General features: G+C 42.6%; 1 protein-coding gene across 1 annotated transcript; it reads right to left on the reverse strand.

Annotated features, from left to right (window-relative positions):
* Nucleotides 1-17196: 17196 nt before the first annotated feature.
* On the reverse strand, nucleotides 17197-55747 carry LOC147639186 (stromal cell-derived factor 2-like protein). The gene is made up of 6 exons (XM_086788176.1): nucleotides 55409-55747; nucleotides 19930-20070; nucleotides 19551-19691; nucleotides 19348-19397; nucleotides 18554-18683; nucleotides 17197-17837 (listed from the first exon to the last, which is right to left on the reverse strand). Exons 1-6 carry the CDS (start codon nucleotides 55571-55573, stop codon nucleotides 17748-17750), a joined length of 717 nt encoding a protein of 238 aa, XP_086644302.1. The 5' UTR covers nucleotides 55574-55747; the 3' UTR covers nucleotides 17197-17747.
* Between the last annotated feature and the right edge of the window lie 16342 nt (nucleotides 55748-72089).

Raw genomic sequence — 72089 nt, forward strand, 5'->3', positions numbered from 1 at the left:
TGCTTTGTTGCGAATCAGATAGATGGGAATGAATGGATGGATGGATGTGATGAGAATAAAAGTGATGAGAATGAGAGGTAAATAGATGTGATGAGATGGGATGCGAATCAGATAGATGATAATGGATGGATGGATGGATGTGATGAGAATGAGAGGTAAATAGATGTGATGAGATGGGATGCGAATCAGATAGATGAGACTGAATGGATGGATGGATGTGATGAGAATAGAAGTGATGAGAATGAGAGGTAAATAGATGTGATGAGATGGGATGCGAATCAAATAGATGGGAATGGATGGATGGATGGATGTGATGAGAATAGAAGTGACAAGACTGAGAGGTAAAAAGATATGATGATATGTGATGCGAATCAGATAGATGGGAATGAATGGATGGATGGATGCGATGAGAATAGGAGTGACGAGAATGTGAGGTGAATAAATGTGATGAGATGTAATGCGAATCAGATAGATGGGAAAGAATGGATGGATAGATGTGATAAGAATAGAAGTGATGAGAATGAAAGGTAAATAGATGTGGTGATATGATGTGATGCGAATCAAATAAATGTGAATGAATAGATGAGATGTGATCTCATGTGAATCAAGATGTAAATGAATGATATAGGATATGAATGAATGTGATAACATGTAAATCGGGATGTGAATGAACGATAAGGGACGTGAATGAATGTGTTAGCATGTGAATCGGGATGTGAATGAATGAGATGTGATGTGAAATGGATGTGATAAGATGCGATGTAAACTGGATAGATGTTAATGTATGTGAAGTGATGAGATGTATGGGTAGATACAAGTAGATGTGATCTGATGAGGATAAATGAGAAAATAAGTGATGAGATAGAAAAAGATGTGATTAGATGAGAATGGAAATACTTATGAAATGAATGTGGATGGATTGATGGAAGATGTGGATGGATGTGTGGATAATATGGATTAATGTGGATGGATGTATGGATGATGTGGATTGACATATGGATGTATGGATGTATGGATGATGTGGATTGACATATGGATTCATGTGGATGGATGTATGGATAGAAAAAGATGTGATTAGATGAGAATGGAAATACTTATGAAATGAATGTGGATTGATGTGTGGGTGATGTGGATTGATGTGGATGGATGAGTGGATAATGTGGATTGATGTGGATGATGTGGATGGATGTATGGATGATGTGATGATGTGGATGGATGTATGGATGATGTGGATTGATGTGTGGGTAATGTGGATGGATGTATGGATTGATGTGGATGGATGTATGGAAGATGTGGATGGATGTGTGGATAATGTGGATTAATGTGGATGGATGTATGGATGGTGTGGATTGACATATGGATTCATGTGGATGGATGTATGGAAGATGTGGATGGATGTGTGGATAATATGGATTGATGTGGATGGATGTATGGATTGATGTGGATGGATATATGGATGATGTGGATTGGTGTGGATGATGCAATTGGATGTGATTTGATGTGGGAATGATGTGATGTGATAGAGATCGATGAAAAAAATTGTGGGAAGATGAGAAAAGATGGGGACTAATGTGAAAGGATGTGGAGTGATGAGAAAAAAAATGAAAATATTGTTGGAACTGTATTTGTATGTGAAATCTATTTTTAAATGACTGTTTTATGTCAAGAATGCTGGGGAAGCATTTTTGACCGTCTTGTGAATGAGGTCGTGGAGACCTATCTGTTAAAGTTGCAACTGCTAAGACGGAGAGTCAACAGAGGACGTCTCGCGTAGCAAGGTTGACCAGCCTCCTTGGTTTGATTTAAATGGTGAGCTTCCGGTGGTACAGTGGATGAGGGACCAAGGAAGCGGCCTATGAGTGAAGCGCTAGGTGACCTGTGAAGGATCCTAGAGGGTGCTGACCATACGGTGCTCAGGATCTGGGTCACCAAAGATACCCACACGTACGTCGGGGAAGATATTGGAACAAGGAGTAAGAGTTGTTTTCTGAATTCGGGCATGGATCTAGTTGGTTGACCTTGTTAGTCCTCAACGGATGAGTCCATGTCTCTTTTATATGGATCCGTTAGTTGATCTTGCTGATCTTCAATGGAGATTCCATTTTGATATGTGACTATATTGCCGGTTACTATGAGCTAGGAACTATCGAAAAGGCCCTAGTGTGAACAGGTGGTGAACGTTCTGGTTGTCAATGATGCCATAGGTACACTGATGAAGGAATGATTGGAAATAAGGATTCAACTGGAGATTTTGAGGATTGTGATCAGTGACACAATGGTTTCATTAAATGATTGTTTTAAAGATAACTGATGCTGAGAAAAAGGCAATTTCATATTGGGTGTGTAAGTGGTGTGACTAGTTTTAAGTTTGCATGAATATCCGGCTAGGGGGCCTAAGAACTCTTTTCCGTGGTGCTCGGGACAAAACCTAACCAAATTCTTAATTGGATCCCATCACTACAGTGGTTGGGCAGTTGGCTAACCCACGGGACTATTGGATGGGGTTAGGCGGACTGATGGATTCTTAAATTGAGTCTCAATTGAGTCTCAATTCTGTTATGGAACGATAGATGAAGTAAATCCCGAACAAAAATTATTCTATGAAAAAGAATCAACGGCTGTACCTCTCAATGAGGAAAAAAGCGTTGGTCTCTATGATCCAAGTGCAATCTTTTCCCTGATCTGACTTGGGACTTACGGGTTCAGTCAGATCAGTTCAGTTAGTTAAGGCTTTTGACTACATTAGAGAAAAGTTATCCTGAGAAAAGTTATCCTGGAGGAATCGTCCGTGCTTTCCGGGCAAGGAAAGTTTTTTCGGGATCGGTTTTGGAAGAACCGATGGATTAGTCTCTTGTCCGGATATCCGTGGGGAGGCCCCGAGTGTGAGACCCTACCCCACGCAAGAAGTGCTACTTCCACTGCTAGAACCCCTGAATTTGTTGCGCGGTGGGGATAGGGACCTCACAGCTAGTATCAAAGCGAATTGGCTGATAAGGATCAACCGAGAAGCCAAAAATGTCAAAATTTTATGAAGAAGCAGTAAAAGGTTGTAATTGTGTGAAAAAATTCATACGAATTGATATTCAAACTGAAATTCGTAAATTGGTAATGGGGTCTTCAGATGGAAGTACCGCAATTATATGGAATCCTTGACTTGCTTGAGGCCTCGTATATACCGAGGGTATAACTGTAGTTCTTTACTGGCAGTATATACGAGTAAATCTAAGACTTGAAATTATAAGCATTAATACTATCCCGATGATAAACTTGAATGTGGTTGATATGATTTTAAATTCTGGTTGAGAACTGATGAGTTGATTTGGATTCTGATTGAAAAATGAAGATTCTTGAAATTCGGTTGAAATGTAATAAACTAAGCAAAATCACAATGAGGATGAATGGGACGAGTCCCTTGATGATGTTCGTAGCTCGAATGACATTAATGACTTCAGCAAATCACTATGAGATTAGTGGATTATGCTGGGGGCAGATTGCTACTACTGTTAACATTTGACCCAGTGGATCAAGTTAAGGGATGTCAAATTAAAAATCTATATAATTGAAAATTTCCATGAAGGACTGTTCGGATAGAAAATTCGATCTAATGGACCATTATTGTGATAAGGATTTGAATGATACGATCTGAGTGAATTATTATCTGATGATGAGTTTTATGTAAGGGATCTTTATCCCAGGATTCTGTTGGGTTCACTAGACTATAAGGAACCCCATAATTAGTTGGATCTTAAGGAAAAGAGTTCTCCTCTAATTTTGCGAGATGAGGACATCTCGTGTTTTTTAAGTGGGGTAGGATGTAAGATTCCTCCCTCCGGCTTTTGAGGTGTGCAAGTGTAAAAACCTCCCCTTCTGATCTTATAATTAGTCCCCTTTCTAAAATAAAAGAAAGATCCTGTTTTACCCTGTTTTGGCCTAGAGAGAGAAAATATCTAGAGAGAGGTAATTCAAAATTGAGATAGTTTTGGATATAAAAATCCTCCTAGTGTCTAAAATGGTTTCCCTTGAAACAGATATTCAAAAAGAAATTTTCAATGTGCAATTGGAATAAATTGAAATCAGGTAAAAAGGACCTTAGCCTAAGGGTCTAGATTTTCTGAAATTTTTGAATTAAGGTTCCTATGGACCAATTAGATTAATCCAAATGTAGGGAGGAGATAAATTGAAGAATAAAAGAAAATCCCCCCCAAAAATGAGTAAATACTCACATAAGATGAAGAGTTGACTAAGGATAAGGTTATTAGTTAAAAAAAGAAGAGATATTTAGAAGAAATGATGCATTTTTGACACCTCAGTGTGGGGGAATTTTCCTCATGAAGGAGACGCCACTCACAAATAATGAGATATTTTTATCTTTCCTCTCTCCTGCTTCAACTAGATCCAAAAAGTAAGCTAAACTGGCCTAAAAATGGTCAAAATTGACCAAACTGATCTGGAAAATTCTAGAATCAGTTTGCTTGGTTAGCGGCTCACTTTTTCCTATAACTGAAGCCTCCCCCTTTGTAAATGATTAATAGTGTTTTATGAACTGTTACTTTGCTCCTCTTTCCCAGAGCCAAAAACAGTGAATTTATTGATAATTCATTAGTTTTTGACCATTTCCTCTTCAAAAGATTTGGTGGCCACTCTTGTTGCAAACAAGAGTAGATCCCTCAAACCATCAAGCCAAAGGAAAGCTCACAAAAAATATGTAAGCTAGAAATCCTACTTTTTCTTTATTCCATTTAATGGTTTTCTAATTTTTGTTTTCTTTAAAATGAAAAATGATGCTATGCCTTGTTGGAAAGGCTTTCTCCCTCTCTTCATTCTTGAATTCAGCCTTTCTTTATCCTAGATGTGTAATCAAATTGTTAGAATTAAACTTTTCATATTGTTTCTCTCTTTAAAGAGTGGAATTTGATTAGTTTAGAATGCTTTAAACCATTTGGGATAATTTCTAAGTAACTTGAGAATGAAAAAAATTGAAAAATGGTCAGCCATACAAAGGAGGTTATGGCAAAATTTTCTAAAATTTTGTGCAATAAGTTTTATCTTTAATTATTCAAAAAGAGTAATCCCCACCACTTGTGTATTCTAAAAGTTATTCTATGCATATAGAAATGCATATTAGAAATATTTTTATAATAAAAGTGTTATTTTTATTAGAATTAATTTCTATGCATAGAAAGATGCATATTGGAAATATTTTGATTATAAAAGTGTTACTTTTATCAAAATTGATATTTATGCATAAATAGATGCATAAAAGAATTTTTTTATTATAAAAGTGTTACTTTCATTAAAATTGAATTTATGCATAAATAGATGCATAAAAGAATTTTTTTATAGAAGCGTTACTTTCATCGATTTTGATTTTATGCATAGAAAGATGCATAAAGAAATTTATTTTTATTTCAAAAGAGTTATTCTCATTAATTTTGATTTTATGCATAGAAAGATGCATAAAAAAATTTATTTTTATTTCAGAAGAGTTATTCTCATTAATTTTGATTTTATGCATAGAAAGATGCATAAAAGATTTATTTTTATTTTGAAAGTGTTATTCTCCTTAAAATTAAATTTATGCATAAATAGATGCATAAAAGAATTTTTTTATTATAAAAGCATTACTTTCATCAAATTTTGATTTTATGCATAGAAAGATGCATAAAGAAATTTATTTTTATTTCAAAAGAGTTATTCTCATTAAAATTGAATTTATGCATAGAAAGATTCATAAAAGATTTATTTTTTATTTCGAAAGTGTTATTCTCCTTAAAATTAAATTTATGCATAAATAGATGCATAAACGAATTTTTATAAAAGTGTTATTTCCCACTAAAGTTGTTCTTATGCATAAATAGATGCGTAAAGAATCTTTATATCAAAAATAAGAATTCTCTTACATTCTATAAATAGATGTGATAAGATGTGATATGAATCAGATAGATGAGAATGAATAGAGAATGGATGTGATGAGAATAGAAGTGATGAGAATGAGAGGTAAATAAATGTGTTGAGATGGGATGCGAATCAGATAGATGGGAATGGATGGATGGATGAGAATAGAAGTGATGAGAATGAGAGGTAAATAGATGTGATGAGAATAGAAGTGATGAGAATGAGAGGTAAATAGATGTGATGAGATGGGATGCGAATCAGATAGATGGGAATGTATGGATGGATGCATGTGATGAGAATAGAAGTGATGAGAATGAGAGGTAAATAGATGTGATGAGATGGGATGCGAATCGGATAGATGAGAATGAATGGATGGATGGATGTGATGAGAATAGAAGTGATGAGAATGAGAGTAAATAGATGTGATGAGATGGGATGCGAATCAAATAGATGAGAATGAATGGATGGATGGATGTGATGAGAATAGAAGTGATGAGAATGAGAGGTAAATAGATGTGATGAGATGGGATACGAATCAGATAGATGGAAATGAATGGATGAATGGATGAATGGATGTGATGGATGTGAATGGATGAATGGATGTGATGAGAATAGAAGTGACGAGAATGAGAGGTAAATAGATGGGATACGAATCAGATAGATGGAAATGAATGGATGAATGGATGTGATGAGAATAGAAGTGACGAGAATGAGAGGTAAATAGATGTGATGATATGTGATGCGAATCAGATATATGGGAATGAATGGATGGATGGATGCGATGAGAATAGGAGTGATAAGAATGTGAGGTGAATAGATGTGATGAGATGTAATGCAAATCAGATAAATGGGAAAGAATGGATGGATGGATGTGATGAGAATAGAAGTGATGAGAATAGAAGTGATGAGAATGAAAGGTAAATAGATGTGATGATATGTGATGCGAATTAGATAAATGTGAATGAATAGATGTGATGTCATGTCATGTGAATCAGGATGTAAATGAATGATATAGGATATAAATGAATGTGATAACATGTGAATCGGGATGTGAATGAACGATAAGGGACGTGAATGAATGTGTTAGCATGTGAATTGGGATGTGAATGAATGAGATGTGATGTGAAATGGATGTGATGTGATGTGAAATGGATGTGATAAGATGCAATGTAAACTGAATGATGTTGATGTATGTGAAGTGATGAGATGTATGGGTAGATACAAGTAGATGTGATCTGATGAGGATAAATGAGAAAATAAGTGATGAGATAGAAAAAGATATGATAAGATGAGAATGGGAATACTTATGAAATGAATGTGGATTGATGTGAATTGATGTGTGGGTGATGTGGATTGATGTGGATGGATGAGTGGATGATGTGGATTGATGTGGATGATGTGGATGGATGTATAGATGATGTGGATTGATGTGTGGGTAATGTGGATTGACGTATGGATTGATGTGGATGGATGTATGGAAGATGTGGATGGATGTTTGGATATTGTGGATTGATGTGGATGGATGTATGGATGATGTGGATTGACGTATGGATTCATGTGGATGGATGTATGGAAGATGTGGATGGATGTGTGGATAATATGGATTGATGTGGATGGATGTATGGATGATGTGGATGGATGTATGGATGATGTGGATTGGTGTGGATGATGCGGATTGGTGTGGATGATGCGATTGGATGTGATTTGATATGGGAATGATGTGATGTGATAGAGATCGATGAAAAAAAAAGGTGGGAAGATGAGAAAAGATGGGGACTAATGTGAAAGGATGTGGAGTGATGAGAAAAAAATGGAAGTATTGTTGGAATTGTATTTGTATGTGAAATCTGTTTTTAAATGACTGTTTTATGTCAAGAATGCTGGGGAAGCATTTTTGACCGTCTTGTGAATGGGGTCGTGGAGACCTATCTGTTAAAGCTGGACAGAGAGTCAACGGAGGACGTCTCGCGTAGCAAGGTTGACCAGCCTCGGTTTGATTTAAATGGTGAGCTTCCGGTACAGTGGATGAGGGACCAAGGAAGCGGCCTATGAGTGAAGCACTCGGTGACCTGCGCGAAGGATCCTAGAGGGTGCTGACCATACGGTGCTCGGGCTCTGGGTCGCCGAAGATACCCACACGTACGTCGAGGAAGATATTGGAACAAGGAGTAAGAGTTGTTTTCTGAATTCAGGCATGGATCTGGTTGGTTGACCTTGTTGGTCCTCAACGGATGAGTCCATGGCTCTTTTATATAGATCCGTTGGTTGATCTTGCTGATCTTCAACGGAGATTCCATTTGGATATGTGAATATATTGCCGGTTACTATGAGCTAGGAACTATCGAAAAGGCCCCTGAGTGAAAAGGTGGTGAACGTTCTGGTTGCCAATGATGCCATAGGTACACCGATGAAGGAATGATTGGAAATAAGGATTCAACCGGAGATTTTGAGGATTGTGATCAGTGACAATGGTTTCATTAAATGATTGTTTTAAAGATAGCTGATGCTGAGAAAAAGGCAATTTCATATTGGATGTGTAAGTGGTGTGGCTAGTTTTAAGTTTGCATGAATATCCGGCTAGGGGGCCTGGGAACTCTTTTCCCTGGTACCCGAGACAAAACCTAACCAAATTCTTAATTGGATCCCATCATTACAGTGGTTGGATAACCCATCATTACAGTGGTTGGGCGGTTGGATAACCCACGGGACTCGATAGGCTGGACTAATGGATCCTTAAATTGAGTCTCAATTCTATTATGGTACGATAGATGAAGTAAATCCCAGACAAAAATTATTCTACGGAAAAGAATCAACGGCTGTTCCTCTCAATGAGGAAAAAAGTGTTGGTCTCTATGATCCAAGTGCAATCTTTTTCCTGATCTGACTTGGGACACTTACGGGTTCGATCAGATCAGTTCAGTTAGTTAAGGCTTTTGACTACGTTAGAGAAAAGTTATCCTAGAGGAATCGCCCATGCTTTCCGGGATCGGTTTTGGAAGAACCGATGGATTAGTCTCTTGTCCAGATATCCGTGGGCGAGGCCCCGAGTGTGAGACCCTGCCCCACGCAAGAAGTGCTACTTTCGCTGCTAGAACCCCTGAATTTGTGCGCGGTGGGGATAGGGACCTCACAGTCCTCGTCCTCATGAGAATCCTTCTCAGGTGTAGAATGTTTTTTTCTCTCCAGTTATTGGGTCCACCCCTTTCTTCTCCTTGACCTTGGTCTCTTGCTCTAGTAGAGCTCCTTCTATCTCATGTAGCTTTAATTCTGGTACATTCTTTAAGGTTTCCACGATGTTTTCATATTCTCCTTTGTCCAAAGCACTGCCAGTGCCTCATCATCCTCTACCTTCTTACCAATGGCTACCAATTGTTGCTTAATGCTTTTATATTTGTTCAAGTGTGTGCTTAGAGGTTCACTTTCCTTCATGTCAAGTTTGTAGAATTGCATTAGCACATTTATCTTTGAATTTTTTGCTTGAGTGCCAAATAATTTATTGAGTTCATCCCATGAATCTTTTGCGCGTTGTATCCCTGTGATGTGGCAAATGATTTCATCATTTAAACTGAGTGCAATGAGTCCTAATTCTTTCTCATTCACTCATTCTCCCCAATCACCTCTGGGCATTCATCTCTTCCCTCAACTAGCCCCCACAAATTTTTCCTCATGAGCAAACACATGGTCTTTGTTTGCCATGTATGAAACTTCTCCCCATTAAATTTAGCTATTTCTTGTGCCATGCTCATGATGATGTGAAGGGGGTATTATCTCTTGATCCAATTCAAGATTCAAGGGTAATGTCTACCTTCTTTCTACAACTCAAATCTGGTGTTAAATGATGATTACAACAAATTTATTAGCATAAATTTACCAAAAATCACATAAAGCCAAGTGTAGCTGATCTGTATTGAATGGTTGGAGTATCAAACCATCTCCCAATTGCAATCTTAAGTGATAGGGATCTGTATCAGATACCCAATGGTAAATTTGAACCCTCAATTGCACCAAAATACAGTGATTAATCACTTATTAGTGAAATAATTCCCTATTTTGTGTACAGAAAACAGAGTGCGCAGGAGGCCAGATCTGGTGCCTTAGAGTTCAAATGAGCTCAAATCCTTTCAAAGACATCAATATCAATTAGTCTAGTAGTAGAGGATCAAGCCAAGACACAAAAGATTTGACCAAACATTGAATGCTTAATCTCTGTTTTACCAAAGTCACTTGCAGATTTGATGCAGAGCTTGATGCCACTTCTCCTTGAGGAATTTCACAAATCTAAGATCACCAGCATGTAGAGCACCCTTGAAAACCCCTAGGGCTAAGAGAAATTAGACCAATTCACCTTGTTCAAGTGTAGATCTAGGTTTTTCTTTGAGAAACAAGCGCCTATAGATTCGCAAAATTCGGCAGCTACGAGCAGCGATTTGGCGCACCGAGTAGATGGGCTGAAACGTGGGCAAGGTGGCTATGTTGGCCTAGAAGCATTTGCCCTAATGTTGAGGATAGAGGGAGATCAAGCCCCTCCACCACAACTGGGAGTGCAAAAAGCTTGTTGAAAAAGACCCAAAAATGTAATTATCTCGTAATCCTAATTAGCAAAGTAAATTATTGCTTAGAGGCTAGATGGATCCTAAGCTATGGCTCTGATACCATGTTAAAATGCAAGCAAGATGATGAACTAAGGTGGATCAAATGCAAGAATCAACATCATTAGCAAATGATTAGATGATGATTAAGATGAGATTGGTGAGCAATTACTAATAGCTTAATGTAGGCATGGATACTCAAAAGCCAGCAAATACTCATTAGGCCAATGCCTCAATTTATACAAGTTTGTCAATGATCTGCTCCACTGATTTGTTCCTTGATTTCTGCCACCTCCCCTACATCTGGGGGAACACCTCATCCTTGATTCACTCCACGTCTTTTGCTTGATTCTCTCCACCTCTTCACTTTTCCCAGAATATCTCCACACATCCTAGATCTTCTCATGCTACCCTTTATTCTCTCCCAGTAGATACTTCTCACCTTTTCACTGCTACTACCCACTCATTTACAGACTCTCTTTTACAGCCTCTTGCTAAATAAGGGCTTGTTCCTGCACACACACCCATTGACTTGTATATTTCAACATGTGTTAGTACTTAACTAGCTCTTCAGGACAAGCTAAAAAACATAGTGCTAACATAGTACTAATAACAACCACATATAGTACTAATATAAGACGTAAGCACTATGATAGTACTGAATAGTACTAACATAGTGCTTACTTTGTGAGTACTAATTAGTACTAACAACTACCAATTAACATTGTGTACAACCCTTTACCAGATACTACACAAAATAGTACTAAATATTGCTAACACATTGGCAACATAGTACTAAAGAGTAAAAATTTATATAGTACTAACCTCTATTATGGTGCTAATTCAAAAGAAAATACTACTAGCATACTAGTACTAAAGAGTCCTAAGACAGTGGTAGTATAGTACTAAAGTATTGACATGTATAGTACTATTCTAGTACTATAGAACAATGACATATAGCACAATTGGAAACAAGGTCCAACCTAGTACTAAAAAGTACTAAAAGAGAGTGGCTAATAGTACTTTAAGAGTAGTCATGCAAACTAAAAAGCTTTAAATAGTACTAAAAGAGTAGTTGAATGCAAAGTGTATGAAACTCTACTAAAAGAGTTACAATATTAAGTACTAAATTAGTATTTTAAATGCAAAGAGTACTAAAAGTGTATGCAAAGAGCACTAAATGAAGAGTACTAAAAGTACTCTTCATTTAGTATTTTAAATGCAAAGAGTACTAAAAGTGTATGCAAAGAGCACTAAATGAAGAGTACTAAAAGTATATGAAACTCTACTAAAAGAGTTACAATATTAGTAAATTAGTATTTTAAATAGTACTAAAGAGTACTAAAACTGTTTAATATATTAAATTGGACCTCTGAGTTTTAAACAGGGTACTAAAATATATCTAAAATGGTACCTAAGGAGTACTAAAACGTTCTAGAAAGCAGTTCGATGTACTAATAGTTAGTAGTACTAATAGGAACAACAAAGTACTAAATAGTAAGCAGTTCTAATCACTTATGAAACTATACTTAGAGAAGTGATGTGATGCACACAACATATGGTACGTGTGCATGCAAGGGGTAAACACAACATCCAATGCCTCCAAGTTGAAGCCCATGCCACAAAACACACACCTGCATAGACAATGTACAAGAAGATCAATATAAGCTTCTTGGTACCCCATGAAATAATAACAAGCAAGCTGGCAGGGGCTGAAGGATGCACAATTGGAGCAGGATGAACTGCACTAAACCCCTGAGCATAAAGAGCATCAGTCAGGCAAATTATGTTTTGCACAAATTGATCTCTCCCCTTCATACGCTCTTCAATACCAATACGAGTGTGCTTTGCAGAATGTAGCTTAATTCTAGCAATATTATCTAGCTCTCCTTGCATCTTCTCTGCCTCTTTTTGCAACTCGGTTTTCAGCACCTCGCTCTACGAATTTTGGATTTTGTTTAAAATCCAATCAGAAGTGGCATGCAAGGGGTAAACACAACATCCAATGCCTCCAAGTTGAAGCCCATGCCACAAAACACACACCTGCATAGACAATGTACAAGAAGATCAATATAAGCTTCTTGGTACCCCATGAAATAATAACAAGCAAGCTGGCAGGGGCTGAAGGATGCACAATTGGAGTAGGATGAACTGCACTAAACCCCTGAGCATAAAGAGCATCAGTCAGGCAAATTATGTTCTGCACAAATTGATCTCTCCCCTTCATACGCTCTTCAATACCAATACGAGTGTGCTTTGCAGAATGTAGCTTAATTCTAGCAGTATTATCTAGCTCTCCTTGCATCTTCTCTGCCTCTTTTTGCAACTCGGTTTTCAGCACCTCGCTCTACGAATTTTGGATTTTGCTTAAAATCCAATCAGAAGTGGCTGTTAAACGGAGCCGCACTTCTTCTCTGCTTCACTCTCCAAGATGGAGGCTTTCTGAATTTTGGCTTGCACTGGTTTCTGAGTTCTATATACGAGACTTGCATATGAACAATGCACTCAGGTGCCCATGAGTCTATAGGTCTATTCCTAAACCACCTGACTCGCTCTCAGCCTTGCATGGCATTTCATGTTTGACCTTAACAAATTTCAAAGGGTTTGGGTCCTCTAATTTGACGCATGTGTGACGCATGTGCTGCTAGAAGTACCTCCCCTTTGAAAAGCACACATGTGTTGAGCAAAATCATCCTAATCAACCTCAATGTGTTGAGCAAAATCATCCTAATCAACCTCAATGCCTCCTTGCTATGATGAGGCAAAGGCATGGGCAAGGACAATACCAACTTCATTGTTGATGATGCTATCAGTTTGGTAAATCCTCATGTATAACTTGTAAAACGTGTCCTGCGAATCCTTGTTGAGGCCGCTAATGTGGAAGCCTCTACATGTGCCAGAATGCAAGGAGCCCCATGTAGTTGACAACTACTTGTTCAACTCTGTGTAAGTTTTCGACCTGGCTCGTAGTAGTACGAAGTTCCACCCGAGCTTCACTCCTCTAGGAATCTCGAGTGATTCACTCGTATGCACCTTAGGCTCCTTGCTCTTTGCCTTTGCCTTTGCCTGAGTTCCCTTTTCTGGAGTACTCTACACCTTAGTCTCTTTGTTCTTCAAGGGAGACTTCTTCACATGCGATTTCTTCAAAGTCTCCACAGGCAATTTCTTCACAGGGCTTCTTTTAGCAGGGAAGTTCTTCATCGCCTTCTTCATCGTTGATTGATGATGAGGACAAGAAGAAAATGAGAGAGAGAGAGAGAGAGAGAGAGAGAGAGAGACAAGAGCGATAGAGCTCTGAGAGAGATGCAACATATATGTATATATATGTATATACATACATATACATATATATAGTATGTGTGTGTGTGTGTGTTTATGTATATGTATGTGTGTGTGTGTGTGTGTGTGTTTATATATATGTATGTATGTATGTGTGTGTGCGTGCGTGTGTGTGTGTGTTTGAGAGAAACGAGGCATACTAGATTTTTTGATAAGAACTATTATTATTTGCACATTGCAAGCTTTAACATTATCAATTGCCATTGCATGCATATAGTGAGAGTATGTTTTGTTAGAGCTGGTGGATTGATATTTGAAATCCCTCAACTTTGCCATTGATAATTATGATACTCTTGGTGATAGATAGGAGCATATACTAAGATTGTTAAGAACCTGGTGCCACTCATTTTTGAGGTTGACTGCCTTATTTGTGTGAGGTTGATTTTTTTAGAAAACGGTGCAACTTATTTGTGTGAGTAGGGTTGATTTTGCTTGTAGAGTACTTTATTCGCATGTAGGAGCACGTAAGCCTAAATTTGACAGCTTTCACATCTTTTGGCGGCGCAGGTGAAAGCACAACAACTAGGTCCATGCAAGGCACTCTTTCTCCAATTCTAATGCATGTTTTTGTTTATTTAAGTGTTTGGAGTGACGTAAGGTGGTTTTAAAAAACCTTACAAAAGTGTGGTGAGAATTCGCATGCTTAATCTCAGAGAATAAATAGATCCAGCTACGAGCCTAACTCCCTTAATGTGCTTGTGAGCCATGTGTTTGTTGTTGTGACATGCGTTAAGAGTTATGTTTCATGTGTTGCATACATATTAGGTATTGTTGAGTCTTTTCACCTTGTCGATGTTAAAGATTTGTATGTGAAATTTCATGTATGATGTGTCTGTTGGTTAATCTGGTCAAGTTAGACCCAACCACAACTAGACGCTCAAAGCATGTATATGGACTGGCAGCATAACCCCTCATTCATTTTTCACTCGTCTACCATCACTAATTGTGTGCCCTTGTATTCTCTAACAATGTAGCCACCGTCTCATTAGTTTTTTGGTTTATTCTTTCAAGGTCTCTTTCTCCACAAACCATGGATGGGAAGCCTAAGCTAACTTTTCTAATCAATAATTTTACAATAATATAATATTGTTCCTTGACTCTATTCGTTTGCAAGTTACACTTAGTTTCATGTGTGTATCATAATCAATAATTTCTTAAAGTGTTATGAGTCATATGTCATTTTGGCATTTTATGTGTTGTAAGTCATAGGCAATGTCATTGTGATGTGAAAGCCAACAATAATCACCATCTTTTCCAAGCCATGAGGAGTCACAATATTCTTTTTTTTTAATTTGGGGTCTTTTGTGCTCGTGTGCATGTGCTTCCGTGCCGCCATCAACAACTAGCACGTTTTGAATCCAACACCTCTTGCATGGGACTTCAACACCTTACTGCTAGGATGTATCTTCATTGGATGGAGTCACAATATTCTATTCATACCCTGAATATTGACCTATACCGTGAATATATATTGACTAAGACCCAGTTCGCTACTTAAATTGCAACTCAACCTCATTTTTGCAACTCGCAATATAAAAAGCAAGAGGCAATGATGAAGACAAGTGTCAAGCATACTATACATGCAGGGTATAATGGGTGTGGAGTCTTTCTTTCCTCCAAAAGGCGCCATGTGTCTCAGGTGTATGCACTCAAAAAGAGTTGGTGTAATTCCAACTCATGCTTCGCCAAGAATGCACGCTTTTCGGATGGGTCAGCCAATGAAAATCTCTCTGCATTTAGCATGCAAAAATACATCCGAACTCCTTTTCCCAAATGAAGTGAAGTCTTCATTCATCATCAAACCACCCGTTTTAAGGTTGTGATCCCATTAGGGGTTTGGCAATGGAGCAAAGAGTGTGTGGGAAGTTGACTCGAGCGAATTCGTGCAAAATAGATGTGAGATATGAGTGGTGATATGTGTGTGTGTGTGTGTGTGTGTGTGTGTGTGTGTGTGAGAGAGAGAGAGAGAGAGAGAGAGAGAGCTTAGACAGACGTGAGAGCAAAGCTCACAAACATGAAGTATTGTAATAGAAAAGCAGAGATGAACTTACTCTAGCCCAACTACTATGAACACGCTCCTGTGATTTTGGACATGCACGTGCACGCATGCACGTACCGAGAGCTTTTAGTGTTCTTCTATGAAGAAAAAAAATTCTCACAGCTTAGATGATTACACATGGTATTATGAGGAGTAAAGGATCTTCAAAACATACCAAGGCTACCTTGCATAATGATGGTGCTTGAGGTGTAGATGTAATAAAATTGCCATTCAAACAAATGGAATCCTTGCTTCATATTTTCAAGGCACGCATAAGTGAAAATACACATTTCAACATGTGGTTGACAAATTTGGAAAAAAAACAATCAAAGTTTAACACACATCCAAAACAATAAACACAAAAAAGCATGTTCCATGATGGAAAACAATGTAGCCTTACAATTAGAGAGAGAATAAGAGGTCAAAGCTTTATGCCACTAACATTGTAGCATTGAGCCTCTTGACAAGTTTTAAAAAGGCAATATCCGTACCAATTCAAATATCATTAAATTTAATAAAAGAGATCTCTCTTTTCATATTGAATTCTTTTGTTATATATACATACATACATACATATACATATACTCTCTCTCTCTATATGTGTGTGTGTGTGTGTGTGTGTGTGTGTGTGTGTGTGTGAGAGAGAGAGAGAGAGAGAGGGGAAGAACATTTGTCATTGTTACTATTCAAAGTCGCAAAATCATCCTTATCATTTATATGTGTGTGTGTGTGTATGTGTGTGTGTGTGTGTGTGTGTGTGTGTGTGAGAGAGAGAGAGAGAGAGAGAGAGAACATTTGTCATTGTTACTATTCAAAGTCGCAAAACCATCCTAATCATTTCTCTAGAACTCGGAATGCCCTTTCTCCTTCAAGGGCAGAGGGCCAATCAAAGTTCAAGTATCTTGCGCATTTGCTGAAGACATTCAGCATTAGCTACATGCTGCTTTGGCTTTCCCACTTTGCATCTAAAGCACTCACATTTATTGGCCTTAAACAAATCATTACCACCTTTAAAAAAATGTTTTCCCCATTCAAGCTTGTTGGCACATCATTTTGCTCTTTGCATTGGCAAATTTTGCACCACCTGGACCAATCACCAAAGCAACACAACATGGCTTTCATGTTTTAGCCGCAGTCCAACGTGACATTTCTTTCATTCGCCATGTTAACATGTAAGCACCACGTTTACATGCAAATGGTTGTGCTTAATGTCACAATGTTCACATGTAAGCACCATTGAATAAGAGAATCATCTCTTGTTTCTTCAAAAAACAAGGAATACGATGTTTAAATGCGATGTTCACGTGTTTGGAGGTCATCAACAAGGCAAATATGCATCACCGAACAGATACTCATCTTCTTGCTTTTTTGATCTTGCTTTTTTGAGAAGCCCATTAATAACGTTTACAAGGTAATCAGTTGACACCATGCAAGTTGTTACTCAAAACTGCTAACATAACTAGCGATATATATGCCCTACAAATCCAGCTTACATGATGCCTACACACTAAACTCCTTGCCAAATAGAATGACTTCTCCATATTTTTACAAGTCAAGAATTTACTTATCGAGTGGAAAATGTTTCTCTTCAGGCTCAAAAAGAATGTCAAGGTATCTTTGAAGTCTCAGTCTTTACTCTGATTGCTAGTGTGTCTAGCTAACATTCAAACACAGATCCAGGCGAAATCTTTAACAACCATCTATCATGCAAAGAAACCAGTCTGATTCTCAAACTATTTAGAGGCCAGAGCACTGACTTTGGTCTGTAAAGTAATGTGAAAGTTTGAGGGATTTTTTCCTCATTCGATGGACCCAAAGCCCTTTATATGTGCATTTAAAGGACACTTTTGAATCGACTTTCTTTGTAAAAGAGATCCCTACATAGCTTATGATGTGGCCTTCTTATTTGCAGGTAAATAAACTCCTTCAGCAGCAATCCATATATTGTCAGCTGACCTCTTTGCAAACCCGCATACCTGTAGGTGCCAAAGAAATGCAACACCATGAATGGCACACCTAAACTTTTACAAGCCACCTATCTAAGCTTCACCTACAATCAATCATAATGGCCCCTTTAAAATCAAACACATAAGATACGTGATATTTTTCTTTTCGTTGTAGGTTACGTATTGTGTATCTAGGTGTCCCCGTTCGGATCCCCCCCAAACTACGCGCTCGACAGCGACAGGGCCACTCAGGCAGGGCCCACAAGATGCATCAATTTTGATACGTCACATAATTAAAGAAACTTCTACTCAGACACAATTTAAAAGATCCACAACATTGTTTCTTCCAAAAAGATGCACAAAGCCAGTATGCAATGAAATATACCGCTGTTCAAGGCAAGTGCGAGCAGCCACCTCACTGGGAAGAGAGGGCTGACATGCGGCACACAGGGAAATAGTGCCTCTCCACCGATTGTAATTACATAGATTATATATTTATTAATGCTAACATGTCATGTAATCAATAACCTTCACTTTGTTATACGATATAAAAACATGTCATGTAATCAATAACCTTCACTTTGTTATACGATATAAAACAATGCAACCATGCTCCATCAGATGATTAGCAATGTTTATACTGGCACAATGACTAGCAATCACTAGATGAGAGTGAATGATTACTTGTGAGAAACCTATTTGCTGAAAAGTATAAGCATGAACACCATGACGGAGAGTGGACCTACCTCCTGTTGACCACCTGCTATCCGTTGGTATTTTCTGTCGTGACTGTGGAGGAAAACGCCTGTATCAATGTGTCGTAATCTAACTTTTTGATCCCTCATCCAAACCTTGCCCTTGCCTTCAATCTCCAATCTGAATTAGATATAAAATTTGGAAAGTTTATAGGAGGCATGAGTTTAAACTACATATACATACATACATACATACATACATACATACATACATACATACATACATATATATATATATATATATATATATATATATATATATATATATATATATATATATATATATAGAGAGAGAGAGAGAGAGAGAGAGAGAGAGAGAGAGAGATGAATCCAAGAACATGCCCAAATTCACCTTATAAGGAAGTGCAATTTATAACCTCATGGTAGTCATCCACAAGATAATAAACCATCAACTCCATCATGCATAGTATGGACTAGATACTACGACATCCCCACTAACGTCATCAGTGCCCAATAGGGGGTGTAGAACTTGGTATCAACATATGCTCCCATACACACACATACACACACACACACACACACACACACACACACACACACATAAGAGCATACGTTCATACAAAGGTCTGTGTACTGAGTTTCTGTCAGAACTCCGGAGATACAGGGCAGACTCAGCCATAATGAAGCCTAGCACTAAGGATCATAACAAATAGAAAGAATTCTTACAACAAAAAGGTAGTTGATAGGGCATATACACCAGAAAGAATTAACACAATATAAACTTCAATTTTGACTCAAAAAACTAGAGCAGCCATGAAAATTACATCCACAGATCTCCCGTGTCAGTTTGATCATCTCCTCCAAAACAGCTCACCTGACACAAGTATAACCCCACATAACTTTAGAAGGAAAGGCAAGTACTTCAAAATACAACGCCACCCCCCACCCCTTCCCAGAATTTCACACATGCAGGCCATACACTGCAATGAACCATACAAAGAACAAGGGTTTATAAGGGAAAACTTACCTCAGCATTCCCTGAAATGGGCGACTGGTGCAGATGACTGTGCAACCATTTGCGTGTCCTCATGTGCTGCAACTTGATGAATGACCCATCAGAAATTGTGTCGCCTTGTTGAACTGGGGAATCCTCTGGGGCTTTGACAATCTAGCAAAGCACATCCCTTCAATCAGAAACCCTTTTTACAGCAGCATAATCAATGCAAGGACTGAACCGAAGCCAGGGAAAGGTGTCTTATACTTGAGGATCAAACACAGGAATGCTCTTATACTTGAGGATCAAACACAGGAATGCTCTAATTGAGTGGCCAAATAATCATATTACTCTTTGAAGAGCTTATTAGAACAACATGGATGATAAATATGAAACATGCAGTCTTACACACCCAATAACTATTTGAGTCTTCCACTCCTGCAAAACCTGTTACCGACTGTTGACCACTGCCTGATCCATATGGTACATCATGTGAATGTAGTCGATATTTAGTGTGCTCATGCATCAGTTTTAGGACAGTTCCGAAAGTCACCTGGACATCAATGAACATGCATAAGCATTCTTGGACATTTATAGCATATGCAAAATTTCATTTTTTGGACATTTATAACATGCATATAGCATACATGTATACATATGCATGTATGCTTATGTATGTTTATCTGTACTTTTTTGGATAAACTGCAATGTATGTATGTGTGTACATGTACATGTGCATGTGCATGTGCATGTGCATGTGTGTGTGTGTGTGTGTGTGTGTGTGTGTGCATGTGCATGTGCATGTGTGCGCGCGCGCCTGCTGGAAATCCAAGAATGGCAGACTTTGATGGTGAAACACTGTTTCCCATGCCAAAATCAGTGTTTGGGAAATAATTTTTACCATAAAATGAAGAGGAAATTGTAATTTTGAACAAGAATGTTATTCATACTTTAATTTAATTTTATAACTAGAACTTGAATTTTTTGAGAAAAGTATTTTTCCTTGTCCCATCAATTAAAGGAGGATTCTTTTTAATTTGAGCAAGTATCAAACTAAGCTGAGCCTATCATTTATCAAAACCTGCCCGAAACACATTTGGTTGTCCTGCCCTTTCCCAAACTTGGAAATGGCAGGAACTGGCACAGAGAAACCTTTCCTGGACGGAAAGGGACCATTCCAGCTCTTAAGGTTGAGCATTAAAAAAAACACATACAAATCCCCAAATCTATCACGTCACCCGCGCAATCATCCTTGAACCCTGCAGAAAGGGTGCCCCCCAGTAGTCACAGCCACATCCATACAGCATGTATCAGTGTACATGCGCCGGTACATGCAGCTTTTGTACATGTCCCATAAAGAGTACCCTTTTCCCCTATTTTTTGGGGAAAATTTTGAAAAAACTGTATAAACTAGAGAAGATTACATAATTATCAGATTTTGAGCTAAAAGGCTTGAAGCATTTTCAAGTAGACCATAGCAGGTTACTAAGAGCCATGTCCCAAAAAAAGAACCCAAACAGAAAAAAGCTCAGCAACTTAAACATTTCCCCTAATTTTGCAGGTTTTTCCATTAATTTCTCTATTAAGCCACAAATTTTCATTTTCACCCAAAAAATTACACATTCTACATTTTGCTTTATCTAGTTTCACCATTTTTTCTGTAATTTCCCACAATTTTTTGAAATTATCCCTGATTTCTGTAATTTCTCCCGAAAACTGTGTTTTCACATTCGCTTGTTCTGATTTTCCATCTTGTTTTCCCTGATTTCCCCCCAAATTGAAATTTCCCCGGTTGCTGCATTTTTCTTCTCCTGCATTTTCCTCTTTCTTCTCTATTCAAATTTCAACCTTTCTTCCTGCATTTTCAGAAGCTATGGCACAAGCATATCTTGAAAGAGAGCAGGAGAGAGAGTTCAACTAACGCAACTATTGGTGGCAGCAGGTTGACATTGTGTGCAAATACAGTAGTAAGAGGGGTGGCTAAGAGATTCAAGTGCAAACTGTATGGTTTGGGGAGGGGGACAACCCCAATTGAGTGATAACACATTTGCTTGGGATGGGTCAAATGCCGAAGCATCTTACCTCCAGAGCAAGCAAGGCTGGAGCAAGAGGCTTCACATTCACCTTTACCACCCTACTCCACAGGCAAGGCAAGGTTGCTCATGCTACCTCAAGAACTTGCAGTACAGCAGCCACTGCCACACCTGTCAAGGATAATACGGGTCCATTCTCCATAGCAACAACCACACCTTTTAAATTTCCTTCATCCACAGAGAATGGATCCTATGCTTCTTTGCTTGGGGCAGCATCTTATACTGCACATCATCCAAAAAGAAACCTATCATATTTCTACAACCTCCACTCCTTCTAGGCCCCCTCACCCCCATGCTGACAAGGTGTTTCCTGTTTCAGCATACTAAAACTTACCATTTCTGTTTCCCAGTTTCCCAAATGATGCATGCATGTATGTATGTATTTTGATGTGCGCTCAACCGGCTGAAGTTCAAAAGTATGTATACCAAAAACACATTTACATGCATGTGCAAATTAGCTGCAATCCATAAAGGCTCAAGTTTGCCAGTACTTTGTGTATATATACAAGTACTTGTGTACATGTTGTCACTATTTGGGCATTCTCTACCTCTAGACAAGTTTGGGACCTAGGGACAAGCTCCTTAGTGAGGACATGACACCTCCAAGTGGCAAGGGACTTATGTTTATGCCAACTAGTAGGTTGGATTTGGCAAGCTTGGGGACTTCAGTCCATGCCCAGATCCAGAGTACAGTATTCCCGAGACATCATGTCTACACCTGGAATGCGGGAGCACTCAGACAACACAGGTGCCACATGACAGCGATGATGTGGCAGGACATCGGACAGCATATTTGCTGGCTGACCAGCACTAGTGATGCACATATATACATATATTGGACATCATAGAGCATTTCTCTATAGACAAAGTCCTAGCCATGAGTGTGCAATAGGTCACATGGCTACAATTGACGTTTTCAATCAGCCCATATCCTTTGTACTTGAATTTCAATCGTACTACTTCTTTATTGTATGCAATACAGACAATAGTTTTGTTACAACCCCATAGAATATGACGGGGAAGGATTAACACCTTGCACGCTGTGGTGAGGGTGTGGTGGGGCAGGGAAGCATATTATATCCTATAGAAACTTCCCCATTGGCCTATGCTATAAAAACATAATGTCAGCCAATTCCTGCTTTCCCCCTGTGTCTTGCTCCTTCTCACCCACACATGCCTAAGATGTGAAATAAGGTGCCACAGTAAAAAGGGCTCCTATCGTGACCAAGTGCCTATCTTATTCTCAAAAGGGATCTTTCTATTGCTACAACGTCATAATAAAATACATGCTGATTCTAGAAATCACAAAAAAGCTAGAGGAACAAACACATTTTACGGATGAGAATCTAAGAATATTGGCAAGGAAAAAACTTACCCACGTTCCATGTACAAGAGGAGGGTTGCGAAATCTGCCTCCTAGCACTTTTGTCCCATTCTTAAACAAAGGAGTCAACCTCTAGCTTTGTTTTCCAAAAAAAACACCCATTCTGCTTTTTTCAAGCGCCCCTTCTCGAATATGAACTGAATGTTGATATTACCCCAAACTGTGTCTCATGCAAAATCTCTTTGTCTTGAACTCTCTCTGTAAGCTAGAGGCCCAATAGATTTGTTGTTGCTACTGCTGCTCTGCTGCTAGAGGTGGTGGAATTGCCTGAAGTAGTGTGCCCAGAGCTGCCCTATAGAGTGGAGCCGCTGGCAAAAGATGGCTGAGGTGGCTTTGAAGTACAAAAGATAAGGTCGTGAGGACCCTACCATAGTTACCAGGGGACGGGGACGGGGACGGGGACGGCTAAAGGTAGGGAACGGGGACGGGGGGTGGGGACGGCACTCAAAATTGTTAATTTTAGAGGAGTAAAGAATCAAGATTAATCAATCAATAACAACAAGCTTTCTAACCCCAAAAGTTATGAATCATGATACACATTACATTTAAAATTAAATTACGCTACGAGGTGCAAGAGTCAAGAGTCAAGAGTCAAGACTTGCAAAGTCGGAAAAGAAAGACTTTAAAGTTGATAACATTAAATAGATATACTCAAAAGATGTTGGGACCTAGGCGATACAAAATATAAGTCACTCGCTCTCATACTCTACGCTCCCAATAAGAGAGGTGCTAGCCTCATGATCATGAGTGCGTGAAGTGTGGATGGGGGTTGTGTCATCCGATGAAGGCTCATGATGAGAACCATCTGTCCCACCCTCCTATGCAATAGTTGTAGCTGCCTCCTCTTGTTCCATCTCCCACTGTGTAAAAGTATCGGCATTGCATCTTGCACTCTTGCCAAGCATGCGCAAGTTTCCACTAATGAAGACAAGATCATTAGCTCTTTTCACCCCAAGCCGATTTCTTTTCTTTGATGAAATGTGACTGTAGGAGGACCATAATTGCTCTAGGCAAGAAGAGCTAACGGACTGGCTCAAGATCCGGATCGCCAACTGTTGTAGCTCTGGTCCATCTGATCCGAAGTCCTCCCACCATAACGCTGCACCAACCTTGAATCTGTCCTGCTACGCATCAACACATCCATATGAGCCTTGAAATGCCCTGTAATTAGAGAGCTGGTCTCTAATTTTGCGCCTGATTTCTGCATTCGGCGTGAGGCAATCCAAGATGAGTCTCCAACCGTTGCTCACCTCTTTATCACCCTCCTGCCCTTTTCCCTGAAATTCTGGGTCCACCATAAAAGCAGCTGCATGTAAAGGAGAGGAATATGAGCTCCATCTCGCCACACAAAGCGAGTGGATCTCCTCATATCTATCTACGTCTGGCTCAAGCTTCTCAAGACTCTCTATCATCTGGTCCATGGCTTCATATACTTTGCCGATGGCTGCATAGCATCAACAATCCTGAGCAAGTGGACAATGGGATGCACCATGGCGTCAGTGCGCTTGAGGTCCTCCCAAAAATCAGCATCGTCGACCTTTTTCTTGCATGAAATCCCTAACTGTGTACGTGCAAAAGATGAGGAGCAAAACTCATCACTGATGAATAGTTGCCGCACGGCACCCTGACAATCCTTCAAGCGATGCAACATAAGAAAGTTGTATGCAAAGCGAGTGTCCGAGTACTTGAGAAGGATCTTTGTGGACCTCTTCCCAAACTCGGATCGAAGGTATGTGTGATTGTTGATGAAGGTCACAATTGCACATGCATCATCAATCACCGATTCAATCCATGACAATTTCCCAATATCTTTCAAAAGATTATTGAGACAATGTGCCATGCAAAAAGAGACGGTGATTTGAGGATACATACTCTCAAGAATAGCTCCCGTTGCCCTATTTGTCGCCTCACCATCCGTGACGAAACCGATCACACATTCGGGGCCGATAATCTCGACAGCACTACTCCACTCAGCAGCAAGTACATCCGCACTCTTTCCCGTCCCTGAAGCATCATGTGAGGAGACAAAGTACATCTCCCCCCGTGAGTATGCCACAAGGCCATGGATAGACCTTTTCCGCGTGTCACTCCATCCGTCTGCAATCAAAGAGACTCCATTGCGAGCCCGTTGTCTCTTTGTGTTTGCCGCCGCTTGCTCAACAAGGCGTTTCTCCTTGTCAAGCATAGTGGTCCGCAAGGTTTCGGAGGATGGAGGTGTGTAGTGAGGACCGTACTCGCCAATCTTCTTCACCATCGTTTTGAAGTAGTCGGACCTATTTATCATTTCAAAAAAAAAGAGGGTAAGTAATTAGAATGGCAAAATGGTGACCCGTGAATCGTGACTCGTGAGACATGATGATGAAATCATGTGAGTGAAATACGAACCGTGCCACACGAAAAGCAATGTGGTCATGAAAAAAGAAGCGGGCCACCGCGGCATCAACCTCCTCCTCCTTTTTGGGATCCCAACTCTCCTCAAGAGTACTTTGCCGACGAGAGAGAGAGGGTGGATGAAACCGATCCCGTCAAGTGGGAAAGACTCCGTTGGACACCCACACGCTTAATAGCACAACTTTAAAACCACAAATTTGAAATGGACAACTTAATACAACTTGAAATTAAATGAAATGAAATGGAAAGATGGACACCAGCACTGGGGCCGGAACGGGCCGACCCCCCCCTCAACATATGATATATTTATTGGGAGTATTTAATGAATACAATGCTCCATGGGTTCCAAGAACCAGATGATGTCCATGTACATATGAAAACAGTACCAAACAAATAGGCTCGAAGTCGAATTTCGATGTAGAAGCTTGAAGCAGTACGACCACTAGTGTGGTCCAATCTCTACGGTCCTGTGCTTTCACTGGACTCCGCGGAGAGCGCCTCACTGCTGTTCCGAGACCACGCACAAACAAGCGCTCTCGTACTAACGCCTGGCTCTCCCGATCTCAGCACCTTTGGACCGAGGTTCTCCAATAGAGCTTGGACAACCCGGCATCGAACGGGTGTTGGCCGAGCGGGATGAATCCCTTATCAGATTTAAACATAAAATACTTTACTGAAATCTGAAATTCACTTTACTTGTAGATGGTTGATAGAAAACCAATACTCGTGGTATGATGAAGCCACCCAGGAGATGCGAAGTCCCCTTGTAGAACGCCAGTGGAGAAGAGATGGCAACTTGCAGCCACCGGCCTATAGAGTATCGTTTGCGGGAGTGCACACACACTCGGTGGACAGCCGCCTGCTGAAGCTAGAACGCTGCTTGCATGAGAGGGACAGCAGCCTGTGAGGTGGAAGTGCAGGTTGTTGGAGAGAACATGCGCAGCCACCAACAGTAGGTGCTGCAGCCGTCAGGTAGTAGTGCACAGCCGCCTGACTATTAAGGTACGGTTGCTGTACAGGGGAAGATAGCCGCCTGTTGGAGAGGAAAGAAAGGGCAGTTTGCTGGTGAAAACACGCAGCCTGCAGGTCCAAGGGATTCGCCTGCAGAGAGCAGCGTATGCTGTATGGAGGTGGCCGCCTGCAGCAATGCTTATATGTGTGAAGCGCACCTGCAGTCAACACTAGCCGCCAGTAGAAGAGGAGGCGCAGCCAGCAGCAGAGGAAACAGAAGCGGTCGTTGTGCAGGGAAGGCAGCCAGCCGCCTGGGAAAAGCAAGCGAAGTGAAGATGGTCGCCGGTTTTCTCAACGCAAGAAGGTGATCGCCGGGTTTGTTCTCACGTGCAAGAGTGGAAGCGATGATAATGACGCTTGAAGGAAGGAGCCTTTTTTTTAATAAAAATTAAGGTGTAGTCTTCTCTAGTGAATTCCACGCATGCATATGGGGGGACTAGTGTGGGTAGGTGACCATGCCCACCCCCACACTCACTTAAAGTGGGGCTTCCCACCTTGGCCCCTAAGTGGGTGCCCAAAGGGGGTGCCCACTTTTAAATAAATGTGAACACCTAACCTTATAAAATAAGAGGTTAGAAATAAAGTAATAAAAACAACATGTGCAACATACTTACCACCTGTTCACATGCACCAAAACTCGTCAGAATACACAGCAGACTTCACGACTCACTGGCAGGCGTCCCCGCTCAGTAAGTAACACGTCAAGCAGGCAAACACACAAATACATGTCATGCGAAAACAGTTTCAATCATGCAAAATATGTGTGCATGTGCAAATAGTAGCATGGACATATCTCCCGTTCATGGAACAAGTACAAAATATCTGTTGGCACAAAACTGGCACGACGTGAAACATAAAAACCTGGTCTTCCTATGGAGTGACAGTCCCATAGGTAAGACACAGTTCCAGGCACGAGTCTCCCTATGGTGTGACAGTCCCATAGGCAAAACACGGCACGAATACTGGCTCTTCCATGGCGTGACAATCCCATGGGTCGAACACAGTCCAGGTCATACACGGGTGGCACCAGTCTGGCTCCCGTCCATACGACACCATCCTGCTAACACACGGGTGGCACCAGTCTGGCTCCCGTCCATGTCAGCAAAATACTGGCCTCTTCACATGAGACACTGGCCTGGCCTCAAGTGAACGAGACGCAAAAACTGGAGATGGACCAAATGGTCGGCCAATTGGTGACAGTGGACTAGGTTGCGGCATTGAGAAGGCGGCTTGTGTGAAGCCTCGAGTAGTGCCACGAGGAGGACGTGGTAGAGGGGTGGGGTAGATGAAGATGCACCACTACCCGATGTAGAACCTGATGTTTGGGTTGGAGTGACATAAGTGTTGGGATCCACTCCACGCACCCTTTGGCTTGCATTCAAAGCTTGATGGGCGGCAAGCTTTGCAAGAAGCTCCTTTCTTATCTCCGGTGTGACCCGCTCACAAAATTTCACCTCATGACCGGGCTCATGCAACAAATGGACCCTCACCCTATTGGCCCCACCCACACGCTTATATGGGCAAAGCTTGCATGTCCATGGACGTGCACCCCCCGCATGAGTAGGAGGCTCGAAGTTGACCTCATCCCACCATGACCACCCATCCGTTCTACTCCTACCGCCCACACGAGAAGAGGATGCCATGAATAGTTAGTAACTTAGTAGTAGTCTAGTAGAAGAGGGTGGAGAGAGCTTAGAGGGTAGAGTAGGAGAAGAGGTAGAGGGAAGATTGAAGTAGTCTAGTAGAAGAGGGTGGAGAGAGCTTAGAGGGTAGAGTAGGAGAAGAGGTAGAGGGAAGATTGAAGTAGTCTAGTAGGAGAGGGTGGAGAGGAAGGTGGTGGAGTAGGAGAGGGAGATAGTGGAGAGGAAAGCTTGAGTAGGAGAGGGAGATGGTGGAGAGCCTAGAGGTACCCAAGTCTTGGAAGTTGGAAGGCTTGAGCAATGAGTAGAAGAGGAGTAGCAGGAAGCCCATTATATAGCATATGGCAGCTCTCTCTCTCTCTCTCTCTCTCTCTCTCTCTCTCTCTCTCTCAAACTCTCAAACGGCCAGCCGCCAACGGCTAGTAGCCGTTACCCGAAAAAAAAAACGGCTCGATTTTTGTAGCCGTTGTGCCGCTGCGCCGTTGCAGACGCCCCCCCGTCCCCGGCTGACAACATCCCCCCGTCCCCCCGGGCGGGGACGCCCGTCCCCTGGTCACGTCCCGTCCGTCCCGTCCCCCATGCCGTCCCGCCGCCGTTACGCAGCTGCAGTTAATCGGGACGGCGTTCCCACGTCCCACGTGGGCGTCCCGCCGCCCCCCTGTCACTATGGACCATACAAGTAACAAAAATAAAAGGTCTACATCACACAAAAGATAATACTAGGATGTATTCACACACGAACATGTTTAGTGGCAAATTGCAATGTGTATGAACCTTCCCTTAGGGGGAATGTGTGTGTGTGTGTGTGTGTGTGTGTGTGTGTGTGTGTGTGTGAACACACCCATGTGTGTAAGTAACATTTCTATCTCTAAAAACCCTAGCACAACATAGGCACAAGTGTCCAATTGGTATCAGAGCCTAGTCAACCTACAATATTTTTTCCTTTTCTAGCACTCGTGTACATTTATTGCTTGGATAGGGTAGAACCCCTAGGTTCTAGGAGTGAACAAGGCCAAGTTTGGAAAAAGTCACTATTTGGGGTTCTTTCAAGTATTTTGGTGTAGGTCTAGTTGCCTGCCCCACCCACCCTTCCTCTGTGCAAAGGGTTGCAACCCTCACCATCCTTCTCTTGTTTGTCACTCTTTCTAGCTATTCATCATGGAAGTGCTTTCCGTATGGAGGAGCGAATCGTTGCTCATGTAGACACAGAAATTGGCCTTGACAACCACTTTTGGTTGGATGGATATGGTACCCTAGCCATCTGCCACTACATATTTGGTTTCTATCTAGGCTCCTCCTTAGCAAGGCCAGGAGGATTTGCCGAAGTGGCAAAACTTTCCGCATGAGGGTTTTTCACTCCTTTGGATGGAGGTCCCTGTACCAAACGAGCTTTGTTCCTGATCTGGCAGTCGTCATTCTACACCTATGTATAGTCAGCAAGTGAGACGTCGTTCGCATCACCGATCGTCTCCCTCGCAGAATCCCTCTCCACCCGTTTCTTTGAACTGCTCACCTTCACTAACTTGAGCCTAGGAGACTACCAATTTGCTGAGTTCTTTCTCCATGCCTCGTGAGGAACGAACTCAGTTATTGAAGCTTTCTCCCAAGTTCAACGGGAAGATGGATGGAGAAGTTGTCACCAATTGGACCCGCAAGATGAATACCATGTTAGCAGCAACGGGTGGTTCAGATGTTTTTTAGTTCCATTTGGTGTGTATGACTTTGACAAGTGCTCCCCTCTTGTGGTGGAAAAACCACCTTAGGCACCACTCCGTTACTTGCTGGGATGATTGCCACAAGGCGGTCTTGAAGCAATTTATTCCTGTGGACTATTACCGTGCATTAAAACAACAATTGACACGCTTTGTCCAAAAGCACGGTGAGTAGGTAGCCGACTGCCTAGCACATTTATTGAAGCTTTTGCTCAAGCTCCCGAGGACCGTTCCCGATGAGCAGAGCAAGTTGAGCTCCAGATAGTTTGAAACCATCCTTGCCCAAAGATGTTCATGCACATTTGTTAAATATTAATACTGATTAATGTGGGAATAAATGTTCATGCACATTTGTTAAATATTAATACTGATTAATGTGGGAATAAACAAGTTCTAAATGGTTGAGTAAACTAGCACTGAATGTAAGCCTTAAATAAAGCGGTTCCAATGTGTGTGAACAACTGCTAGTATGTGTAAGTCTTGTGTAGGAGCAACCTCTTAAAAGGTATATGTGGTGGCATCATACTTAAAATATGTGGTGGAATCTTATTTAGCATATGTGGTGGCATCACATCTAGCATATGCTTAGAATATGTAATGAGGTCTCTCCTATAGAAAGGACCTACTTGTATAATGAATTCATGCTTTTCCACTACATCTTCCACTCCCACAATCCCCTCAAATCTTGTCTTGATTCTCTTGTTAATTATCATCTCTCCCTCTTCTCCTCTCTATTGTGTGGCTGCATCTAGACATTAGCTAACAGTGTGGTATCAAAGTTGGTTCCGTGCAGCCAGACAACCTCCACACGCAGCAGCCGCCATCCTCTTAGAGCCAAGCGCCGCCCATCTCCGCTGCCCCAGAGCCTGTCGCCATCGTCTCAAAGCCGACCGCCGCCACCGATGGTTAGCACCGAGCCACCTCTGCCCAGTTCCTACCGCCACCCCTGTGCCTGGCGCCTGCTCCGCCCGGCTCCTGCGCCCAATTTCGCTGCCTCAACCGGTGGTGCGCCCAGTACTGCCGCCTACGTCGATGCCACCTCCCTGTCCACCTGCGTGCAGTGCTGCCCTGCTCAGCTCCGCCTTGGTGCACCGCTCAGCCAATTGTAAGACCTACTTGGCCACTCTGCTTGGGAGCCAAAGGGAGGAGAAAAGGGGAGATACAAATCAGCTCACACAAGCATTTTGTTTACGAAGGTACACAGATTTGCGGCTTTCTTTTCCATACATTTCTTTGTCAAATTCAAGGCCTCTGTAATGCATATTTCAGGATTCTTGTTTGTAAGGGCAGGTTTTCTAAGGTGGAAGCATCCATAGGCACTCTTGTTCTTGTGCACTACTCCCGGAGTCTTGTGTTTATTCATTCAAGTATACACCCTCTTTTTGGCCTACGTCAACGATCGCACCTTCAATCTCGTCATATCCCGGCGCCTTGTGTGCACACTCCCGTAACTCTCTTTTTCTTGTATTTTCCCAAGACCTCACATCAAGGGGAGGCTTTTCTGTTCCTAGTTCTCTCTCCAACTTTGGGAAATCTCATACTACTGTGAGGATGACGCAAAGAGCTGCTTCTGTTAGAAGTCATCTCCTGTCTTTATGTTGACACCAGGGCCTTTGTTGTGGGTGTGCCTGCCCTTGTAGGTGTTTTCTCATTTTTCCTCACTCCCCGTATTTTCCCCATTTTTCCCTATTTTTCTGTGGCTTGGGTGGCAGCCCTGTGGTGGAAGGAGGTGTTAGAAGTCATCTCCTGTCTAGATTTATACACCAGGGCCTTTGTTGTGGGTGTGCCCGCCCTTATGAGGTGTTTTATCATTTTTCCTCACTCCCCGCCATTTTCCCCTATTTTTTCTGTGGCTTGGGAGGCAGTTCTGAGTTGGCAAGAGCACTGAGTAGCTGGCCGACTGACCCAACAGCAGTCATGGACCCCTGTGCTGCTGGCCGACTGGGCATACTCAGTCGTGGGCTTCATTCAGTGCTGGCCGACTGATGCTACAGTCGTGGAGGTCTTTTCAGCAGGCCGACTGCCTATCTGGGGGCATATAAATAGGCCCCCAACCCCCATACCATATTTGTATCATATTCAGGATCTTCTTGTGTATATCAGAGCAGAGTTACACGCCTACATCTCTCTCTCTCTTGTGCTGTTTTTCTGCCTGCGTTTTTTGCTCGTGTTCCCAGATCTGGTCATCATCTCCGCTGCGTATTCTGACATGGTATCAGAGCCCTAGGCTCTAGATAGGTCTTGGGATTTGTGTGAGCAAGAGGGGGACTGTTTTGTGGCTGATTGGTGGACTGTTTTGGACTGTTCGGGAAGAGGAGAAGCAAGAGGAAGGCGGGCTGATTTGCTGGACAGCCACTTGCAGGTATTAGTTCTTCTTTGTTCCCACCCACCCACCCTTTTCAGAGGACATCCCCACAATGGCAGATCTGTTTGAGATGGCCGAGAGACATGTGAAGATCCCGACACTCCCCACGTTCCCGGTGGACCGTCAGTTGGACGGGAGCAACTACGGCATATGGAAGGTGATGATGGAATCTGTTCTGGAGTCCTACGACCTCGCCGATTTCATCATTGTTGTGTTAGAAGTCATCTCCTGTCTAGATTTATACACCAGGGCCTTTGTTGTGGGTGTGCCCGCCCTTATGAGGTGTTTTATCATTTTTCCCCACACTCCGTATTTTTTCCCTATTTTTCCCATTTTTTCTGAGGCTTGGGAGGGCTGCCAGAGGGTGCCAAGAGCAGTACAGTGCTGGCCAACTGGGTGTTTATCAGTCGTGGGCACTCTTGCTGCTGGCCGACTCGTTTTCATCAGTCGTGGGCACCAGTTTGCTGGCCGACTGCATTTATGCAGTCGTGGGACCTCTTTCTTCAGTCGTGGGCACTTTAGTGCTGGCCGACTGTCCTCTAGGGAGGTATATATAGGTCCTCAGCCCCCATACCTTATTTGTATCATTCCTCAGGATCTTCTTGTGTATATAGAGCAGAGTTACACGCCTACATCTCTCTCTCTCTTGTGCTGTTTTTCTTCCTGCGTTTTTGCTCTTGTGTTCCCAGATTTGGTCATCATCTCCGCTACGTATTCTGACATGGTATCAGAGCCCTAGGCTCTAGATAGGTCTTGGGATTTGTGTAAGCAAGAGGGGGACTGTTTTGTGGCTGATTGGTGGACTGTTTTGGACAGTTCCGGAAGAGGAGAAGCAAGAGGAAGGCGGGCTGATTTGCTGGACAGCCACTTGCAGGTTTTAGTTCTTCTTTGTTCCCACCGACCCACCCTTTTCAGAGTACATCCCCGCAATGGCAGATCTGTTTGAGATGGCCGAGAGACATGTGAAGATCCCAACACTCCCCACGTTCCCGGTGGGCCGTCAGTTGGACGGGAGCAACTACGGCATATGGAAGGTGATGATGGAATCCGTTTTGGAGTCTTACGACCTTCCCGATTTCGTCGTTGTTGGTGTTCCACGGCCGGAAGTAGAGGAAGGGGAGTTACCGTCAACCCAAAAGGACCGGGAGGCCCAGACACAGGTGTGGGATCGTGTCAACGCCAGGGTCCGTTCGTTTATTTTCCTCAACTGCACACCACAGGTAATCAATCATGTAAAGCACATGACGCTGGCCAGAGGTATATGGCAGCATTTGGCCTCACTTTACAACAGGGTATCGCCCATGAAGAGGATTTCCTTGGAAGTACAGATGTGGGTTATGAGCCCTCCAAAGTCGTCGACGATGCGGGAGCATATTAACAAGCTGCAGGCTCTTCAGCAGGAAGTTCTTCAGGCTGGGAAGGAGATATCGTCAGAGGACATGGCCATCACGTTGCTGTCACATTTGCCCTCTTCGTACTCAACATTCTACTCGTCGTTGATTACCAGTGGCAGGCTCAGCACCATCACGTGGGAGGAGCTTGTGCCCATGGTCTTGGACCAGGAGGAACGATTCACGAACCCTCCTCAGGGTGGAGGTTCGGAGGCCTTTACTGGCCAACGGTCGAAAGGCCGTAGCTCGGGCAAAGGGAAGGCTTCATCGGAGAAGTCTTCTGAGAAGAAGTCCGACGCTGACCGCGAGAAACTGAAGGCAGAGAGGACCTGTAATGATTGTGGCGAGAAAGGCCACTATTGGAGGCAGTGTCCCAAGCGGAAGACCGAGAAGGGTGAAGATTCCTCAGCAGCAATCACGAAGACTCCGGCTTTTGTGCACCTGGAGGTGATGGACACCGATGTTTCATTTTCTTCAGGCAGGGAGGAGATTGGAGGACTCTCCGCAACGGATACTCGGGAGTGGATTCTCGATAGTGGTGCTTCCAAGCACATGACTCCTTCCCGTTCCGGTTTACAGGATCTCTGCAGGCTTTCTGGTCATATTCTTACTGGGGATACGTCCACTATCCCAGTTCACAGTGAGGGCAGGATGGAGATAGTTCCCGATGGCAGAGGGGGGAAGCATTCCTCCCAGGTGTTGTATGTTCCAGCACTTGGTTTTCATCTGTTGTCAGTGCATCAGGTTTGCAAGACTGGCGTACGGGTGGAGTTTGATGAGCATTTTGTTGCTCTCCGGGACAAAGCAACAGGCCAAGTGGTTTGGGACGTGGAGTGGAGAATGGAGTTTACAGGCTTTCAGCACTCTCTCTCTCTCCCAGGTCCTCAGGATTGTGATGAGTGGCAGACTGGTAATGGCTACTCAAGTGTGGATACGCTGCAGGTGCGGGCTTTCCGAGAGCAGGTGGTGGATAGCTTGCTAGTAGATGGCAGCAGTTGGCAGGAACTTTCCAGTAGGTAGTTCTTGTGTTCGTGAGTCAGAGGAAGCTGAACAGGTCACTTATGCTCTGATGTCTCGTCGTGTTCGGGACATAGAACTTCTAGTAGTTGAGGATGTTCTTTCCACGGGGACCTTTCGGAAAGCCAGGCACGTGGCAGGTGCTTACTTGCAGAAGGAGGTGGTTTCTCCAGGCTTTGTGGTTCCGGATTCAGAGGGGGTTGTTGACAGGTTTCATCAGGTTTCCAGGACTTGTTTGTGCACCGTAACAGGTGTTGATCCTTGTGAGCAGTGTGATGTCTCTGTGACTCAGAAGCTGTATGGTTCATTGATCTGGTAGATGGACACCAGATTGGACGGGAGCTTCCTGATGAGGCAGTTGAGCTCTTGGTTGCAGATGTCTCTTTGGGAGGCAGGATTGCGTTTCCTGTGGTTTCTGCGGCATGCGAAGGATCATGGACTCTTGCACACAGGAGGGGGATTGTTGGATGGAGTCCGACTCCGCGGTTGGAGCGACTCGGTTTGGGGAGGAGATCCGGACACGAGGAGATCTACTTATGGCCCAGGAGCAGTTTTATGGAGCAGGAGGAGGTTACATTGCAGGTTTGGGCTTCCACTGGAGGAACCCATGGTCATCCAGAGGCACTTTGTTCGTGAACAGATCGTTGCTGATGACATCTTGCTAGAGTTCTGTTCGACGGAGGACAGTACGATGGACCTCTTCACGAAGTCGCTCTCTCGGGCTTTGCTCAGGCGGCACCCCAGCTCCCAGTGGTTGGTTACACAGCCAGGAGCTGAGAGGGGGTGTTAGAAGTCATCTCCTATCTAGATTTATACACCAGGGCCTTTGTTGTGGGTGTGCTCTCCCTTATGAGGTGTTTTATCATTTTTCCCCACACTCCGTATTTTTTCCCTATTTTCCCATTTTTTCTGAGGCTTGGGAGGGCTGCCAGAGGGTGCCAAGAGCAGTACAGTGCTGGCCGACTGGGTGTTTATCAGTCGTGGGCACTCTTGCTGCTGGCCGACTGGTTTTCATCAGTCGTGGGCACCAGTTTGCTGGCCGACTGCATTTATGCAATCGTGGGACCTCTTTCTTCAGTCGTGGGCACTTTAGTGCTGGCCGACTGCCCTCTAGGGAGGTATATATAGGTCCTCAGCCCCCATACCTTATTTGTATCATTCCTCGGGATCTTCTTGTGTATATAGAGCAGAGTTACACGCCTACATCTCTCTCTCTCTTGTGCTGTTTTTCTTCCTGCGTTTTTGCTCTTGTGTTCCCAGATTTGGTCATCATCTCCGCTGCGTATTCTAACATGTTGGTGTTCCACAGCCGGAAGTAGAGGAAGGGGAGTTACCGTCAACCCAAAAGGACCGGGAGGCCCAGACACAGGTGTGGGATCGTGTCAACGCCAGGGTCCGTTCGTTTATTTTCCTCAACTGCACACCACAAGTAATCAATCATGTAAAGCATATGACGCTGGCCAGAGGTATATGGCAGCATTTGGCCTCACTTTACAACAGGGTATCGCCCATGAAGAGGATTTCCTTGGAAGTACAGATGCGGGTTATGAGCCCTCCAAAGTCGTCGACGATGCGGGAGCATATTAACAAGTTGCAAGCTCTTCAGCAGGAAGTTCTTCAGGCTGGGAAGGAGATATCGTCAGAGGACATGGCCATCACGTTGCTGTCACATTTGCCCTCTTCGTACTCAGCATTTTACTCGTCTTTGATTACCAGTGGGGCAGGCTCAGCACCATCACGTGGGAGGAGCTTGTGCCCATGGTCCTGGACCACAAGGAACGATTCACGAACCCTCCTCAGGGTGGAGGTTCGGACGCCTTTACTCGCCAACGGTCGCAAGGCCGTAACTCGGGCAAAGGGAAGGCTTCATCGGAGAAGTCTTCTGAGAAGAAGTCCGACGCTGACCGCGAGAAACTGAAGGCAGAGAGGACCTGTAATGATTGTGGCGAGAAAGGCCACTATTGGAGGCAGTGTCCCAAGCGGAAGACCGAGAAGGGTGAAGATTCCTCAGCAGCAATCACGAAGACTCCGGCTTTTGTGCACCTGGAGGTGATGGACACCGATGTTTCATTTTCTTCAGGCAGGGAGGAGATTGGAGGACTCTCCGCAACGGATACTCGGGAGTGGATTCTCGATAGTGGTGCTTCCAGGCACATGACTCCTTCCCGTTCCGGTTTACAGGATCTCTACAGGCTTTCTGGTCATATTCTTACTGGTGATACATCCACTATCCCAGTTCACAGTGAGGGCAGGATGGAGATAGTTCCCGATGGCAGAGGGGGGAAGCATTCCTCCCAGGTGTTGTATGTTCCGGCACTTGGTTTTCATCTGTTGTCAGTGCATCAGGTTTGCAAGACTGGCGTACGGGTCGAGTTTGATGAGCATTTTGTTGCTCTCCGGGACAAAGCAAACAGGCCAAGTGGTTTGGGAAGGCGGAGTGGAGAATGGAGTTTACAGGCTTTCAGCACTCTCTCCCAGGTCCTCAGGTTGTGATGAGTGGCAGTCTGGTAATGGCCACTCAAGTGTGGATATGCTGCAGGTACAGGCTTTCCGAGACCAAGTGGTGGATAGCTTACCAGTAGATGGCAGCAGTTGGCAAGAACTTTCCAGTACTGATGTTGGTGGTTCTTGTGTTCGTGAGTCAGAGGAAGCTGAACAGGTCACTTATGCTCAGATGTCTCGTAGTATTCGGGACATAGAACTTCCAGTAGTTGAGGATGTTCTTTCCACGGGGACCTTTCGGAAAGCCAGGCAGGTAGCAGGTGATTACTTGCAGAAGGAGGTGGTTTCTCCAGGCTTTGTGGTTCCGGATTCAGAGGGGGTGGTTGACAGGTTTCATCAGATTTCCAGGACTTGTTTGTGCACCGTAACAGGTGTTGATCCTTGTGAGCAGTGTGATGTCTCTGTGACTCAGAAGCTGTATCGTTCATTGATCTGGTTGATGGACACCAGATTGGACGGGAGCTTCCTGATGAGGCGGTTGAGCTCATGGTTGCAGATGACTCTTTGGGAGGCAGGATTGCGTTTCCTGTGGTTTCTGCAGCATGCGAAGGATCATGGACTCTTGTACACAGGAGGGGGATTGCTGGATGGAGTCCGACTCCACAGTTGGAGTGACTCGGTTTGAGGAGGAGATCCAAGAGATCTACTTATGGCCCAGGAGCAGTTTTACGGAGCAGCAGGAGGTTACATTGCAGGTTTGGGCTTCCACTGGAGGAACCCATGGTCATCCAGAGGCACTTTGTTCGTGAACACATCGTTGCTGATGACATCTTGCTAGAGTTCTGTTCGACGGAGGACAGTACAGTGGACCTCTTCACGAAGTCGCTCTCTCAGGATTTGCTCAGGCGGCACCCCAGCTCCCTGTGGTTGGTTTCAGGGCCAGGAGCTGAGAGGGGGTGTTAGAAGTCATCTCCTATCTAGATTTATACACCAGGGCCTTTGTTATGGGTGTGCCCGCCCTTATGAGGTGTTTTATCATTTTTCCTCACTCCCCGCATTTTTCCCCTATTTTTTCCTATTTTTTCTATGGCTTGGGAGGCAGTTCTGAGTTGGCAGGAGCACTGAGTAGCTGGCCGACTGACCCAACAGCAGTCGTGGACCCCTGTGCTACTGGCCAACTGGGCATACTGAGTCGTGGGCTTCATTCAGTGCTCGCCGACTGATGCTACAGTCGTGGAGGTCTTTTCAGCAGGCCGACTGCCTATCTGGGGGCATATAAAAAGGCCCCCAGCCCCCATAACAGATTTGTATCATATTCGAGATCTTCTTGTGTATATCAGAGCAGAGTTACACGCCTACATCTCTCTCTCTCTTGTGCTGTTTTTCTGCCTGCATTTTTTGCTCGTGTTCCCAGATCTGGTCATCATCTCCGCTGCGTATTCTGTTAGGAGGACCTCTGAAGCTGGCCGACTGCATTTAGACATGCTGGTGCTCGCTGTTTGTGTTGCTTCAGGTCCACGATCTCCCACAGGAGCTGGCCGACACCCCTGCTGCTGGCCGACTGGTGATGATGGCTGGTCGTGGAGGTTCAGGCATAGTAGCAGGGAAACCCCGTTTCCCCCCATTGGGAACGGTGGAACGCGTTCCCCCAGCGCGTGGACCAGTGGAACGCTGGAAACGCATGGTGGAACGTGGAGGTGGTCGAAAGAAGGTGGAACACTAGGTGGAACGGGCCAGGGAACGCTAGCCTGCCGTTCCCCCACGTGGGAACGTGCAGATGACGTGGATTTTTAAAAAAAAATGAAGCCCGTAAGCCTTGCAAGTTGCGCTAGGCGCTTTTCGGAAATTCGCACAAGTCCGTACGCCGCCCGTTGCCCGTCACTTTTCGGAGTTCACGCCGTTGCTGTCCACGACTCCACGAGTACAGCCGCCAGCGCCCGTACTGTCCTGCCCGTACAGCAGCGTCCGTACTGTCCTGCCCGTACAACAGCTATTCTTTCAACTTCTGAGTCCTGACATTCTATACTGCTGCCTACATAGTACAGTCGCCCCAGCCACTGGCAGCCAGGCCCCCAGCCCTTGCACTGTGCAGACTACAGTCATCTAAAAGGCAAGGCAGCAAGAAGCTTTTCTCTTTCTTCTCTCTCTCTTTTTGTGTTTGAACTTTGAACTTTTGGTGTTTTAAAAATTACCTATGGTGAATCACAATCTGGACTGCACACTGCACAGTGCACAGTCTCTCCCCATTAAACAGAAGAAAAAAAAGGACTCATTTCTCTGGAATGGTTAACTTTGAAAGCCTATTCAACTTTTTGCCCGAATTTGCAGACATCATGGCTTACTCGGGTTCAAAGCGATCAGCTTCGAATGCTACTTGGTGGGACGAGGTTGAAAGGCTAGAAAGGTATTCATCTAAGGGAGGTGCAACACGATGGAAATGCAAGCAATGTAACAAAGAGAAGTCAGGAGGAGCAAACCGTGTGAGAGCACATCTATGCCATGTGAACAATGAAAAAGCACAAGTGAACAAATGCCCAGGGACAACACCTGAAATGCGTAGAGAGCTTTTGGCAAAGTACCCAAGTGAAGAGGAGAAAGCACGTGCACGAAAGAAACCGGCAGTTGATGCATCTTACTTCAGTAGACAAGGGGAAGATGTACACTTGGGAGATGGACAACAGTATGGAGGACTTGGGAGCTTTGCATTTTCCCAAGATTCGCAGTCTATGGGTGCAAGTTCCGGCAAGCAGCAAACCTTGGGAGCAGCTTGGGATCCCCGCAAGAAAGAGAGGGTAGATGCAGCTGTTGCAAGGTTCTTTTATCATGATCATGTAGCATTCAATGTTGCCAGGTCTCCATATTTCATTGAAATGGTCCAGGAGATTGCACGGTATGGCCCAACATACAAGCCTCCTTCATATGAGACCATACGCACCACCTTGTTGCAAAAGGAGAAAGCTGCAATTGAATGTGCTTTAGAGTCTGTGCATGAAAGTTGGGCAAAGAATGGTGTGTCACTTATTGCAGATGGTTGGAGTGACACTCGAAAAAGGTCCATTCATGGCATGGTTGCTTATTCTCGAGGAAGAATGCAATTCATTTCCTCACATGATGCTTCTGGGACTGGAAAAACTGCAGATCAGCTTGTGGAAGAGTGGGCCGAAGGTATTGAGAAAGTTGGACCAGAGAATGTTATTCAGTTCTTAGCTGATGGTGAGGCAACAAATAGAGCAGCTGGTCTTAAGCTTGAAGACAGGTATCCGCATATCACATTCAGTCCATGCTTTGCTCATTGTTTGAGCAACTTATTGAAGGATGTTGGCAGCTTGCCATGGGTTGATCCACACATTCAAAAAGGCAAGGAGATAATAAGCTTCATTCAAAACCATCAGTTTATTTTGAATGAATTCCGCAAGAGATCGGCCAAAAAGGATCTCTTGAAGTACTCAGAGACACGCTTTGGTTATAACTTTCTCATGATGAAGAGGTTATCCAAAGTGCAATTGCCTTTGAAGCAGTTGGTTGTATGCAATGAGTGGATGGGATGGGCACTTTCTCGCTCAAGAGCCGGCATAGAGGTTGCAAGAACCATACAAGACTTCACATTTTGGGATGAAGTCAATACTATCAATGCTATGATGAAGCCGATCATGCGCTTGATGCGGATTGCAGATGGACGGGAGCCATGCATTGGCAAGGTTTATGAGGGGGCTGACCGAATGATCGAGAAAATAGGGGAAATGGGCTTGTCTGATGAGAAATATGCAGAGGTTCGAGAATTATGTGAAGCACGATGGAATGGTTATCATTCTCCTATGCATGCTGCAGCGTATGTCTTGGATCCCGAGTTCCAAGGATGTGGACAAGAGGCCGATGATGAGGTGATGGATGGTTGGGAGACAGTGCTTTCTAGGCAGGTTCGTGATGCAGATAAACGAAGGTTGGTGAAAGACCAACTTGGATTTTATCGCAGCAAGTTGGGAAGGTTTGGATCGGCTGATGCTCAGAGAGATAGGTTTAAGATAGGGGCTGCTTTATGGTGGGAGGATTATGGGGCTCGTACACCACAGCTTCAATCATTGGCAGTAAGGATCTTGTCTCAAGGTGCAAGCTCCTCTCCGATTGAGCAGCTATGGAGTGTGTTCGGCCATGTTGCATCCAAGAAGAGGAACAAATTTGGGACAAAACAAGTCAATGACTTGATTTTTGTAAGTGCTAATTTGCGCTTGCTTGGTGATATGGCATCTCCCAAACCAGAGAAGTTTATATTGCTTGATGAGGAGTCCTCGGATGATGAGGAGACACATGGACTTGCAGATCCTGGTCAGGATGGGATTGAAGATTTGGATGCTGCAGATGTTGGTCTTGATGATATGGCTTTCTTGGATGACATAGATGATAGTCTCCTTGATGGCATCACTGGCAGTAGCCATGCATGATATCTCCTTACTATTTGCAATGTGCATGTCACCTTGAGGCTTGGACTTTGGACTTGGATTGTTTCTTTTATCTAGGCTGTGCCATGTGGGCCACATTTTGTGCTTTTTGTCACTTATGTCTGTATGATGTGGGCTAATTTATTTTGACTTGTGAGATCTGTTCAGTGTTAATATCTAGCCATGCAAATTATGGTGCACTAGACTTTAGTGTGTCTCTGATTTGGTTATATAAATGTGCATTGTATGTTAAGATTTATCGTCATTTCTAGGAATTATCTAGGTCGTTCCCTGTTTCCGTTCCCCCTCGTTCCCGTTCCCCCTTTTTCTCGTTCCCGTTCCCCTGGTGGTGCTTTCGTTCCGTTCCCGTTCCCGTTCCCGTTCCGTTGCTACTATGGGTTCAGGCCCTGTCGACTGCCCTACAGCAGGCCGACTGCTGTATGGGGGCCATATAAAATGGCACCACAGCCCTTGCCACATATTGTATCATTACCGGATCTTCTTTGTGTATATAGAGCAGAGTTACACTCCTCTATCTCTCTCTCTCTTGTGCTGTTGTTTTCTGCATTGAGTTTGCTCGTGTTCCCAGATCTGGTCATCATCTCCGCTGCGTATTCTGACATGGTATCAGAGCCCCGGCGTGTGTGGTCCTGGGCGGCTCAAGCGTGTGTGGTCCTGGGCAACCCCCTCGCGCCTCGGTGGCTTGCAGAGCTCGAATCGAGGGAGGGTGTTGGAAGGTTGGCGATTCGAGCGTGTGATCTATGGCTAGAAGGTGCCTTGGATTATCCCATAAGTGGAAGCATGGGAAGTTAAAGAGCCATATATAGGCTAGAGTGGCACCTTGTCATAAGCATCTCCTCCAGCCGGTGTTTTGGGAGGCAGCTCACTGGGAGATGGGAGCCCGGTGGAGGGATGCTGTAGTGCCCGTTGGGGGTGTTCGTGGTGCTCAATGGTGATGCGTCTCCTACGTGCGTTAGTCTTCTGCTGCGCATTCTGACATGGTATCACAGCCCGGGCATGTGTGGTCCTGGGCAGCTCAAGCATGTGTAGTCCTGGGCGACCCCCTCGCACCTCGGTGGCTTGCGGAGCTTGAATCGAGGGAGGGTGTTGGAAGGTTGGCGATGCAACACCTTGGAGGAATGCTTCCCCCCTCTGCCATCGAGAACTATCTCCAGCCTACCCTCACTGTGAACTGGGATAGTGGATGTATCCCCAGTAAGAATGTGACCAGAATACCTGCAGAGATCCTGTAAATCTGAACGGGAAGGAGTCATGTGCCTGGAAGCACCACTATCTAGAATCCACTCCCGAGTATCCGTTGCGGAGAATCCTCCAACCTCCTCCTTGCCTAAAGAAAATGAATCATCGGTGTCCATCATCTCCAGGTGTACAAAAGCCGGAGTCTTCATGATTGCTGCTGAGGAATCTTCACTCTTTTTGGTCTTCCGCTTGGAACACTGCCTCCAATAGTGGCCTTTCTCGCCACAATCATTACAAGTCCTCTCTGCCTTTAGTTTCTCGCGGTCAGCGCGACGGACTTCTTCTCAAAAGACTTCTCCGATGAAGCCTTCCCTTTGCCTGTGTTACGGCCTTTCATACGTTGGCCAGTTAAGGCCTCCGAATCTCCACCCTTAGGAGGGTTCGTGAATCGTTCCTCCTGGTCCAAGACCATGGGCACCAGCTCCTCCCACGTGATGGTGCTGAGCCTGCCACAGGTAATCAAAGACGAGTAAAATGCTGAGTACTGAGAGGGCAAATGCGACAGCAACATTATGGCCATGTCTTCTGACGATATCTCCTTCCCAGCCTGAAGAACTTCCTGTTGAAGAGCCTACAGCTTGTTAATATGCACCCGCATCGTCAACGACTTTGCAGGAATCCTCTTCATGGGCGATACCCTGTTGTAGAGAGAAGCCAAATGCTGCCATATACCTCTGACCAGCGTCATATGCTTTACATGATTGATTACCTGCGGTGTGCAGTTGAGGAAGATAAACGAACGGACCCTGGCGTCGACACGATCCCACATCTGTGCCTGTGCCTCCCGGTCCTTTCGGATCGACGGTAACTCCCCTTCCTCTACTTCCGGCCGCCGTGGAACCCCAACAACGATGAAATCAGCAAGGTCGTAAGACTCCAGAACTGATTCCATCATAACCTTCCATATGCTGTAGTTGTTCCTGTCCAACTGACGGTCCACCAGGAGCGTGGGGAGTGTAGGGATCTTCACATGCCTCTCGGCCATCTCTAACAGATCTGCCATTGTGGGGATGTACTCTGAAAAAGGGTGGGTGGGTGGGAACAAAGAAGACTTACACCTGCAAGCGGCTGTCGAGCAAATCAGCCCGCCGTCCTCTTGCTTCTCCTCTTCCTAAACAGTCCCGTACAATCCACCAATCAGCAACCCAACAGTCCCCCTCTTGCTCACACAAATCCCAAGAACTATCTAGAGCCTAGGCTCTGATACCATGTCAGAATGCGCAGCGGAAGACTAACGCACGTAGGAGACGCATCACCATTGAGCTCCACGAACACCCCCAACGGGCACTGCAGCATCCCTCCACCAGGCTCCCATCTCCCGGTGAGCTGCCTCCCAACACACCGGCCGGAGGAGATGATTATGACAAGGTATCACTCTAGCCTATATATGGCTCTTCAACTTCCCATGCTTCTTCCACTTATGGGATAATCTAAGGCACCTTCTAGCCATAGATCACACGCTCGAAATCGCCAACCTTCCAACAGCTTCCACTGAGCTTTCTAGATTCGGCGCCTTCATTACAATCGAAGATCAACTTGATGGTCCCAACTACTCGTTATGGAGTTTCATGCTCAAGAATCTCTTAATTGCCAAGGGGCTATGGGAGATTGTCACGAGGCAAGAGCCTCGTCCAGTTGCACCAACTCCTGGCACCTCAATATCAAGGGCGACTCAGACTATACCACAAGTTGTGTCAGGCATTACAACACCGCATGCTGGAACCGCTGAAGACCAAGGACGATGCGATGCCCGTGATGCTCAAGCAATGGCCATGATTGCTCTTTCAGTCAAGCGCTCGATTGTACCTCACATCCGATCCTGCAGCTCTACAAGGATTGCCTCGGTGGTCCTCCACACCATGTTCCAGCCCCGTAATGAAGCATGAGTCATATACCTGATGCAAAGCCAGGGTTGTTTCCGTACGGTGTATGATAGCTTATCGTACGGAATACCGTATTGTACGATACCGTAAGTGCTCGTACGGATTTTTCGGAAAAAAAAAATGGTAGTTGATGGTCTTTTTTTGCTTATATATGGCTGTTTGAGCTTCCTCTGTACTATGATGCTTCCCTCCTTTGTAAAATACTACATATCTGGACTTGGAAATACCTAAGTTTATAAGTATTTTTTTAAAACGCCGTATTTTGTCGTACAATAAAAAAAAATTATATCATATCGTATTTTCCCGTACAGTATCGTATCATACCAACCGTACGGTATCGTACCTAACAACTATGGCAGAAGCTGGACAACTTGATCATTAACGAAGGTGATTACATTTCAGATTATCTTACCAAGGTAACAGATCTTAAAGAACAGCTGCTGAATATAGATGAGATAGTTGATAACAAGAAATTGGTCACCACCATTCTGAAGTCCTTACCTGAGTCCTATCAGAGTTTCCATACTTCTCTGAATCTCTCTATGAGAGGAGGAGGAAATCCTATATCCTTCGAGGAGTTGGTTGGATTACTTCTCCAAGACAAGCAAACAAGGAAGAACAGATCAGGAAGAACAGATCCAACAGTGATACAAGCCAAGGAGACAAAGCCTACTTCTCCAAGGACAAAGGCAAAGTGGACTCGTCACAACGTGACACCAAGTAGAAGAAAGGAAAGTGTCACTACTGCTACAAGCCAAGACACTACATCGAAGAGGGTCGGAAGAGGCTCGCAAAGCTGAAAGCTGATGAAGACTCTACAAATTCCGCTTCTTCTACCTCCGACGACAAGCAGCAGTAGCCAGAAGATAAAGTAAACCTAGTCCACGATGACTCGGCTTTCTACCCACATTATCACTATGGGAGGGAATGTTGAAATATATATATATATATATATATATATATATATATATATATATATATTGATAGTGATTAATGTGGGGATAAACAAGTGCTAGGTGGTTGAGTAAACTAGCACTGAATGTAAGCCTTAAATAAAGTGGTTCCAATGTGTGAACAACTGCTAGTATGTATAAGTCTCTTGTGTAGGAGCATCCTCCTAAAAGGCATGTGGTGGCATCATATTTGGCATATGTGGTTGTTAGCAGTCATCTCCTGTCTATACCATATTACTCAATAGGGTGTGAGGGTCCCTGTTGTGGGTGTGCTCACCCGGATAGGTGTAGTCTCCATTTTTCCTCGTGTTCCATGTTGTTTCCCTGTTTTGTCTGGTCGTGGGGGCTGTCTTTTTTTGGCCTATCTATGGCCGGCTACTATGATGCTTTTCGCAGTCATCTCCTATCTGTACCATATTACTCAATAGGGAGTGAGGGCCTCTGTTGTGGGTGTTCCCGCTTGGATAGGTGGAGTCTCCATTTTTCCTCATGTTCCATGTTGTTTTTCTTGTTTTGTCTTTTTCTGCCTATGGCCGACTACAATGATGCTGGCCGACTTGCTCAGGTGCTGGCCGACTTGCCATTTTCTGCTGACCGACTGGTGTTTTTCAATCGTGGGCACATCTGGGGCTATCGGCCCAGTGTGCTACTGGCCGACTACCTTCCCCAGGGTGTATATATAGTGTGCCTTACCCCTACACCATTGACTTGTATCATTCAATACCAGATCTTGTGTATATAGCAGAGTTTATACAGCTTCTCTCTCTCTCTACACTTCTACGTTTTCTTTCTCACAACAGTTGTCTCATTTTCTATGATGGCATCATACTTAGAATATGTGGTGGAATCTTATTTAACATATGTGGTGGCATCACATCTAGCATATGCTTAGAATATGTAATGAGATCTCTCCTATAAAAAGGACCTACTCGACTTGTACGAGCCATCTCACCAGAGGTCTCCCCCGCCGTGCAAAAATTGGATTGTGCTGCTTCTGTCTACAATGCGGTCTGTCAACCTATTGGGTCAGCTCTTTTCCCTAGTGTTTACAACAGGGACTTCCATGCAGTCATTTGTGATGAAGGTTGAGGTAATCCATGACCAATTAGTGGCAATGGATACTGCCCTGACCTCTTCTCAGTTAGCTACTCTCCTCCTCATCAGGCTTCCTGCAGATTATGACATGGTTTCCCGAGCTTTGCGGGTTCAGATCACAACACGTTCCCTCGAGTTTGATGATCTGGTTTCCCGAGCTTTGCGGGTTCAGATCACAACACGTTCCCTCGAGTTTGATGATCTGTGTACTCTCCTCTTGGAAGAGGAATCCATCCTAGTTTCCCAGGGGAAGTTGAAAGTTTCATCGTCTATTGGACCTGATCAGGCACTCGCGACAGTGCAAAAGAAAGTTCGGAGTCGGTGTTACAAGTATGGGAAGAAAGGCCACCTGTCAAAGGATTGTCAGTCAAAGGACAAAGGCAAAGCCAAGGACAAGGGCAAGTCTTCAAAGAAGGGCAAAGACAAGTCACATGACACTGACACAGACTCATCTAGTGACAACCCCAGCCCTCCCAAGGCCTTTCAGACTGGAGAGAACATGATTGGTGTCCTGCTCTGATCCTAAGGGCATCCCCCCCGCGTGCTGTCTTCCAGAAACGGCTTGTGGGCGAGAGAGGGGGCTTTCAAAAGCTCTCTTATATTAAAGCTGGAGCATGGGACCCGTGTATCGGAGTTCCAAGTATAAAGACAAGCAAGTTCACTTGATGGTCCGGATGAGTTCCAAGATCAACCAAGTTTCCTTCATGGTTCAGATGAGTTCCAAAACTATTGGTCAGCAAAGACTATGGACAGGATGTGTTCCATGTTCATTTGTTCAAGGTTATTAGATGTGATGTGTTCACAGCTCTACTTTGAGTTTGGAGCCAAACAGATTTTCTTTTGCTCTTTATAGCGGCATTATGTTTTCTGAAGACAACAAGCTGACATATGCATTTTCCGAGGTGCACTCAGTACTAGCCATGCTAAGGTGTCCATGGTCGCACCTGTGTCATCAGTTTTCTTCTGACTTTTTGCACACTTCAAGATGCAGAGGGGGTGTTAAAATATTGCATCTTTCTCTTAATGCTGTTGTGGAGTCTTGTCGGCTTGTTTTCTACAACCGACTGCTTCATGCACAAGTATATAAGAGTTGCTCTTTTTTATTCATTCAATCATCAATCATTGCCCTATTTGCTGGCTCTTGTACTTTGTAACCTCAAGCTAATAAAGCTCTAGTTCTTGCTTGCAATCTTTCTCTCACGTTTATTTGCTTCCGCTTGTGCACATTCTTTCAGCTTCTTCATAACCAAAGGAGAAGTCCAAGGAGAGGGCTTCTTCACAATCAGAGAATGAGTATAAGGAGATGCATGTGCGTGCGTCTCGGCTTTTTTCATTTCTCGAGTTATGCACACATCCAAGGTGCTTCACTGGATCACGCCACACACTCACATAGAGAAAGTTTTCAACCAATTCTTCAAGGTGTTGAGATTTGTCGTACCTTGTGCACTAGAAGGGGTAGGGAGTGAGTATGCCTAGCATTGAGCCACATCATCAAAGCTATTTATTATCCCATAAAGCAAAGCAAATCCATGTACTCACCTCATATAAAAGGGGGTCTTTCCAAGCAATGAATCTTGAATTACATCTCAAGTTTCTCTATGAGTACAAGTCTCAATCTTGTAGCCTAATTTAACTTGAGTGCATTTTCAATTAGCGCACACACACACTCATGATGAGTTCCCTTCACTTCTATCCACCTTAGCTCACCTTCTTCATCATCACCTCCATGGCTATGGAGAGCTCTAGATCCATGTTTTGTTAACACAAGGAAGAGTCTTCACAATTGCCACCAAAAAATCTTTGGCCTCAATGGTTGTTGCTTCAATTTCGAGGCCTATAGATGAGAGCTCGCACCTACCATTGGGTGGAGTTCCTGCATTGTCTGGTGTCATGGAGACACCGCAGGACATATCATCAAATTTGCCTTCACCTAGAGAGGATATGCCAGTGGGTGTATCTTCAGAGTGCACAAATTTCTTGGAGACTATATCAACTTCAGTCAGAATTTTGGCTTTCGTATATCACCAGACGTATTAATTGGAGTATGTTCCACAAAGAGATGGTGATCTAGACATATGCAAGTGCCGAGCAATACCGATTTGGTGCGAGTCTTCTACGGAGTCTTGTTCTTCGTTCTGCTTTCTCCCTTCACAGTGCACTACAATTGATGCAAGCAATTGTAGTGATCTAGATGCATTAATAAACCAGACTGTGGATAGCGGAGTTTGCCTTTCTCTAGAGTGTGCTTACTCCTAGTAGAGATAACCTGTGCCTGTATAGATGGAGTCATGCAATGGATGATGATAAGACGAGCCTGAACATCCAATATGCTTCTCAAAGCAGGGTCTACCAAGTGAGGTGTGGAGATAGCCATCCACACACCGGCTCCTTCCAGCAACAACTGAGTGTAGAAAGACCAAGTTTGATACTTGCTTGCTGTAAGCTTCATGGAGTCACTAACTTGGGGAGGGTTGTATGATGGTATATAGGTAGGGGTGGGAGCAAGACCTGGATGAGAGAAACTCAGAGAAGAAAGATTGGGAATATGAACCTTCTGTGGAGCAGGAGCAGGGGATGATCGAGGCTGTGATGGTGCTGGAGTATCAACAAGAGAAGGAGCAGTGGCAGAGAAATCTCGTGAAGCCATGTCCTCTTACAAGAAACCTTCTCTTAAGAAAGGGGCTTTAAAAAAAAAATTCAGCAAATCCTCTTGTCAAGCTGTGCATAGCAAGAAGAAAGGGAGGCAGGGTGGGTAAACTGAAAGGAGAGGAAGAAGGAAGATCTCTCCAAGCTGTAGATCCCTGTCCTCACCACCTAGAAGAGGGCTTCGGCAATCCAATCAGCAGAAAAATCAACAATCTTTGCTGAAAATTCGGAATACAACAATCCCAAGCATCAGATGAAGAAAACGCAACAATCTTGAGGAAGCCTTTGCTCCCAGAAGAAAACGCAGCACCTTCCACATTGAAATCTGCAAAAAACACAGCAAACTGTCGAAGCCTCTGCTCCAAAACAGAAAATGGAGCTCTCTTCTATTCACAGTCCAACATTTGGCTCTAATACCATGAAAGAAAGTAAAAGCAATAGAAAACACAGGTGTAGGCCCAGGTACAAGACCTATAAATGCTAGAAACTGATGTTTATTTTGCTGGAAACTGAGCGAAAGGGAAGCCCGTTGGTGCTGTACAATGATAAGAAGCAGAAGCAACTGCTAATGACCTCAAGTGGATGCAAAATAATGAGATGGAATAAGGAGAAAGGGGGACAACCATTATATACTCCTCATGAGAACTGGTCGGCCAGCTGTAGCAGACCAACAGCACCATAATAGCATAAAAATGTTATAAAAGGCATAAAAAGCTGGGAAAATGCCTAAATAAATATGCATATGCAGAATATGCATATGCAGGGCCTCATAAATGGCCAGTACAAGCATGAAAAATGATGCAGTAGACCCTCTGGAGATGATATATAGTCCAATATCCATGAGCTACCAAAGGATACTCAGCGGCCGGCAATGTTTTTTCTAGACGGTTGGACAAACACAGTGTTTTGGATCAAACAAGAGTTGGTCAAGGTTTCTTTGCAAGTCTTTGTGCTAACGTGGCGAGGACGGAACATAAGCCTTTGCACTGGATACAAAGTGGTCTCACAATGTTAAGAATTGTGGTTACCTTGGATGATCTTTACTTGAATCTTTTTTTCTACGAGAGGACACTTAATATAGACATCGTGCAACTGCAAGCGCTTGCAAAACAAGTGGAGGAGAAAGTGACACACCTCACCCTAGGCACGCGTGGTTGGCCTATAATAGCAGGTGCGGGAGCACACGGACAATAGGCGCAAGAGCACTCAGATAATCACAATGAAATGGCACTGATGGCGTGGGAGGTCAACCAACACCATATTGTTGGCCAACCAACAATAGTGATACATATATATACGTTTAGTCATAATCATCTACTTGTCTCAATCTTGGGACTTCACATAACATTTTTCTGTAAGTGAAGTGCTAGCCAGGAGTGTGCTACTTAGGTCACAGGGCTGCAATTGACATTTTCACTCAAACATATCCTTTGTACTTGAATTTCAATTGTATTACTTCTTTCTTGTACATAATATAGATAGTAGTTTAGAACTCTCGTGTCTATTGTATAAGTGATTCCATTGAACTCCTTTCTATCTCTAAAAGCCCTAACACATAGACACAAGTGTTCTACACAAAAGGATTGTTGAATACACTTTATGCATTGCATGGCATACCTCCACCTGTTTTCGAAACTGTTTTACAACCTACAAGATCTGCATGTCTAATTTACAAGGAGGGGACACCCTCCCGTGAACCGTACGCGTGAATCCCTATTTTGATCTTGCTTGTGGGATGTAAATAGGTGGTAAGTGTGACCCTAAACTCTTTGCTTATTTGTATAAGCGTTATTACTCATTTTTCTTTTTGCAGGTTCACACTTCATTAAAGTGTGGGTGAACAAATTATAAGTGAGTTTGGGCATTTACACCATAAGACGGGGTAACCTTAAAACACGTTCCCTCTTTTATTAATAAAAGTTTGTACACCTTGAAAAAGATCCAGGCACCCTCCCCACTTATGGAAGAGGAGTGGCCTCATGTGAGGTGGGCCAATGGGGCACCACCTTCCTTGATGTGTCTCAGGATTCTATCCTCTCTCTCTCTCTCTCTCTCTCTCTCTCTCTCTCTCTCTCACACACACACACACACACAAACACATGCCTGAAAACTTGTCTTGCAAAGAAGAAGAAAACCAACATATGCACACAAAAATGGACCATGTTGTTGCGTCTTCATTCCATACAATTGTATGGTGCAGCATGAATAGCTCCGTACCATTTTTCAAAATTCCCATGCGTTCTTCAAGTATTTCCATACTATTTTGAGGCCAAACAATTTTTTGCAAATGATGCTTTTAGTGTACAAATATCACCAAGCTCTGTGTGGGAGAAACAGGAATTAGGGTTAGGTCATGTGGGAGACATACACAGAGAAGAACAAGGGAGAGAGAGAGAGAGAGAGTTGTGGGGATAAGTCAACTCATGAGGCATGAGTGTGTGACTCCCCTATCACACATGTATATTGCACTAGTACACATAGTGCACTTCGTACATTAAAAGTACTAAGTGTACTATGTACTATAACTTATGGGCTTGTACACACTATATGGGTGGGCATTATGCCTTTACCCCAACAACCTCCCACTTAAAGGCAAAGTGCCCTTAAATGAAGGAAAAGAAAAAATCAGCATGTACATGATAATATACAAGGCCATATCAAGGCTAAAACTGGCCTCATCCAATGCCCATCAAGTGTCTGCAATGAGCAAACCGCTCCGGAGGCAAACTCTTTGTCAACAGATCAGCCGGGTTGTCATCCGTGTGAATCTTAACAAGCTGAATTTGCTTGTTCTCTATCACCTCTCTGATGAAGTGATACTTCACATCCACATGCTTCGTCTTTGCATGAAAGACAGGGTTCTTTGCCAACTGGATGGCACTCTGACTGTCACAATGCAACAATGGAATATCCCCTGTATAGCCCAAATCAACCACTAACCGAGATAGCCATAATGCCTCCTTGCAAGCCTCTGTGGCTGCAATATACTCGGCCTCTGTAGTAGATAAGGCAGTGCACTTCTGCATCCTGGATATCCATGACACAGCACCTCCTGTGAATGTAAACACATAACCGGTAGTAGACTTCCGGTTATCTGGATGACCGGCATAATCCGAATCCGTGTAACCATGCACTAATGCATCCTGTTTGCCAAAGCAAATGCACATATCATGTGTGCCCTTCAGGTATCTCATGACACCTTTCACTGCTTCCCAATGCTTCTTGCCAGGGTTGGCCATGTATCTAGAAACCACTCCCACTGCAAATGCAATGTCCGGCCTAGTAGCAACCATGGCATACATGAGACTGCCACAAGCTGAAGCATACGGAATCTTGGCCATATCAGCCCTGTCTCTATCTAACTGTGGGCTGTCCATAGCACTGAGTTTCACATATGGAGGCAAAAACCCCTTGATTTAAGATCAATTTCTAATCATACATGGTACATTGAGGCACATGAAGGCATCCAGAGTGTTCACGATGCTTCCCCCTGGCCACATATACATCCAGTACATAAAAGCCCCTTGATTTACAGGCACATTGAGTGCTTGTAAGGCATCAACACATTATCCACAGCATCAAATGCGATTGCCTGCATGCAAATCAACTTAATCGGCACAAAAGCCCCTTGATTTGCACGGCAATTTGTTGCAATTTTGCCCAAATGTGCGATTTCTCACATCATACAACATGTATGAGTGCTTAATTGCACAATTACATCAAAAGCCCCAAATTTCGACATCCAATTTCCTGCAAGTTGATCCTGATTGTGACCAATGTCCTGCAAATTGATCCTGATTGTGACCAATGTCACCCAATTTTGCCAATTTTGCTCAAAATTGAGCAATTCGACACCTGTATCTGCTCAATTGTTGATTGTACTTGCTCAATTGCAAATCCCAAAAAAAAATTTGAGAAAAATATCTTGTAATTTTCTGATTTTTTCTCTGATTTGCAGGCGGGTTTTGTTGTTGCAGGAAAAGGGGTGATGATGCTGATGCTGTTCTATGCAGGTGGAGGGGGGGCACTTCTTGCTGATGTTGCTACATGCTCAGGCTGATCCAAACGCTGCAGAGCTCTGTGGGCAGCAGCACGGAAGACCTCGAGAGGGCAGTCGCAGGCACAAGGTGCATAAGTGGTAGAACTTGCACCTTCCACGAAGCGCCAGCAGCAGCTTTTGAAGATGCCCTCTACGTGTGGACCTCCAGCGCTGAAGGCCTGTGGAATGCACGGCGTTCTTCTTCGCTTGCTTCGCCTAGCGCAGGTAGCCAGGAACTCCACGTTCACACGCTGCTTTCGCCTAGCGCATCTACGCCCAGCGCTACACGCCTTGCCTCTATTCGGCTGTGGTCAACGCTTCTACCATGCCGTGCGCTGCTTCCCTTACGGCTTCGACGTGCTGCTAGGTGGCCTCGCGTGTTGGTTCAACGCCCACCACCTAATTCGCTTGTGTTTGCCTACTTCGCCTAGCGCTCGCTTTGCTGCCTTCGCTTCACGCCCAGCAGTCAGTGATTACGCCTTCACCTGATGGTTCGCTCGCAACACTCCAACGCCTGTTCGCCTAGCTTCGCCTAGCGCCACTCGCCTAGGTGGCCAACGTTTTTGCACGTCTCGGCTTACGTATCTGCCTGGTTGCAGTAGGCGCCTGACACGCCTGCCCTTGTACGTGCCCGAGCTGCCACCTCTCGCCTGATGGCTGCCTTGCATGTGATTCAGCGCAGAAGTGACTGCCCGCCACCTTCTCCTTCCGCCCACCTTCCTGCGACTGCTGTCTAGTGGTTCGCTTCTGGCCTCTTCACACACAGGCTGCTGAATGGGAGAGTCGAGCTGCTGCCTGCCTGCGTCAGAGATTCGAAGGGCACAGGCTCTGATACCAGTTGTGTGGGAGAAACAGGAATTAGGGTTAGGTCATGTGGGAGACATACACAGAGAAGAACAAGGGAGAGAGAGAGAGAGAGAGAGTTGTGGGGATAAGTCAACTCATGAGGCATGAGTGTGTGACTCCCCTATCACACATGTATATTGCACTAGTACACATAGTGCACTTAGTACATTAAAAGTACTAAGTGTACTATGTACTATAACTTATGGGCTTGTACACACTATATGGGTGGGCATTATGCCTTTACCCCAACAAGCTCACTAGTAAGGCTATTTAATGGAACTAAACTTACTCTATATCCATGTGCTTGATCATTAAGGTCTCCGATGTCTTGGCCTAGCATACACAAGCCTTTATATGGATTCTAGTGGAACATAGTTGCCTATGACAAGTCACTAGGGATTAGGGAGCGAGGTTCTATGCACCTAAAGCTTTACAATTTGACTAGGGCATTGACAAAACATGTTTGGTATTTTCATTGCATAAATGTCATTGGAAATCTAGCATTCAGTGCCCATGAAACCTGTATCTCAAGAATACCAGGGAGGGGTCGACCCTTTCCAACCCCAGTGCAAGTGTCAATTACTTTTCAGCATTGCTATCTTGTTTGTGTTGTTCCATTTTCATTGAAAGGTTAAAGCTCAAAGTTTACTATAAGGGCTAAAGTTCAAACGTACATCATGCATGTGTACATATGTGTGTGTTATATAAGGTCTGAAGTTCTAAGGTACATAATGTACGTGTGTGTATGTACATGTTCTGTACATAATGACATACTGTATGCATGTGTGTGTATAAAGTTCAGATGTATATAATTTATATGTACTGACTCTTGTAGGGGAGAAGTCTACATGTAAGTGTAAGAATAATGTTCAAATGTGCATGTAGTATGTATGTGTATGCATGTGTTCTGTAGGAGCTGAGGACTGACGTTCAGATGCACATAAGCTAAACACGTGAGTATGATGGGGTTGAAGTTCAAATACAAAAAGGTGTGTGTCTGTGGGGATGGGTGTGGGTGTGCACGCACTCGTTGTGTTGTGTGTGTAGAAGCTGAAGTTCAAATGTGCATAAAGCATGAGTGAGGGATCTGCATTTCAAATGTACATGATGTATGTGTGTGCACGTGTGTCCATCACAAAGCAAGTCACATCACCATGATCTGATCGATACATTGGCTTCGGTTGATGTGCAGATTCGCGACGAGATTAATGAATGGCGCAACAATGAGATTAACGAATCTTAAACCAACTCTTAGACAGAAAATCTCGGTCAAAGGGAGCGACCTACCTCTTTGGATTCAGCAGAGACGGCTGCAGAAGCCCTGTCGGAGTGGAGACCGATCCACAGCAGAGAAGCTAGGATGAGCCAGGAAGGGAGGGCCATCACGATCTGCAGTAGAGAAAGAGAGAGGGGAAAACTAACCGAGGAAAGAAATGAGTCTTCGAATAGCATCTTGAAACTATATTCACAAGTAATTTTTTCGATGGTGCTTTTTTTTTTATTGGTACATATTCACTCTACGCTATTAATTAATTTTGAAAAATTAAAGTAGTTCAATCTAAGAAAAAAATTCAAATATTCACTCTCCAAAGAAAATATTAAAGTTTGCAGTACTGAACAGAAAAAGTCTACAGTAAAGTCCGGAAAATATAAAAAGGAATTAAACAAAAACATAAGTCTTGAAATTCTAAAAAGTGCACATACTTAATTGCAAAACGTGTGAAGAAAAACAAGCTTTATTTACATTCGCGAGAAAAATATTTTACAAAGCAAAAAAGGATATGTCCTCTATCAAACCAACAAAAGCTGCAAAGATAAGATTCACACTATACAAAACAGGCTTCTTCTTCTGTCAAGCCAACATACTTGCAGATTTCAGGAGATAGAGGCACAAATCCATCACCTTCTACAATAGCTTTTTTGAATTTGTACACTCTCTCCCATATAGATAAATAAGATGTATTGTACTCATGTGGTGATTGTTGATCATCATCAACAACTATTGGGTTTGATGTGCTTCCCAGCTATGTATTCTTATCTTCAATATCATCAGCATCAGCATTGTCATGTTCTTCGTAATCTCCATTATGTCGTGCATTCATAGGCTCGAAATACCTGCCAGGAGGAGTGTCGAGAAAAAAGATATCTTCTACATCTATGCATTGAGTCAATTGCGGTAGTTTCATCACTTTCTAGATTGCTGCAACCCTTTTTTTGTTCATACCAAACCCTATTTTCGGAATTATCCAACAGGTCGACGGATAGTACTTTCCAGTACGAATCATTTTCAGAAGAGTGCTTTACAAAGATGCACCTATTTTATTTGCCATATAATTATCCATGTAGACGTATGCTCTTTCAAAAAGATTATCAAGTGATAAGCACACTTTATTCTTCAAGTCTGCCTACCCATAAGCACCCAAAACGTTTTTTGAATGGTTATTAATTAAATAAACTTTTTATTTTAAGCTTGTAAATTATAAGGTTCAAAAATAGTATGTTTAAAATTTTAAATAGTATGTTTTAATTAAAGTATATTTTCATAGAAGGAAAGATACCAAACTTAAAAATATACTATAAATACCTAGTTTTTGGTACTTATAAATTGAAGGGGAAAGGGGCAATCTTCGATGCTGGGTAGGTTAGGTAGGAAAGAAGAGGGAAAACTCACTATGACAGCATGAACAAGCTATGGTCTCGTTAACATGCTATAGTGGCTAACGAGCCAGAACCAAAGGTTTTCAAGATATGAGTCTCGCTTTTCGACCAAGAGTAAGAAGATGGCGAGGTCAGAATTGCAAATGAGAGCCGAGACGCTAACTGGGCAGCTACGAAAATCTTCCAAAACTAGTGCGATCAGCAGGAAACCTGGCTATGGGAAGCAAAAAGTTAGAGATTTCCAAGAAATGGGTTCACCTTCAGGACTCCAAGAAAACGATGGTGAGCTCTGAATCACAAATTAGAGGCAAGATGACAGGTGGGTGGCTGAAGAAAACTTGTAGAATCGGCTATGGGTGAACAAAAATGAGGAGGTCGAGGATTTTCGAAGATGTGTGCATCAAAAGTTGGGAAAAGCTTCACTTTTTGCCCTGCATAGAGGAAACTTAGACATGAAACGCAACAGAAAATTTCAAATCGAAAGAGAGAGAATGTGAGTGATAGTCCATCGAGAAGAGAGAGAAAAATGGCACCCATTTCATTAAATTCTCGTATATTTGTGTATAGAATATCTACACGATTTTTGTGTTTTTTTTGTATGAAATTCATGCATTTCTCCTAACAGGTTTTTCTCTCAGGCCGTGTCACTTTTTTCCTGTGTACTTAATAATTAATTTCATGCAATTTTCCCAATGGATTCATGTGTTTTTAATTTCTTCTTATTTTTCCAACATAATTTTTTGCACAAAAATCCACATCATTTTGTAGCACTACTATCCCACGTTTAATCAAAGTGTGGGGTGGATTTGTTTTCTTAAATCAACAACTATTTATTGCAACTTTCTTGATTAAGATTCATAACTCATGCAACTTTCATAATATGTTGTGATTTCTGTATCAGTGCAACGATTAATAATGAAATATTTAAATTTACCATAAACTAAGGTTATCAATAACTTTCCGAATGTTAGTGTGCCTAATAAAGTTTGACATCAAAAATTAAATACGAGCACCCTTTAAAAAAATTAAAGTTTGATATCAAAAATTAAATACAAGCACCCTTTTTAAAAAACAATAATGTGAAAGAGTGAATGTTATTTTTTTAATGGTACATATTCACTCTACGCTCTTTTTTTTATGTATTAAAAAATTAAAGAAGTTAAATCTAAGAAAAAAGTTCAAATATTCACTCTCCAAAGAAAATATTAAAGTTTGCAGTACTGAACAGAAAAAATTTACAGTAAAGTCCAGAAAATATAAAAAGGAATTAAACAAAAACATAAGTCTTGAAATTCTAGACCCTGTTTCGGAATTATCCAACAGACCGACGGATAGTGCTTTCCAGTATGAATCATTTTCAAAAGAGTGCTTTGCAAAGATGCACCTATTTTATTTGCCATATAATTATCCATGTAGATGTATGCTCTTTCAAAAAGATTAACAGGTGATAAGCACACTTTATTCTTCAAGTATGCATGCCCATATAATGCATAAAGCTATCTTCCTCTAGTAATCTCTTCTGCAGATATATTGTACGAGAAAAATCTAAAGTGTGGCTTACGTAAATCTTTCATGCAATAGCCCACCATTCCTTCTAGGGTATACATTTTAACCTGTCTAAGCCCTCTACACACGACAAGTGTTCCTCAGGTTTAAACATATCCCACCCTAAATATATTTTTATCATTTTCCCTATGCTTATGAGAGACGGTGCCATGAAACTAGCCACCATTTGAAAGTGCAAGTGATTTAATGTCCCTCCTTTCTCTAAGGCAAAAAGACCTTTTAAACACTCCATCCTCACAAATTCTTCTAAGGGTTCCTAGGAGGGTATACATTTTAACCTGTCTAAGCCCTCTACACATGACAAGTGTTCCCTCAGGTTTAAACATATCCCACCCTAAATATATTTTTATCATTTTCCCTATGCTTATGAGAGACGGTGCCATGAAACTAGCCACCATTTGAAAGTGCAAGTGATTTAATGTCCCTCCTTTCTCTAAGGCAAAAAGACCTTTTAAACACTCCATCCTCACAAATTCTTCTAAGGGTTCCTAGGAGGATAGATTGATATCTCTGCTCCCTATATCAATCGTTACAGTAGATACCTCAAAGAGTCATGTTTTTTTTTTCTTTTGGGAAAGATGGGATTTTGTGCACCGAAGGTTTAGAATTTGCATTTCTCTCATTGTGTATTGGTTTTTTCCCTTAGTTGTCTTGAGCCTTCAAAAAAAGATACAGAATATAAGAGAGCAAAAATGTAAACTTTAAATCTATTTTAAAAATAACAATTTTCTTTCTACGTGCTCAATATTTTTAAAGTAAATACATCAAGAAAATAAGCATGCCTAACATGAGCCGATTGCCTAAATTGCTTATCATTATTTTGTTTCAGTATTTAACATTGATTATTATAATTCCTCGTAAAGATATATACCGAATAATTCTTTAAAAATGCATCATCTAAATATTAATTTAGGAAAAACAGACCATAACTTCTAGATAGGGAAAAGATAATTCTTTTCCTAGTCTAAAATGACACTTTTTTAAATAAATGGCACATTAAAAGAAAGATTAATTTTTTTTAAAAAAACTATTACACAGTCAAAATGAATTCTTTTAACATATCGTTAAAAAGAACTTAAGAAGAAAAGTACATCCATATAAAGCATGCCCTATGTTCATCATAAAAAATAAGCAAGCTAAACTTTTTCTTATTTTTAATTTTATTAACTTTTTCTTTGTGATAATTTATCAAAAGTTAATAATTACCGCCAAGCAAATTGCACGATTGAAATCAAAGACTATTCAAAATAAAAAATAAAAAGGGAACCATGAAGAAGTACAAATGAAAAAAAAAACAACTCATAGAACGTGCGATATCACAGATTTGAAATAAACACGCCAAACGTATAAAAAGTTAATAATCACCCACAAGCTTTTTATTAAGCTTAGATATAATAGAATTGCACGATCAAAGACTGATAAAAAAAATTTTCAAAAAAAAAGGGAACCATGAAGAAGTACAAACGAAAAAAAATCAATTGTTTTTTACAATAAACATGCAGATCGTGCGATATCACAAATTATATAATGAAATAAACACGCCAAACGTGCGATATCAGAGATTTATATTTAATATAGTGAAATACGCACGTCCAATGTCCGATTTTATGTAATCACAGGTAGAACAAAATATAATCTACATGAATCCAACAATTGCTCAGTATTTATATGTCCACATTAGCAACCCAATATATATATATTCACATAACAAATATGAGAGAAAAATATGTTGAGAATTACCTAATGATCGTGCTTTGCTCTTCACTACGTGGAGGCTACGCACAGTATGCGGACCTTTGGGAGGGGTGATTATTCGAGGAAAAGCAGGGGGAACAGTAGAGGAGGACGGTACCCCTTCATCACAAACAAGCGCAGAATTAGATGGACGCCGATCTACCATCATGATATTACTAATATCATCAAAAGCCTTTCATTTTAGAGGCATGGCGGAATACTGAGAGACACAGCAGACAAAAGAGGTTCTTAAATACTACACTACACCAATGATGCATAGACACGAATAATAGTGGCGTATTCACATATGGACATACTATACTGAAAATAGCACCATACTGAGAATAACAGCATGATAAACCATATCATAACAGCATACCATATTGAGAATAACAGCATGATAAACCATATCATAACAGCATACCATATTGAGAATAACAGCATGATAAACCATATTGCACTGAGAAAATAGCAGCAACGTATCCAAGACCTTCCAGAACGACGAAAGGTGGACAACGAGAAGAATCACACGTAACAACATGCGAAACAAACATAACAGTGAAACACAGGTAATAGTAGGAGAAGGAGGTAACATGTAAAGAGAAAAGGGCACATGCCACCAGTTCGCATGCCACGGCTTCTTGAAGAGAAAACGACGAAGGGCGCATGCCACCACTTCTTAAAGAGAAAACGACGTTTAACATCACAGACAAAAAGAGGATAAACAATCCATACCATACTTGCAGCTGTCGAGAACCAGGACCTTCCAGAACGACAGAAGGTGTTGGAGAATGGGAGAGCATGCAACTGGTAATAACCAGGACCTTCCATAATTGCAGGTAACAATAGGCGAAACAAAGGTGACAAACAGCGAAACGCAGGTAGAAGGAGGTAACATGCAAAGAGAAAAGGGTGCATGACACTGGTAACCAGGACCTTCCAGAATCGCAAGTAACAACAGGCGAAACAAAGGTGACAAACAGTGAAACGCAGGTAGAAGGAGGTAACATGCAAAGAGAAAAGGGCGCATGACAGCCACGTGTTAATTGGGGTGCTTATCATAAATTAATTATGCCACGTGTTATGGTTGGGGGTGCTTATATGGAGGGGTTGCTTATCATAAATTAATTAATTAAATTAAAAAAAGGTTGGGGGTGCTTATTGAGAGACACAACAGACAAAAAAGGTTCTTAAATACTACACTACACCAATGATGCACACGAATAATAGCGTATTCACATGGACATACTATACTGAATATAGCACCATACCATACTGAGAATAACATCATGATAATAGCGTATTCACATGGACATACTATACTGAAAATAGCACCATACCATACTGAGAATAACATCATGATAAACCATATCATATTGAGAAAATAGAGTGGCAACGTATCTAGGACCTTCCAGAATGACGGAAGGTGGGGAACGAGAAGAATCGCACGTAACAACATGGGAAACAAACGTAACAGTGAAACACAGTAACAGTGGGAGAAGGAGGTAACATGCAAAGAGAAAAGGGCGCATGCCACGGCTTCTTGAACTGAAAATGGTGAAGGTCGCATGCCAAGGCTTCTTGAAGAGAAAACAATGTTTAACATCACAGACAAAAAGAGGATAAACAATCCATACCATACTTGCAGCTGTCGAGAACCGGGACCTTCCAGAACAATGAGAGGTGGTGGAGAATGGCGGAGTATGCAGCTGGTACCAGGACCTTCCAGAATTACAGGTAACAACGGGTGAAACAAAGGTGACAAACTGTGAAACGCAGGTAGAAGGAGGTAACATGCAAAGAGAAAAGGGCGCATGACGCTGGCAACCAGGACCTTCCAGAATCGCAAGTAACAATAGGCGAAACAAAGGTGACAAACTATGAAACACAGGTAGAAGGAGGTAACATACAAAGAGAAAAGGGCGCATGACAAGCCACGTGCTACAGGCGCATGCCACGTCTTGCGTTTATAGAGAAAAGGGCACATGTATGCCACGTGCTAATTGGGGTGCTTATCATAAATAAATAAATTAAATAAATAAAAGGTTGGGGGTGCTTATTTACTACATATATATATATATATATATATATATATATATATATATATATATATATATATATATATATATTCGAGCTTAATATATTAATTAATTAATCAGGCCCGTTACATATTAATTAATTAATTAGGTCTTAATGGGCTTGATTAATTAATTAATACCTTAGGCTTAACTAAGGTATTAATTAATTAATTAATTAATAGCTAAGCCTAAGGTACCCAAACAACAAAGAGGAGGCAAAACAACGGACTACCAGCAGCAACCAATAGTAAGCACCAGTCAAGAAAAAAAACGATAGAACACCAGTGACAACCCAAAAAAAAAGACGGACCACTAGGCAACATTTGCTCTCTCTCTCTCTCTCTCTCTCTCTCTCTCTCTCTCTCTCTCTCTCTCTCTCTCTCTCTCTCTCTCTCTCTCTCTCTCTCTCTCTCTCTCTCTCTCTCTCTCTCGTACGGCTTCTGCCCGGTTGGAAATAGATGATGCAACCTTTTTTAAACTCACCTTACATGTCGGTTGGAAGCATCTAAAAAAAGAGAAATTAAAAAAACCGGGACCCAACCTAAGGTTTAAACAAGTTAAGTATCTAAGGTTCAAATGCCCAACTCCTAAGGTTCCCTTCTATCAACTAATTAATTAATGCACAAATAGAATTTTGGTCCCATATTCACTCTTCAACAATTAATATTTTTTGTGAGTGTGTGTTTCAATTAAATTTTTTGTGAGCTAAGGTTTCACAAAGTTTTTAAGCTTTAAGTATGCTTACTATCTATTACATATTAACCATGGACAACCAAGGCACAAGAAGAGGAGAGAAAAGAGAAATCTTGGATTTCTAAAAAATAAGAGGAAAAAATCCCTTCGATTGCTATTATCTATCAGCATGTGTTGTTGCCATTTTTGATCCTTTGTATTCCGGCTTCCATTCTTATGTTTCGCTTCTTCATGTCTTTTACATACCGCAGCAACGCTTGAGTACTAGTTAAAATTTTTATTTCACATAACGCTAAGGTGTAAGGCTTGTAAAGTATTTTTAATGAGAAAAAAAATTAAAAGTTGTAAATGTGATTCGAATTTTATGTAAAAGTCTTGTAAATGGAAGGAAAGCAGCATCAAGCGAAAACCAAATTAGTAAACAAATTTATGGCAAACTTTAGTAAAAAATGAATAAATAAAGGAAAGAAGGAAATGAGACATGGAATAAAAGTAAACAAAGGAGTATTTATTAGAAGTGATTTTTAGAGCCCTGTACATCACTCATTCCATGAGAAAAGGCTACAGTGATGGAGACTGCAAAAGTTTTGTCCTCTTCTCTGTTGGAAATAGAGGTGTCTTGTGCACAAATGGCTCCGATTCAGTGTGGTTATCATTTGGCTGTAGACATGAACCTGATGCAGCATGTTTACCTTTGACGGTAGTGTCTAAGGACCCTACCATGATGAAGATCACAAATAAAAAAAGTAAACAAACAAGTGACAAAAATAGCAGAAGAAACATAGACGAACAACGTGAATTATATAACTTTGAATGGATAGATGTATACCAGACAATCATGCTTTTTTCTTTACTACAAGAAGGCTATGAACTATGTACGCACCTTTCAGAGGTGGGACAATTCGATTACACACTTGATGACATTCAGCTCTAGGTACAGTCGATGTGGAAGGCTCACCTTCGCCCACAAAGCAACAGGGAAGAAGACGAACCACGATGCCCTTCACAACAAAGCAACGACGATACACATGGACAATTGTCCAGTTTCATGAGGTTGCTGATATCATGAAGAGCCTTTCTTCTAAGAGGAATCACGACAAAAACACATGAAGAGTTAATGACAGTATAATACGCAAGACCTGCACACCTCAAAAGCCGGAGGGAGGAATCTTACATCCTACCCCACTAAAAAAACGTGAGATGTTCTCATCTCACAAAATAAGAGGAGAACTCTTTCAATTAAGATCCAACTGATTCTGGGGTTCCTTATAGTCTAGTGAACCCAACAGAATCCCGGGATAAAGATCCCTTATATAGAACTCATCATCAGATAATAATTCACTCAGATCATAACATTCAAATCCTTATCACAATAATGGTCCATTAGATCGAATTTTCTATCTCTACAGTCCTCCATGGGAATTTTCAATTATATAGATTTTTAATTTGACATCCCTTAACTTGATCCACTGGGTCAAGTGTTAACAGCAGCAATCTATCAGCACAATCCACTAATCTTATAGTGATTTGCTGAAGTCATTAACGATATTCCAGTTATGAACATCATCACAGGGACTTGTCCCATTCATCCTCATTGTGGTTTTGCTCAGCTTATTACATTTCAACCAAAATTCAAGAATCATCATTTTTCAATCAGAATCCAAATCAACTCATCAGTTCTCAATCAGAATTTAAAAATCATATCAACCACATTCGAATTCATCATGTGGATAGCATTTATGCTTATAATTTCAAGTCTTAGATTTACTCGTATATACTGCCAGTAAAGAGCTGCAGTTATATCCTTGGTATATATGGGTAGTCACGGTCCTAAAGGATAAGAACCAAATACGATATGGCACATAGAGACAGATACCAATCATCACAGGAAGACATGCACGTAGATGTACAACCTGGGAAGGAAATGAATGTTGCAAAACCCAGAAGAAGATGTCCGTGCTATCAAGAAACTCCATAACCATGTACCCAGGACATGCATGCGGTGGCAAGGAAATGAATGCTCGAGAAGGGAAAATAAGATGGTCGCACTATCACAATGAGTAGCTTCAAAGGTGACGTACACAAAGAAACTCCAGAAGCATGTAGGCAAAGCTTGTACACAAAACATCCACAAGAGTGCTGCCACAAAGGCTGTCATGTCTAGGGCAACAGACAATTGTCTTCACGAGGACTGAAAACCAACAAAGAGCCACTGCTACCAATAGAAGTTATCATGTGGAGGGCAACCGACAACTGTCTTCACTATAGGAAGGAAAACCAATGAAGGGCGCACAGCCGACTAGAACAAACACATCATCCAAAGACCCCACAGACAATTCGCGAAGATGCACAGTAAGACCACAACCGACAAGTGCCGAAGAAGCGAGAAAGGATCAGAGCGCACGAATAGGCGGTTACACATCAACTTCATGAGCATGACCAGCTGACAGCTTAGTGAAGTGCATGCATGATCCTAGGCGTTCACCCATGCAAAAAAAAGGCCAAGACACAACACAAGATTATAAATGGAAACTTACGACACACGTCACACAGAACACCATGCAAATACGATGAGAGTTATACCACAAATGTCCCTAAACAATCAGACTATTTAATTGGACCCTAGAAAACGTTTGGGGTGCTTATAGGGTCCCTAGAAAACGTTTGGGGTGCTTATAGGGTCCCCAACTAGTTCTTTTGGGGTCCAATTCATAGCTATACGACACAAAAGGTTAGTTGTGTTTTAGGAGCGTTTGTATTTTATGACAATCAGTCTATTTGAATCTATGTTTCAAGTGGCTCGGCTATGAAGGTAAAAAGACTCCTCCTCCTCCTCCTCCTCCCTCCCTCTCTCTCTCTCTCTCTCTCTCTCTCTCTCTCTCTCTCTCTCTCTCTCTCTCTCTCTCTCTCTCTCATTATAAATCCTTAGGTTTTATCCTTATATTTCTTTAATGAATATGCATGGGATGTCTAACCGAGTAGGCATATAGGCAAGCCTTTACATCCATGTGCAAAGATAAAGAGAGTGGGCAATGACTACCGTAGTGGAAGTGATCGAGGAAGGAGACGAGGGAGTTCTAGCAGGTGATAAGTGTGGGAGGAGGGAGCATGCATACAAGGGTGGGGGCATAGGTAAACGTGGGGCCTAAGTGAGCAATGAAATGGCAAGGAGGGAGGCATGGGGCTTGCAAAGATTTCAATACCTTATGAACCCTTAGGTCTGATCCTTATAATTCATTAATCAAGTCGATAGCCTTGATTAATGAATAAGCATATAGGATAATAGCAATTACTATAGATAATACCTAGGACAATAGCAATTTCATACCTAAGTAAAGGTCTTAAGGTAGAGAGGGATTAGTTAATGACTACTAAGGAATATCAATTTTATGAAAAGTGACTATTGCTTAATAGCACATGGGGAAATGTCCAAATCGCACCCTTTTCATTAGAAGTTCCACTTTAAAGAGGCCATTAAGATCCCAACCTCCCCCTAAATATTGATAAGGCTTCTCAATTTTGTGAAAGGCTACACACATTAGGATGCTATCTATAATGGCACAAAGAAACATTCAAAGTGTCTGGCAAATAAATGATGGTTTGAGGTAAGAGCTAAAAGAAGACACCTAGAAGCCAACAATAATGCTATCTACAATATGAGGGTATCATTCTACTCTCTTACAAAATTAACTCCAAGCAAATGTTGCAAGTAGGCCCTGTTCTTTTAATGAGCTACACATTGCTTTCCTCATTAAACAAAGATGAAAATCTTTTTGAAGATGCTAAACAATTCTTTGAGAATATTGAGCCACCAATAGCTTGAGATAAAGACAAAGATCCATAGAAGAAGGATGCCCTAATATTGACTAAAGACCTTGGCCACCAAGAGAACCACCGACCCTCCACTCCTAACACACAATTCGTTTCACAACCACCACACCCCATAGTTTATGACTCTCTTCTATTTCCTTTTATTCCCACTAACCCTCAGTGTACAAAAGACCCAGTGGGTCAATGAGACCAATAGTGATACAGTAGTGTCCATGTAATCTCATCATAGTACAAAAGAAAACAAAGACTAGAGCTATGAGCGTGGAATGTCAAATCCGAGCCATATGATATAAAGTGGGAACATCATCATTGTACAACCTATGGAGCTAACCCCCTAGTAGGGGGAGGGGGCCGTCAAGGATATCAAGGATGGGGTTTGCCTATAGAAGGCTTTGTAGATCCTCTAGACATGGTGGGAAGGTGGCTTTGTGCCTCTCCAAGCTCTCCTAAAGCGGGGGTGATATCTGTGTTGCTAGCAATGTCTAGGGAGTCTAGGGCGTCGGGCTAGCTGTAGTGCTGTGGCCCAGTCAAGAGTCACGCCAGAGTGGGGTCTAGCAGGGGGTTGGACACTCAAGAGTGTGGCTCGATGAGGCTATGGATGGCTTGTGGAGTGTTCTCTCGTCGTCGGAAGAACCGAGTGATGGTTGCACATGGGGTCGGGTGGATGTCTATCATGGGGTCTCGACTTCCTAATCAATGAGTCTTTGGCGATGAAGCTCTAGTAGGAAGAGGCCCAGGCACCGCTAATCTGGGTTATCCATGATCCTGGATAAGGGTCCAAACCACTCTTTAAAGAGACAATGGAACCTCCCACCACAAATCTCATAATATATGGTGCATTTGCATATGAAGTCCTCCTTTGACTCGACCTCCTACAGCACACATAGTACATATCCTCTCCTCATGAGGTATATGCATGGCTCTCCCTTTTTCTATCCTTAGACGGTACAATGACACCCACAATTGGCCCAGTGCAATGCGCATGGCATGTGACTTGTATATGTCAAGATATCTGGCCCTCAGTATTATGAAACCATCCTCTGTAAGCCTCATGAAAGTATCCATGTCGTACTGTTGTTTGTGTGAGTGGCTGATGTGTTGTGATCGAGGTATCCTATATGTATAGTCCCAATAAATCATATTTGATCACCTAGTTCCGATCATCCTGAGAGAGCGTGATGAATTAGTATTCCGAGTCATACTTGAGTGGGGGGAGGCGATCCATCTGGATTCCTTGCGTCGTGAACCATGTGCATACTTGGCTATACCATGACCCATGAACCAGGTGCATACTCGGCTATACCATGACTCGTACCCATCTACTGCTAACTACTTCGAGGACCGTAGGGTGAGCCTTGGGAATCTCCATGGGGGCATGGCACTAATCCTGTGAATGTATGTGACTATCTGTAAGAGTTCCCTCTACTACCATGTGTGTTGCAGCAAACTCTGCCAGGATAATATCATGTGGGACCAATGGTTTGTTGTGTATCATACGCGAGAGCATCATGATGTGAAGCCTCTCTATCCTTGGTCATTTGGTCATTGCCTAGAAGGGTGCCGGAGTGACCAAGGTATCAAAAAGCCACCTCTTGGTCCTCATCTCCTAGAAGTGGGCTTGGAAGCACTGTCTCTCCATGAGGACAAGAGAAGCATACCCTCATATCATTCCAGCCTCTGCAACGTGGCTCATCAAGAAGATTGGTCGTGTAAAAGTGACTCCCAAGTGCGCATATGAGCATGCAATCTCCACTGACTGCCTATGTAGGTGAAACTCAGTCAAGATGTGAAAAGAGGGGATGTGTTGAAGACGATGCTATGAGATCCCACTGTGCACAAAGGTCTTGTCAACGTGTCAAGATGCCTCTGGAGAGTCTGCAACAATAAGCACAATGTCATCAACATAAAGTACTATGGAAACAAGGATGCCTGCTAGTGATACGCCTCCTCCCCCTCCTCTATCAATGAAGGCTGAAGTCTTGTCGATGTACAGGCCAAAGAGAGTGGGGAAGAGTGGGCATCCCTGATTCGCTCCAATGGTACTAAAGATCTCCTTTGATAATCCTCCTGGGCATCTCACCCACCCTATGACTGACTCGTATAATGCCATGATCCCCCAAATCATATCTGATGGTACCCCCAAATCCTAGAGTCTCTGCAGTAGTCTGGCTTAAGGCACTGTATCAAATGCTTTGCGAAAATCCACAAGGCAAAAATAAACCCGTTGGTGTCATTCTTTGGCCTCTTCTATGATGGCTAGGAGGGTGAAGATGTGATCCAAAGTAGAGAATGACATGTGGAAGCCTGCCCACCTTAACGCTATGTGCCCTTGTCTCTTTGCTAGTGTGTTGAGCTCAGGCTCACGTACTGACCCATAAAGTTTGGCCAATGTGTGGCTAACCTCCTTCATCAAGAATAATATAGTATTATTATTTGCCAACTCACATCACACACCACCATCTATATTGCAATCTAGGCCCACATTTCTTCTCTTAATTTCCTTAGTAATATCATCTAGACCCACATGGCTTCTCTCAATTTCCTTAGTAATATTATATGAAACCAAATTTTCTAGTTGATGGCTTACTTAGGCTAGTTAAATGTGTATCTTTAAGGTGTAAAAAATATTTTATGATGTATATCTATATTACTATTAGAATCCAAAAATAAGGCTACTTATTAGTTATCCATAGCTCAACTTCTTGTCAACTTATTGATCAAGACATAATCAGGGAGTTGGTAAACAAAATTAATATTTGTAATAAGCTTATATATAAGAGTCTATGCCTAAGGTTTAAATTATTCTTTAGGAGGACTTTGCTGCCAAATCAAATGCCTTGATCAAAGAATTATTAGTGGTGCGAGAAGCACCAATGGTGCAATATATATTAAATATAATGCATGTATCATTATAAATAAGAATCGTGTCTTTTGACTCCTACAAAAGGCCTTGGGACCAATGTTGCCATGTCCCATTTATGACACTCATGTGGATAACCGTGACCAAACTATAGCAAGAGCACCAAACACATGCACACATGCATATAAAACACAACAAAAGCAATTAGTAAGCTCAACAACCCAGCCATAGGCCCGACTACTCCAAACCACCTCTCCCCCAGCGTTTAGGAGCGGGAATAGGACAAGTGAATACAACGTAAGGCCTTAAAAACATTGGCCAACTTGCCTCTAGATTACTACTAGTACACACGCCCCATACAACAGCCCATCAACCACTAAGGGGTTAGGTATTTCTTTAAGGCTAGCCATTGCTAGGGTGTATCTATTTACAATATCACAAGCTATGTCAAAATGTAGATTTGGTGAGTGACGAATTTGGCATTTGAAATCTAGGAACACTATCCCACTCATCCACTATTGTTATCGTCGTGCAATATTAGAAACAAATGTTCCACCCTTACCATTTTTGTATTGTGGCCCCCAACAAGTTTTTTAGGCCCCATTTATGAGAAGAGACCCAATTTGACACTAAATGGCATCATGCGTTGTTAGAAATTCATGCTCCTTCCGTGTTATTTTATTATAAAGTGAATCCTCAACCCACTCGTTTGATGAGGATTTGTTTAGGTATGAGCAATCAAGCATCAAAAATGATTGACCACTTGGGGTTATATATAAAGGCCCCATATTCAGGTAGTCATCCTCCAAAGTCATTCAATATTTAGCTCTTTTGAATAGTAGTGTTCAATCCCATGTATATTTTATGTATGCCGTAATTTCAAAATTTGTCTAAAAAACACATAGCTAAAGGACAACATTATCTTTTATACCCAAGTCAAAGGCAAAGGAGAGTTCTATTCTTCTCTTCTATTGTGTGTGTTCTGTTTCAATGTTGTGAGTTTGAACTGTGCTACATCATGTGTTTTCTTACATCATGCATGACTAAGTGTTAATCCAATTCTGGGAGATTAACAAGAGCTACAACCATTATCTTACATCAAGGAGTCATGGTAGATATACCGAAGGGTCATACATTCAAGATATGGAGCAATAGTGTTCAAAGTTACAACTTGGACGGGCACCCGTAATGGTGTGACAGAGTATTTATGGCAATTCTCGCTTCAAGAGCATGTGGTAGTAGCAAGTTAGGATGAAGTCCTAAGTGATGTACTTCATGGATATATTATGAGAGTAGTCATTGGAATAGCATTAGGCATCTTATGAGTCTAAAGTGCCCGGTCGGCCACAGTTTAAGTGAGTGTGAACACTTTTGGCCATGTATATAAGTGAATTTCTCTCATAATAAAACATACTCTCCCATTGTGCAATTGAGTCTTGCTCTTACTAATCTCTCTCCCTATTCATGTTAGTGAGTGTGTGTGAGTGAAGTGAGGTGAGAGGAGGGACGAGGACCCATAGTGCAACATAGCGGTGTGACAATGCTCACGCGGGAGACGCGGTGGAATTGCTTCTCAAGGAGTTGTAGAGCTTAGAGACCTCAAGGGTTATGAGCTCGGCCATTGGAAAGATCCTCATCAGCGGTTCACCACGTAATCTCTTTTTGGATGTGTTTTAAGGAGGGTTAGGGTGAGCCATAACATTTTGGCGCCGCTGCCCCACTGGGGATGGGGGGCCATGGTGGGCGGAAGCCTGGTCAATGGTACAACCCATCACCTGGAATTTTCCTTCAAATTACAAACCTCTCCAAATGACGCCACAATCTTCACAACTCAATGATTTTCAATCCCTAGTGAAGATCTCTATATTAGCCTCGCAAGTCGATGTAATTCTTTTAATCCTCACCAACAAGTGGCTACTTCAACAAAGAGGAGTTCAATAAGAGTCTATATGACTCAATTCTTGTACTTCATGTAAATATGCTTCTAAGAGCACTTAAATATATATAAAAACATAAAAAACACATGGGCAAAAGAAAACAGGATGAGGTCCTACTCAACAACATTTGACAAGAATCCTGCCACACAAAGGGACATCACACGAGCCAATTACTTCAAATAATGAATGTCGCTTCAATGAATCAAATGAGAAACTGAGAATCACTGTCTTGTTTTGATGATTAAGTCTACGTTCCTCCGGATCCTTCTCTCCCATTATTAACATCTCTTATTAGTGTCCCCACTAACAAAAATCACATGTAACTTTGCCGATGATTGCCAAAAACAAAGTGGGCCAAAAAAAAGGGGGCTCACACAAAAATAAAAATGCAATCATTCGCAAAACTCCCCCACCCTGTTAGGACTTCCCAATACACCACTAACCTCTTCATTCATTAACTAACTTTTCTTATTCCTTTCAGAGGAACACAGACCATTGAATGTCATTTAACATCAAAGCCATCGACAAAGCTTGTTCATTCTTCTCACACAAAGGTCTTCAACACGATCATGAGGACGCGATCATCATTAGGAAGGGGGAAATGTTAATCC

This window comes from Cibotium barometz, chromosome 4 (genome assembly GCF_041138505.1).
Source record: "Cibotium barometz isolate CiBa-2024 chromosome 4, ASM4113850v1, whole genome shotgun sequence".
NCBI classification, from domain to species: domain Eukaryota; kingdom Viridiplantae; phylum Streptophyta; class Polypodiopsida; order Cyatheales; family Cibotiaceae; genus Cibotium; species Cibotium barometz.

Bases quoted from the DNA above. Each gene is read 5' to 3' on its own strand.
- LOC147639186 (XM_086788176.1), bottom strand. From the start codon at position 55,573: ATGCTATTCGAAGACTCATTTCTTTCCTCGGTTAGTTTTCCCCTCTCT. The intron at 19,398-19,550 runs GTAAGTTTTCCC...TACTTGTGTCAG, and splicing joins CCATTTCAGGGAATGCTGAG to GTGAGCTGTTTTGGAGGAGA. The intron at 17,838-18,553 runs GTAGGTCCACTC...TGGCACCTACAG, and splicing joins TAGCAGGTGGTCAACAGGAG to GTATGCGGGTTTGCAAAGAG.